This window comes from Cyprinus carpio, chromosome A19 (genome assembly GCF_018340385.1).
Source record: "Cyprinus carpio isolate SPL01 chromosome A19, ASM1834038v1, whole genome shotgun sequence".
In the NCBI taxonomy this organism is placed as follows: domain Eukaryota; kingdom Metazoa; phylum Chordata; class Actinopteri; order Cypriniformes; family Cyprinidae; genus Cyprinus; species Cyprinus carpio.
This window is the reverse complement of record NC_056590.1, coordinates 627994-700082: the sequence shown is the minus strand read 5'-3', so window position 1 is coordinate 700082 and position 72089 is coordinate 627994. Positions and strand designations below refer to the sequence as shown.

Here is a 72089-nt window from a genome sequence, read left to right as displayed (position 1 = left end):
GTACCTCGAGATCGAAAATGTCCCATGTTCCGGGGTAGATCAGGTATAGGGCTCATAGAGTGGCTTGATGAGGTGCAGGCCTGTATGAGGGCACGCCATCTGTCTGTTTCTGATCAGGCCTTTTTCTTGTTTGACCATTTGGAGGGAGAAGCGCGTGAAGAAATAAAGCATCGGCCCAGTACAGAGCGAGGTGATCCAACCAAAATTATAGCGGCATTACAGGAGTTGTATGGCTGTTACGAGTCCTACGTAGCCCTTCAGGAAGCTTTCTTTTCTAGACGGCAGCAGGAGGGAGAGACACTGCAAGAGTTTTCACTTGCCCTGATGAGTCTTATGGCCTCTGTAAAACAGAGTGCCCCCAGTGTCATGCCAAATTCTGAAGTATTGTTGCGCGACCAGTTTGTGGAGCACGTGCTTGAAGGTGCTCTCCGCCGTGAGTTAAAACAGTTTGTGCGCCGGAAGCCTACAGCGACTCTGCTCGAGGTTAGGGGCGAGGCCATCCGGTGGGAGCGCGAGGGGTTACCTGGGGGTGCTAGGGGCCGAAGTCATTCAGTCCCCTCTGCCTTGGGCATGCAGTTTGGAGTCCAGTGTGGCCCTCAGGGTTTGAGTACTTCCATCCAAGCGTCTGATCTGAGTGAGATGCGAGAAATGTTGAAGTTGCAGCAAAAGCAATTAAATCAGCTTACTCAAAGTATTTCCCTCTTACAAAATTCCCAGCTGCGCAACCGGCCATCTTATAAGGGTTCTGTTATATGTCGGCGCTGTCAGCAACCGGGTCACTTTGCCAGGGAGTGTGAGGGGATACGTGCCCCACCTCACACTCAGCCTGTCCTGCCTGCCCTCCAACAGTCTAGTAGTCAACTGCGTCATCTTCCGGCTTCGGAAAACTAGCACCCACTGAATTGCAGAGACACAATCGGTGGGGGCAGCCACTGGCTCTGAAGTTATCCCAAGTGTTTTGGAGGAAGTTCCTAAGTTGATTTCCTCTTGTCCACATTTGGACGTGATTATGGGAGGGGTTGATGTCCCTTGCTTGGTGGACACTGGATCCATGGTGTCTACAGTTACAGAGAGTTTTTTCATCCAGCATTTTGAGCCGTGGGGTAGAGAGAAACTTCAATCTTGCCACTGGCTGCAGCTCAGAGCAGCCAATGGGCTGGCCATCCCTTATATTGGCTATCTGGAGTTGGATGTTAAACTTTGTGATAAGTCCGTGGCAAGGTGCGGTGTACTGGTGGTTAAAGATCCCCCCGGTGATATGTCACTTCACGTCCCCGGTGTATTGGGAATGAATATCATCCGCAGGTGCTATAGAGAGCTTTTCGGCCAGCATGGCTTGGCCTTGTTCAATCTGCCCTCAGTATCTAGGGCTCCAGAGCCTGTTATGAAGGCACTGCAACGGTGTCACCAGGCCAGTGAGCAGGCTCCCCAGGACGTTTTAGGCAAGGTGAAGGTTCGGGGGTAGGAAGTCCTGCCGCATCCCTGGTGGCATGATAAAGACCATCGCTGCAACCTGTTCAGTGCAGTATTCTGGATGTACTGTACTGTTCGAGCCTTTGGACTCTGGTTTGCCTGCTGGACTTCTGGCTTCTCCGGCCCTGGTTCAGGTGGTCGGGGGTACTGCTTATATACCCATTGTGAATGTTGGGGCCATTGATGTGGTATTGTACCCTCGTACTGTTGTGGGTACCCTGGATAAGGTCCGTGTTGTCAGCTTGCCTGCAGGGGTCACCGAGGTGCCATCTGTTGTTGCTGCGGTATGGTCCCAAGTTGTTCCTCCTGGGGTGCAAGACCAGATTGAGGCCATGGACTTGTCCTCACTGCCTGCTGAAGAGCAGAGCCGGGTTCGGTCCTTTTTGCACAACTACACCCCTGTCTTTGCCACTCATGATGGGGAGCTGGGTTGTACAAACCTGATTTCTCATGACATCCCTCTTTTGGATGATGTCCCTGTCCGGCAACGCCATAGGCGCATCCCTCCTTCAGAGTATGAGTTGGTCAAGGACCACATCAACCAACTCTTGGAGGCACAGGTAATAAGGGAGAGCAGCAGTCCCTATGCCAGTCCCATTGTGTTGGTAAAGAAAAAAGATGGGAGCTTGCGTATGTGTGTTGATTACAGGCAACTTAACAACAAAACGAGGAAAGATGCTTTTCCTCTTCCCCGTATTGATGAGTCTCTGGATGCCTTGACGGGTGCCCGCTGGTTTTCCACTTTGGATTTGGCCAGTGGCTATAACCAGGTCCCTGTTTCTGAGGCAGATCGATCCAAAACGGCATTTTGCACCCCATTTGGCCTCTTCGAGTGGAATCGTATGCCGTTTGGGCTTTGCAATGCCCCAAGCACTTTTCAGAGGCTGATGCAACGCATATTTGGTGACCAGCAGTGCCAGTCGTTGCTTTTGTATCTTGATGACATTGTGGTCTTCTCTTCCACGGTCAAACAGCATCTGGAGAGGTTGGATGTAGTGTTGGGGAGGCTTCAGCAGCAGGGCCTCAAGGCAAAGCTTAGCAAATGTGCATTTTTTCAACAGGAAGTGCGCTACTTGGGCCATCTCATTTCAGAAAAAGGTGTTTCCACAGATCCCAGTAAGGTGCAGGTAGTAGCGAACTGGCCGCCACCTACTACCATCTCAGAGTTGCGTTCGTTCCTTGGTTTTGCCAGTTACTATCGCCGCTTTGTAGAAGGGTTTGCCAAGTTGGCGGCCCCGTTGCATAGGCTGGTTGCTGAACTGGGAGGCCCAAGGTTGAAGAGAAGAGCAGAGCTGCCTGTGAGGGGACATTGGACGGAGCAGTGCCAGTGTAATTTTGAGGCACTTAAGATCAAACTCATTACTGCACCTGTGCTTGCTTATGCCGACTTCTCTTTGCCATTCATCCTTGAGGTTGATGCAAGCTACGGGGGGCTTGGGGCAGTGCTCTCCCAGGAGCAGTCAGGCAAGGTTAGACCAGTGGCTTATGCCAGTCGAGGTCTGAGGCCCACTGAGCGCAACATGCAAAACTACAGCTCTATGAAGCTGGAGTTTTTGGCGCTCAAGTGGGCAATGACTGAGAAGTTTAGGGAATACCTGCTGGGCCACAAATGTGTTGTCTTTACAGACAACAACCCCCTTAGCCATTTGTCCTCTGCAAAGCTTGGTGCTACTGAACAACGTTGGGCAGCACAGCTGTCGTCCTTTGATTTTGAAATCAAATATCGATCAGGGAGGAGCAATGGAAATGCAGATGCTCTGTCCCGTCAACACCCACCCGGCATTCAGGATCTAGAGGCCATGGTCCCTGGTACATTACTCCCAGATTCCTTACAGCATGCCCAAGTGAACCAAGTTGAAGCAGTTCAATCTGCTATTGTTGCGTTACCAGAATATACACCTTTAGATCTCAGTGTTTTGCAACAGGCCGATCCGGTCATTAAAGAGGCTCTGGTCTTTTGGCGGAAAGGTAATCGTCCCAGTGGTGAGGAGCGAAAGGCAGTCTCACAGCCTGCCTTGGCATTGCTCCGCCAGTGGGGACCGGTTGATGGAAAGGGATGGGGTCTTGTATCGCCAGGCCTTTCGCCCTGATGGCCTTGAGGCAGTGTCCCAGCTAATCTTGCCAGCTTCCTTAAGGGAAGAGGTGTTGACCAAGGTTCACCAAGACCATGGTCATCAGGGTGTGGAAAGAACATTGGAGCTTTTGCGTCGGCGGTGTTACTGGGCCGGGGATGTCCTCTGCAGTTGCACAATGGTGTCGGGCCTGCGAGAGGTGCCAAGTGGCTAAGGACACCCAGCCAGCTGCTCGCAGCTTTATGGGGCATTTACTGGCTTCAAGGCCAAACGAGATCGTAGCTATGGATTTCACAATGTTAGAACCGACTTATAACGGGTTGGAAAATGTCCTCGTTATGACCGATGTGTTTAGCAAGTATACGCTTGCGGTCCCCACCCGTGACCAGAGAGCCTCCACTGTGGCTCAGGTTTTGGTGACTGAATGGTTCTCAAAGTTTGGTGTTCCTGCTCGTATACACTCAGACCAGGGCCGCAACTTTGAGAGTTCTCTGATCCAGCAGCTCTGTGGGCTCTATGGCATCGAGAAGTCCCGTACCACTCCATATCATCCAGCTGGTAATGGTCAGTGTGAACGCTTTAATCGGACCCTGCACAACTTGTTACGCACCTTTCCAGTGTCGGAAGCGGGACTGGAGTTCCTGTCTTCCACAGGTGCTGTATTCTTATAACACCACCCCTCATCAGGCCACTGGGGAGTCTCCTTTTCTGTTGATGTTTGGGCAAGAGCCCAGGCTCCCAGTTGATTTCCTGCTAGGTAGAGTACAAGATCCTCTCTGTGGCACTACCCATGAATGGATCCAGGAACATCAGACCCGTTTACGGATAGCCTTTGAGGGGGCTGGGGAAAGGTTAAGGGGAGCGGCCGAGCGTCGCAAGAGGAATTTTGATCGGCATGTTCAAGACCACCCTCTGAAGGTAGGCCAGTTGGTGTGGTTACGGAACTTCAGTACCCGAGGTCGTCATAAGATCCAAGATCTGTATGATCCTGTTTCATATAGAGTTCTGAGGGCACCAGCCGAAGGTGGAGCTGTATATACAATAGCGCCTGTAGACAATCTGACTAAGTCCAGGCATGTTAATCGTGCCCTGTTGAAGGCTGTGGTCAGGCTAGACTCTTCTGGTGGTCCTGCTACCTCTCTGTCACCCCCCTTAGATTACTCTGAATTGGAGGAGGAGTACTTTGGTGACTGTGATCTGCTGGTTCTCAGACAGCAGGCTCCTTTGGTAGTACAACCTCAAACCAACCCAGTGTCCCCTGTTTTGGACCTTGTTGGGGCTCCCAGCACTGCGCATGTGGTTTCACCAACTTCCTATTCTGACACCAGTGAAGTTTGCGGTCCGTCGGACAGCCCGGCCAACAGCAGGCCACCATTCTAATATCAATCGCCTCCCGAGGGCCGTGGGGGGAATGGCGGGTGGTGCAGTAAACCTTCCGGACCCTCTGGCTAATTCTGTGTCGGCCCTCTTTAGACCGTGGAAGTAGTTGAGGCCAAACCTGTTGTGGTGCTCCATCGTCGGGGCGACGATCAAAAAAGTTGGGGTAGATTGTAGCAGGTTGATTGGTCGCAATGGTTTCAATCACACTGATTGTAACAGGTTGATTGGTCGCAGTGGTTTCAATCACACTCACACTCTCTCTGGACCAATCAGGACTTAGTTGCATGCTATATAGGCAGGGGTTCCCTATTGACACGCCTTACTCTTTGTTGCCGGAGGCACATTTCAGCTCTTGACTCTTTCGAGGCTGCGGTGCAGTCACGTTTTAATTCGACAGTGTCTCCCTGTTACAAACCCGATCATTCCTGTGACGGAACCGGGTTGAGTTTTGCTGCTGGCTCGGTGTAGCTGTACTATCATCACTATTGGTGTGAGGCTCCTTGATGGGGTTGTAAACCGCTTCGCTTGTGCTGGTATCTGCACCAGCCCCTCCTTTCCCTGTCACGCTGCTGTTTTGTCTCAATTATTGGTTTTAACTGTAGATTGTTTAACCAGTTATAGCTACAGGAGCTTACTCTAAGCTCTGAATGCTGCTAAGGGCCTTCCAGCACCAGGATCTGTTGCCCAACTGGGTGTCTGGCAGGGCTGTATTTGAGTGATTGGTGACACAGATGATAGCTTTGCCTATCTTTTGGACTGACTGTGCTCCTTAATGTGTGTGGAGATTGGGGTCTGTGTTTATGGGTTTTTTTTTGTTAAATTTATGATTAAGTTATTTTTTTTGGTTAATTTATATTTCTTTAAGTAAAGATTTTCATTTTTGCTGAAACTTTGATTTGTTAAACTTTGGTTCTTCTTGTTAGGCTCTAGGCAGCTATTAAGTCCCTTTTGCTGCCTAGAATTGCCTTAGACTGAAGTTGTTTTTTTTTTATTTATTTTTGGTTTATTGATTTATTTCACTCCCCAATAATTGACTGTTCTCTCTCCCATAGTGCTGAGTGCCGAAAGTGGTGGGTGTCGGTGTCCTTGGTGGTGGTGTCTCTTCTTGTGTGCTGTGTTTCCCTTGTTTGCTTATTTTTGGTTTTTGGGGGGTCACAGTGTGTGTGTGAGTGTTCACGTGTGATTGGGGAATCTTCCTCTGAGATCCCACACCCTTTGACCCTACCTCTCCACTGGTAAGGCCTCAGCACTCATTTCCCCTATTTTAGGGTGTATTGTATCTTATACTTGTATTTTAGTAATAGTATGAATAAAATTGTCTTTTAACGGAACTACGTCTCTGGCTTCATGCATAATTTAAACCTGTGTGCTTTTGTATTTTGGTGGTTTAACTATTGAGTTAGTCAAATCCTATTCTCGGGGTGAAATTCCCCGGGTGGCGTTGCCGGTAAAAGAGAAGTCCTACTCGCCACATAAGCATACTTAATTTTCACAAGGTCACAGAAATGGTTATACAGAATCAATAAATCAAGTGTCCAGGTCTGTCAACTGGCCCAAAACCCTCTCACACTGACCCCAGGTCAGTGGGTCATCCTTATTGCTAAGCCCCGCACCTAGCCACCACCCAATACAATCTGGCAATTGCATAGCAACACTACAAAACACCTTAGCAACCACATATCTCACCCTACAACCCACAATACCCAAGGGGGCTGCTTCTGCTTGACGATGTTAAGATGAACTGCAGTGAACTAGTCTATCTGAAGATCACAGCAGTCAAGTGATGCTTCTGTTTGATCTCCTTATAACAGTCTCATTGTTTTCCAGGACTTTCACAAAGCCCTAGGAGCATTTAAAGTTAAGACTGTCATTTTATATGGTCGGATATATGCATGGATCTAAAGAAATCAGTTATTTTTTTGTTGAATATTTATGTTTTGTATCATTAGTATTCCAAGCTGCTGATGTTCTTTGCGGACCTTGCAATATTACGATACTGACGGTATCGTACGGTACTGAGCCAACGTGTGAAGCACTTTAACACAACAAACTAGCGCATTAGAGAATAATATGGAAGAGAAACACATTGTTTTTGTTTCTAATTAAATCTCTTTCTTTTTCTCTCGATCCATTAAGTATCTGCTGCTTTCCCTTGTTTAATGCCATATTCCCTTAAACACAAAAGTTTAATTGCACATTATTAAGAATTATGAACAAACTTCAGACACTAAGTGCACATTTAAAAGATAATGACCCTTACATTCCTAAACATAATTTCCTACATAGCAAAATTAATTACATTTCACAAGGACAGAAGACAATGTGTTGAACATGAACCATGCGCAGAAACTTGTACATCACCAAGAGCACAATGTGATTAATTGGCTTCACATAAAGGAAACCAAAAGGATCCCCAAGGAAGTTGATGGAATCACTTCACTGTATTACAACAGCATTAGCACAGCAGAAAATTATCAGTATAATTAATTAGTTGCCCTGCTGACCACTTATTATAAGCTTGACAGCGGGCTGGGAAAACAAGAACACATGAATGTTGATGAAGGATTAGAATAATTGCTGCTTTTATAAGAGCCGTTTTTTTATACGCGCAGGAGAGAATATGCTGTTTCCCTTCTGTTTTCTGAAGATTATTTCTGTAAAGCAATGTACTTTCACTTCTTCAAGAGATGACGAGAGGTACCTTTGAACCACTTCACAAAGCTGAAACTCTGGATGCATGTGTAATAAACAATAAAAAAAATCACTTCCATGACATTCAATTAAATGCACAGTACTGCTTTGTAGTTCTTATTTTCATCATATGACAACCATGAGAAGAGTTGTAGAACGGCTTCTTGCAGAATTATGTGCATTAGACTATAAAAGATGCCATCATAAACGCTTGCTTATACAATATGTATATGGACTGAAGAGATAATTCGCCGGAAAAAATAAATTCTGTCATCATTTATGCATCCTCATCTCATTTCAAAACTATTACGTGGGAAACAACTGAAGATATTTTAAAGAATGCTGCTAACAAACAGTTTTGGTGAGTATTGGCTTCCATTGAATGAACATAAAAAAATACATAAGGTCTTTTCATACTGTGCTTATCCCTGGGTTATTGTTGTTCTAAGCCCCTCGTATGGCTATGTTTCATACTTGTAATTCAGCATTTTTAGCTTTTTACCCACTGCTCCACATTTTGGGGCCAAATGTTCACAGTCCTTGGCCTCTTTACACTTGAAATAGTTAACCTGGGTCATTTTATAAGTGTTTCTGTTCGCGAACCTGCAGTTTAAAGTAATAGTTCACTAAAAAAAATTAGTAATTCTGTCATCATTTTAACTCACCTTAAAGTTGTTCCAAACTTGCATGAGTTTCTTTCTTCTGCTGAATACAAAGAAAGATATTTTTTTGAATGTTGTGGACAATGGTGGGAAAGAGAATGTTTTTTTTTAAACATTTTTCAAAATATGTTTATGTAAACAGAAGAAAGACACTTGAACAACTTTAGGATGAATAAATGCATGATTAACTGTTAACCCCTGGTTTTTTTTAAAAAAAAAAAAAAAGAAAAGAAAAGAAATGAGCAATGTGAAGCAAAATATACCCAGATTCCATTCACCAAGGGGTTTATAATGAGCCAGTGTTATTTGTTTATAAGTGTGAAAAGAGAGAGAAAATGAGACATGTTTCTTAATATCTTCTATTTAAGTGTGACAAAACAACTTCATAGTTATAGATATTTAGAGTATGCAGACAGTTTAGGTATTCGGGACACGATAGAGCAGGGATCTCCAACCCAGCTCCTGGAGAGCTACCATCCTGAAGACTTCAGTTCCTACCCTGCTCCAACACACCTGTCTGTAATTATCAAGTGGCCCTAAACACCTTGATTAGCTGCTTCAGGTGTGTTTGATTGGGGTTGGAGCTGAAATCTGCAGGACAGTAGCTCTCCAGGAGCAGGGTTGGAGACCCCTGCGATAGAGTAACAGATAATCATATTCAGAAGCATAAATAATGGAAGGAAATTGGTGGGAAACATTTGCTATGATCGATTTCACTGTAATTAGCGTGTGTCCGTTCTCTCAGGACTGGAGCTTTCATGTGTCCTCAAAGTCAGCAGGGGATTCATCAGACCCTCGTGAAAGAGCATCTCAGTACACCGCAAAATCCAGACTGTGAAGGTGACTCATAAGTGAGCCAGTGTAACTCCAGTCAGCTGACTGAAGATGAGGAGGAGGAGGGGAAATAGGGATCTTTCTTTCTGCGTTCTGAGAAACAATTGAGTATTATCAGCTGTATGTTTTGATCTCCAAGGAAATCATCTTTGTCCTTTGTAGAGGACATGTGTTTGGTGTGCATGCCACAAAATTACAAATTTTAACAGAATAGTTTTGGCCATGAGCACATCCCATTCTCGGCGTTAAAAATGTCTGACATCACAATTGAGCAAATGGTATTGAATAAGAAACAGAAGGCCTGTTGTTGTATAATTGTTTTGTACTGGGTAGTTCTGTTCATTTATTCAGAAAATGCTTTGAGCTTGAGCTTTGACATTTTGTCATAAAAAACCTTTGACGTCAGCAGCCATTAGCCATGACAGAGAAATGTATTATTTCAGATTATAATAACAATTATGAAAGCCAGTGTTACTTAAAAACACAGAGACCTGGTAATTTTATGGAAGGGATGTTATAATTGTAACAGTGAAATAAAAAAGCTCTGTAATGTGATTAGATCAAATAATGCATTTACAATGCATTCATATAGCAATAAGAATAAACTGAACATGAAATATGCTTGCATGTATAACTGTTACATAGAGAGAAAAATCAAGGATTTGTTGTAATAATGCTACTAAATAGTCTCAGATATGTCCCAGAAGAAGAAATAACTTTTTTACTTTTAACTTGAGTTAATCTCAGAACTGCACAAAACTAAATTACACTTGTACAGACATGTAGTGAGTGCTGTTGTGCATTAATTTGATCAGTTTAGAGAGCATTTCTTCTACTGAGCATCAGATTACAAACACCTTTTTCAAAATTGTCTTACTGCAGATGATGAATGAAAAAATAAAAAATAAATCAACCAAATGTTGTTGCAGTGCCTTAAATTTCTTAATCCTGAGAAAGCAATTGCTTTACCATTATTTTGCCTTTAGCTAGACATTTCATTCTTAATGATTCATGAAATGTAGTTGGGCTAACGAAAATGTCTGTTAAATGGTGAGTGTGGAAGGACAAAATGTGTGTTGCTGTAATTGGTTTTCTGAAACTCGAGACACAAACATGCCAGAGTTAAAAGCAGTGCTGGCACAAATGAGCGAATCTCACAGAACCTGTAAAAAAATGTGGAAGACATTTTAATCCATTGCATTTAAGTTAAACTATATTTTTAAAAACTGTACTTACAGATAATATCATATTAGTGAAATAAAAGTACATTCAGCAGTACACTTAAAACCATATTACAGAGACAATAGAAGTAATTATGAAAATGCATATAAAGATGTGCAAGTCCTACTTAAGTTGGTCAAAACAAAGTATGGCTAATTGCATTTAATGTAAATGTAAATTTAAACTGTAGAATTTGCGATTAACAAATAATTTCAAACAAACCTGTAATTTTATCAGTGAAAGTAACTGATGTGTGGCCAAGTCACATACTCAGAATTTGTGCTCTGCATTTCACCCATCCAAGAAGTGCACACACACACACACACACACACACACGGAGAAGTGGATTCGGAGAATTGGGCTTAATTAAACATTACATTCAGTTCACACCTAAGTATATATATCAATACTGTGCATATATATATATATATATATATATATATATATATATATATATATAGTAATTAATTATATATATTATGTAATAATTGTAACCTCCATAGTCACGGGAAGAAGGAGGCGGGAACCGGCGAACACTCAAATAAAACTTTAATCACAAAATAAAGATAAAACAGCGCGACAGCCCCTCACGGTCGACTGCCGCGCACAAATAAAACCCAAACCCAAAATAAAACCCAGGCCTGGTCCTCTCTCGTCCTTCACTGTCGTCGCTCCTCTTTTTGTATCCTCCCGATCTCCTCCGTGGGACTCGAGACCGGTGAGTGAGCAGGTGTCGCTCATTTCCCAATCACTCCACCGGCCTCGCTCCGTTCCCACAGCTCTCGGCCCCGCCCCACTCGTCACAATATATATATGCACAGTATATATACAGTGTGTGTGTGTGTGTGTATATATATATATATATATATATATATATATATATATATATATATATATATATATATAAATATATATATATATATATATATTATATATATATATATATATATATATATATGCGTATGTAATAAATTCATTGTGTTATTTAACTGTGTAAACATGAGGCAACCCCATTTTAAAATAATACTGAAAATAATAAATCTTGTGTACAAAATTAATAAAAAGTCCATTTTAAAATAATACTAAAAATAATAAAATATTATCAAAAAACATCAAAATTTTTCTCCAGAAGTCGAATATCTGTTAATGATTTGGAACAAACTCCTTTTTAAAGGAGAACTGGGATGATAATTTCTACCGGTGTGTATCCTGACCAGTTGTATTACAGTCGGGTATGGGAACTGCTCAGTTACTGACCGCAAGGCTGACCGCAAGGCACTGCAGAGGGTGGTGAAAACTGCCCAACGCATTACAGGGACACCACTTCCTGCTATTGAGGACATCCAGAGGAAACGCTGTCTACGTCGAGCTCGCAGCATTCTTAAGGACTCCTCTCACCCTGACCATAGACTGTTTAACCTCCTGCCCTCCTGAAGGTGCTTCAGGAGCCTCCGGACAAGGACCAGCAGATTCAGGAACAGCTTTTTCCCTACAGCTGTCTCCTTACTGAACTCTGCCCTCTGACACCCCCAACGCCCCCCTACACACACACCAAACACACAGACTCTTCACCCCTCTTCATCACTACATCTGATTTATTTATTTATTTACAAACAAGCAAAAAACAGTAAACTTATTACTCGCACTACTGTCTGTTCATCCAGAACACTGAGTAATCCATTTGCACACTGAAATATTTTCTATGCACTTTACTGTCCATTGCACTAGTGTAAATTATGTTCATATGTTCATAGTTTCAGCCTATAGTGTACATACACTTTTACATAATCCATCTGTATAGTATGTTCATAGTACACCTATCTGTATTTCATGCTGATAGTATTTAAAAATCTGTAAATTATGTCCATAATACTGCCTTATCTATATATTTATTGTACATTTCTAACATATTGTAGACCTTGTATATTCTGTACTTACTGCTTATTGCACTTCTGGTTAGATGCTAACTGCATTTCGTTTCCTTGTACCTTACATATGCAATGACAATAAAGTTGAATCTAATCTAATCTAATAAGTTGTTTCCCATCTGAAGTAAACCAATGGGTTGTATTAAAGCAGGCACTGATGGGGAAACCACAGACAGTGACTATACATCTCATCAACAATATGTCCTCACAGCAAGAGGTAAGATCATTTCTTCCTTCTCTGTGTATTCATTTCACAAAACAAACACATCACATTACACCAGCCGCATATCCCTAAACTAGACTTTTAAAGACAATATGAGTGGTGTTTGCTCGACATAATGTTAGGGTTTGGGGCATGATTAGCAAGGCATTGATATGCTGAATGTTTTAAGTTATAGTATAATAATGAATGAATGAATGAATGAATGAATAATCACAGTAAAAAAAAAAAGTATAAATGTAGCATCACAACACTTACTCACCAATGTATCCTCTGCAGTGAATGGGTGCCGTCAGAATGAGTGTCCAAACAGCTGATAAAAACATCCACAAGTAACCCACACCACTGCAGTCCATCAATTAAAATCTTGTGAAGTGTAAAGCTGCATTTGTTAGAAACAAAACTGGCAGCCATAGACTTGCTCTGAATGAATCTACAAGGACAACGGTTTCACCCAAAAATCTTTTTTACTGTTCTACTAAAGAAAAAAAGTCACCTACAAATTTGATGGCTTGAGGGTGAGTAAATTAACAGCAAATTTTAATTTTTAGGTGAACTATCCCTTTGAAGCAGACAGTCAAGTTTACATTATTTAGTAAACTGATTTCCCCTTTAACTAAAAAATATATAGCAAACATGATTAATGTAACCATTTCAATGAAAAAAGGATGTTTTGTTATAGTTTTTTGGAGCAAGGGCGCTGCCATCTTGCAATACCACAGGGTTGGTTTGCTCAGTTTGAACACACAAATGTTATTTTGACACACAAATGGATGAATATTCAACATCACTGTCTACATCACTACGTTTTGATTGTGTTATCCCAAACATTGTTTTCATAACGCAAGGCGCAATGTGATGTAATTAAACAACGCTTTATACAATATTGTTCATGTCACATCTTATTATGTCAGACCTTTCAGACATATCTGCATTATACTGGCTCGTTCACCATTAGTGGTGCAAGATATTTGTGTAAGATATTTTATGTTCATCTGCGAATACAATTAGCTGATCTGCAGTTAACAGGATACTAGAACTAATCACATATTTTAACAACTGAGCTGATGCTGCTTCCTCAAGAATGTTTATCATCATGTTTTATTAGTTGTCTGTTTGATCGTTTAAGTGTTTTTTGATATTAAAGTTTATGATTTTCATGTTTAAGGTTTTGTTGTTTTAATCTTTACACTGTGATAGACCTTTTCTGTGTGCACGCTAAAAGCCGCAGCTCGGGCAGCAAATGCGAGTACTAAGTTGAGTTCTCTTTCACATCCTCATGAGCAAATCTTGATGAGTATCCATGTAAACACATATTGTTTCCCACCCGCTCTTCACCCAAAACCAGCAGGTTCATGACTACTTCCATACGTAATGTGTAGTGTTCCTGATCTTTTATCTTGTGATTTTGACAGGCTGGCTTGATGCCTCCTTTTATGGGCGGAAGGCAAACTCCTCTCGCTGAGAGTGGAGTTTGTTGTGCCTACTTTGATAACTTATTTTGATAAGCCCCACACATACGATCATAACCCTGGCAGTGACAATGGCGTAATCTGCTACTGTATGTCTGCCGGCCTAGGGTATGATGTCATCAATAAGTTAAAACGATGTGTGTTACTATGGTAATTCAACGTAAAAATCAACGTAACTCACCCATCAAGAAGAAACAAAGCAACCTCAGTGTCTGATTCCAGGCCTTCCTGCTCCTTGAGATCTTCTCTCCACCTGTTGAAAGCTGCTCCAATATTGCCCGATAGTAACCCTTCTTTTTAATGTTTTGCTCCTCTTGTTTTATCTGCCATCTCTCGTTATCTATAGTCGATCTGCTAATATCCGTCCTGTGCACTCACTGAGCGCTCTCTTCTCCAAATCATTATTAGACATCACCCTTACTGCTGACTGGCTGCAAGTGTGTTTTGGGACTCGGTCCGACACTTTGGTCAAAAGCGTTTTTCAAATATTGCTTAGTGCACCTTTAATATGTGCTTTATAAATACTATTAAACAACTAATATGCTAGTAGTATGCATGCTAATAAGCAACTAGTTAATAGTAAATAATGTTCCTTAATGTAAAGTGTTACTTAATGTTTTTATTGGGGGAAAAAATATTTTGAAATAATTTATAACACAATATTCTGTTGTGAATGAGTATCAATACATCAGTATTGGTATTTATACTGAAGTCTCACAAACATAAAATACAGTAACCTTTCTCTGAATTTTTAAAAAAAAATGACTCATGTTGTGAGACTGATGTAAATCCAGAGGGGGAAAAAAATGTGGTAAAACTTAAACTTTAAGACTGATTTGTGGGGTTATTCTGACTGATTAATTAAAGAGAACCAGCTCAAAATTCATTCATTTGTGATTCAAATCACAGTTTGAAGTGTTTATTGTCATGTGCAGTGAGGACAATGCAACAGAAAGATGTGTAAAAATAGATTTCATTCATTGGAATTAAACTGGTATATTGATACAAATAAAGTTTTAAAATCTAATTGCCAGTGATGATGTCACAATTCTTAAAATTTTGATGGCATTGGCGAACATTGAAGTTTTAACTTTAGGCTGGAGCACTGCTGAATGAAACGTGGCATTCAGTGAGAAAAATTAGTTGATTTTATCCATCAGGATTTAAAGAGCTCGAAACCAGAAATGAGCCAGAATACAAGTTTGCTAAAAACAATATCTAAATAGCTATTTGACTATTTGACATGCACCAGTGAATTATTCACAGTAAGACTAGAAAAGTTCATTAACGAAAAATTAATGAAGATTCATGCTGATTTCCTGTTCACTGTTGATGGACCTATATATAAATGTGAAAAACATATAAAACAGTATCCAGGGACTAAATAGGAAATACAGTCATGCTGTGGAGCTCTGGTTTAGACTATAAATTGTTCTCCAAGCTAAGGGTGAACACCTGCTCAGGGTATAGAGTTAGATGCTAATTACTCCCATTAGCATTCAAGAGGAAGGAACATGAATAATCATCGATATACCAGAAGTAGAGTGCAAAATTAAACCTCTGATCTGAACACAAATCTGAGCACAAACATGTCTGATATTTATTTGAGACTGTGCACTAAAAATCAGGGAGTAACATCTCCAACGACAGCTTGCATGGATTGATTGAGCAGTTGCAAACAAAAAAGTCATTAATGTGGAATCAGTGCTTCTCTAGGGAAGATTGCCTGAGAGAGAAAATAATTAAGATGTCACCAGCATTTCCTCTGAAACTCTACGAGCAAAGACAGGTCAGGTACCATGTCAAAGCGTCCGTAATGGGATCGTGGGATCATTGGGGTGCAAGACTTTTTGTTGTTGGCAACCAACTGCATGTCCAAAACACTGAGAGTGCATAAATCACACACTATTCACTCTTTAAATAAAGCTTACAAAAGGGAGTTTCACAGTAATGCCATAGAAAATCCATTTTTGGTTCCTTAGAGAAGCTTTCACTGAAAGTTCTTAAAATATTTTTTTTTTCTTAGTGTGTGAAACACATTTTAATAATATAAAGATCCTATGAATAACATTTTTTTGTGTGTGTGAAATAGAAAGATCCATGGATGTTAAAGAGTCTTCATGGAACTACAGATGTCATTAAAGAAGCTTTATTTTCAAGAATGAAGCTCTTTTTGGCTGAATATTTTACATTTCTGCTTTTACTTTATCAATATTTTTATTTTGATTTAGATTGGGATGGGTTAAGGTTAAGGATGAATATATTTTGTATGAATTTGTTTAATGGCTGTACTCTTCTTCATTTTGTTATTTCATGTGTCTCTGGAAAATAGTGATTTGTGTTCTGTATGAAGTTGAAAATCAATGTGTATGTGTGGGGTGGGGGGATAATAGTGTAAAGACAAAATTAGACATCTGGGATAAGATGAAGATTTAATTGAATACACTTTGTAATTCATTTGGGTTATTATTCAGTATTTCCATGAGATATGTACATTTTAGATTCATCTATTTTTAAAAACTATAAGTGAAATCCTTTGAATTCAGTGTTACTGTTATTTTAACCTTCAATTAAAATATGGGCAATTAATTATTTATATACTGTATTCATATTATGCGTTACCAATCGCAAGGTTGGGGGTTCGATTCCCCGGGAGCACATGATAGATAAAAATTGATAGCCTGAATGCACTGTAAGTCGCTTTGGATAAAAGCATCTGCTAAATGCATAAATTTATTTTATTTTTATTTATTTTATTTATTCATATGTCTGTATGTAAGTCATAAAACAGATTTACCTTCCAGATGAAACTATTTTACTCTGGTTCTGCTTTGTCTGTCATTGGTTATTGAATTCTTTATTAACAAAATTCTATTTTAAATAGTATAGGTGAAATAAGAAATAAGTAATTTTACATGAATGACACTTAGAATATATAAGAATGTAAGACTATAAGAATTATATCAAAAGTTACTTATACATTCTGTAAAGGTTTACCCAGAGGTTTACCTTTTTGAATAATTTTACTTTTTGGACTATTATAACTCAATTAGCACATTTTCTATATGTTTCCCTTAATAACACATTGGCTGATGTTTTTTTATTTTTTGGACTGTTGTTTATCTTTTTGCACATTTTCTATATGTTTCCCTTGATTATTTATTGGTCATACCCTGCTTTCTAGTTAGCAAACAAGCTCAGTCTGAATACTGTGGTAATCAATCGTTTCTACTTCACTTGAGTGAAACAATGTCCACATCTATGATGACACTCAGCAAAGAATCTCTCAAGATTTCTTTCCCATGTCATAGATGACTCTGTAACATTGCCATTTTGCTCAGTCTGCCCAAACACTCCATCTTACTGATTTATTGTATGTTATTTTCATCTGGAAGTGTGACAAGAATCAATTTTACTTTGGTTGAGGAGACTGTGTGTGAACTGTCGATAACCACAGCTAACTAATCACTTTGCACTCCCACTGTTGGCCAAACAAATCGACTGGACCTGATCAGCTTAAATGGCACAAACTAGCATTTAATTGCATTCACCTTCCCGACAAACAATTAAGAGGCTTAGCGTCAGGAAGAGTAGCCTATATCGATTTACAGCATGAAACAACGCTCCTATGGAGGAGTGAGTCAGACTCAAGACTGTCAGCTGTGTGTGTCACACAAAATTACAGTTTCTATAAGGAAGGCTATAAAGCACATCTAAATCTAATATTTGCATTATATCTTCTACCATGCCTGGTTGATTTGTGAAGGCAGCATAGATGGGATAACCGAACATCCTGGGCTTAGAGTTTGTTGGTTAATGAAGAAAAATGTAGTGTGATGGAGCATTTAATTTATAAATGTCAATTTTCTACAGAGAAAAAGGACTGTATTCATCTAAAGCTCACTTGAATTTGTTCTAGATCATTAGACTTGATATTTATGGTGCCTTGAAAGCTGATGCGAAAACTTTTTCTAAGAAAAATGCTGTCAAGTAAGTCACTTTGCAAATAGGCAGTTGTAAAGCATACCTTTTAAAGTGCAAAAAACATATTGCTATTTATTGTATGATTTGACACATTGTAAAGTAGTGTGAAGCCATGTTTTCATACTCATTGACTCATTTCAAAGCATACTTTTCAAGGTGCAACACACATATTGCTACTCCAATGCATGATCTGACACATCGCAAAGTATGCACACTGTTTTTCCCTAATAATTAAATGATCTGACTTTTACATGCAAAATACTTCCTACTATTTGATTGTTTTGTCTAATTGCAAATGACATATTTTACCTGCCAAAAAAAAACATATCTGACTTGTATATGGATACTGTAGCTCTTACATTACATGCAAAACACATATTCCTATTCATTGCACTGGCTGACTGCAAACTTTTCTAAAGTTTTCATACTGAGGTCCAGGATAAATATAAAGTAGCAAGTGAACAGTCAGTTCTTGAGTTTCATGTGTTGGAAGCAGGAAAAATGGCTAAGTGATTTTTTTTTTAAAAGAGTGAATGGCCAAGTATGCCAAATGGTGATGGCTAGATCTCCAAAACGGAGATCTTGTGGGTTGTTCCCTGTATGCAGTGCTCAGTACCTACCAAAACTGGTGAATTGGCGTCAAGGTCATGGCTGCCCGAGGCTCACTGATGCATGTGGGGAGCAAAGCCTAGACCGTCTGGTCACACAGAAGTGCTATTGCAGCTCAAATTTCTGAAAAACTGCACAATGCACAATAAGAAGAGGCAGTGGCCAATGTTCTTCTGGGATACCTTGGTCCTGGCATTCATGTGGATGTTACTTTGGCATGAAACACCTAACTAAAGATTGTTGTAGACCATATATTCCTTGATGGCAATGATGTCCCTCTTGGCAGTGGCCCCTTTAAGCAGGATAATGCACCTGACACACTGCAAATATTGTTTAGCAATGGTTTGAGGAACATCATAAAAAGTTCAAAGGTGTTTATGCACCTGACACACTGCAAATATTGTTCTGGACGTGGCCTCCGAATTTCCCAGATCTTAATCTGATTGAGCATCTATGAGTGCAGGATTTAAAGGATCTGCTGCTAATGTCTTAATGCCAGATATCACAGGACATGTTCAGAGACCTTGTGGAGTCCATGCCTCAATGCAAAAAGCTCATAATATTTGTTTCTCCAATTAAAAAAGTTGGCTCATCTGAATCGGGAGAGAAACATTCACAGATCAAGCTCTTTTTGTAAGTGAAAACAGTTCTAAAACAGATCTAAACAAATATGTGGGTGGATTTTGACGTGAGAGAACAGCAGGGGACTGACTTTATCAATGGAGGGAGCATTATTATGGATTATGGACTCATATTTTGGCCAAAAGCAACATCTAAAGTAAAAACGTCTTGATGAATTTGTGTAGCAAATTAGCTCAAAAAAGGGAATATTTATGATTAATTATAACTGGTTATAATTAATAATGAATATTTAGATTAGATTTTAGAATTAACTGTAGCAGAATTGATATTACAATTATTATATCTGTCCGTCCACCGAGCAGACAAAACAACCATTAATCAATTCTAGAAAAGGTTATTTTCCTGGCCAAGGAAGAATAACTGTTCTACTTATGCAGTACTAGCAGTAGTTTAGCATGTAGCAAGATAACAAACATTCAGTGACTTCGAATTGTGAGCAACACACAGAGACAACTCAATTGTGAATATAAGAGATTTAATAAGTGAACCTATAGCTAGCATCTAACTAAATCAAGCAAAACACATACATGTAGATATACAGAATGAAGACAAGTAACGAAAAGAAAAGAGAGAGAAAAGCAAAGGAATGGCAGTATTTCACATCAATTAACCACAACCTAATGAGAATCATCAGAGAATCAAAAATCACCTTAAAAGGGGCTCAGACTTAAACACGCATCTTAGTAGTTCTAAACGGTTACTTGCATTGGCTTCGTTGCTGAACAAGAGTCCTGATGCGGTAGAAAATGGAGGTTCTTGATTAGTTCTTATTAGAAGGAAGCTGGAGATTTTCCTCTGGTTCTTCTGAATATAGGAAAGTCCTCAGCGGTTCGACAAAGTTATTTTGAAGAGAAAAACTGCCGGAAAGTTAAAGTTTTGAGGAGTCTTGGAGAGTGTTCGTCTCGAAAAGCAAGGGTTTCTGAGCACAGATTATCCAAAGATAATGGCTTTTAACAGTTTCTATTCACACCCACCTTTTGGGTGGAATGCCCAATCAGAGGCATGAATTTTGAGTGGGAGAAATTTCCTTTGTCTCCGGTTTATGGCCCATTGGCATGTTTATTGCTAGTCTAGAGAATTTGTTCAGTTTTACCCAAAACTATGGTACAAATAGTATGATGCATATTGGGATCACAGTGTACATAATTGTTTGAGGAATAAAAAGCAGATCATTTTGATACTAAGAACGCAACATATAGGAGATCTTAAAGCAGAGATACACCTGCTTCATATACCTGAATATAAGCACTGAGAGTCTAACTAATACAAATAAAGAATTGTAACTAGGCTACTACAATAGTGAAACATACAAACAATACATGCATATACCAGATACATTTGTAACTGATTAATTATAGTCTAAATGAATAAACGTGGAGCCAGATTCTGTAATTTATATGCAAATGTCAAAAGGCTAAAGGAATCCCTAAAACGTAAAGCCCAAACGATCGTACATGATCCCAAGCAGATGCTACAGAATCCCTCCTTTTGGCTGATGAAGTTCACCCACAAACATCATCAGACAAGAGTTGTCATAATGGTCAGACAGTAGGTGGATCATGATGATCGGATGGCAGGTGGATCAGGAAGGCCGGATGGCAGGTGCATCCTGATGGTCAGATGCTAGGTGGTTGCTAATTTTCCTCATCTTTTGGACCATCAGCTTGGGTGTTAACCTTGGTCAGGTTCAGCATTGTCTCAACCGGGGTCCCTCTTTTCCGGTGGCTCCATTTGAAGGTTCGAGGAAGGGCAGCTGTGCACCTGTTCATGGACCTTTGCACCCCGTTGACTTTGAGTTAGGGTGTACCCGATTGCTGTGGCGAAGCAAAGTGCCGTGTCGGGACGATGGTAATCTTCACTTGAAAGGTGGTACAGCGCCAGATCCCTGAGGTGGAGGATGGCACCTTTTTGCACTTGAATCCACATACTCTGGTTGGGCAGGCTGACACGGGTGGCAGTGTCATGCTGGTCATAGCTCAGTGTGGCGGTATGGATGGGCGTGTTGACGAGCCAATGATTTCCCACAATCTCTGCTTGCGTTTCTGTGACTTGTGTGCGAGGCTTGGCCTCAGCCGGGCAGAGTGTCTCTCTTTGTATGGGTTGTTACCCGCAGATTCCTTCAGTGTTGTCTTGGAGGAAGGGCTTGCTGGGGCAGAGATAATGAATGTCTTTGGTCAGGGTACACATATGCAGATTTGGAGCCAGGTATAACTGTGGGTTACTGTCGTGGTAGGCTACCATAACTGGTGTGTGTATCCTGATGTGAGTGTTTCCTTGCCAAAATCCAACATTGACAATGTCTTTGAGTCTGTAAATGTTGTTGGATTCGATGATGGGTAGATTCAGGAGAAATGCCATCTCGCTCTGCTCAGGGTCGACATGTAGCAGGATGTACCCTCCCAGGGAGTAGGCGAGGTGGGCTTGAAGAGGGACAGCTGGATGGGTAGTGACAGAGGATAACACTGTTTGTACTAGGCTAAGGGGCACCAGATATGGAGGAATTCTACCCATGGCTAGGCTGTCGATGGAGGAGCTCACCTTGGAGACGTTGTTGGGCAAAAGCAAATGTGGTTCTCAAATGCCGGTGTAGTTCATCAAAGTACTGGTGAGTGGTATAGGCGGTGACAAGGTTGGAGTCTCCCGGCTGGTACAGCAGGTGCAGGGGCAATGTCATTTGCCGGCCTGTCATTAGTTCAAAGGGAGGGACACCTGTTGACTCATGTGGAGTTGCTCTGATGGCCATGAGCACCAGGGGAAGTTTTACATCCCAGTCCTTTTGGTAAGCAGACACATATTTTCTTAGCATGCTGACCACAGTCCGATTAGTCCGTTCCACTTGGCCGAAGAGATTGGATGGTGACTGATGTGCAGTTGCGCTTGTACTCCTAGGAGTTTCCAAATCTGCTGCATGATCTCAGCTGTGAAGTGGGCGCCTCTGTCTGAGTTGACTCTCAGTGGTAGCCCAAACCTGGAGAAAATGTGATTCATAAGGAGGTATGCTGTAGTTTGGGCAGTGTCGTTGGGTGCTGGGAGGCATTCTACCCACTTTGTGAACTGGCACACGACTGTGAGGAAATACTTGTTTCCCCTCGTTGACAGGGGTAAATGTCCGACCCAATCAATTTGCAGGTCTGACCAAGGAAATGTGACTCCTCTTCGCTGCAGTGGGGCTCTGTGGTTTGGGTTCGTCGGTTGGAATTGGCAGCAAACAAGGCATCCTTTCACATACTCTGCCACATCTTGCTGCATGCCGGGCCAGTATGCCACTTGTTTTAGTGTCTCATAAGTGGCTCTTGTGCCGTGGTGTCCTGCACATGGTGCGTCGTGAGCATACATCAGCATCGCCCCCTTTGGCAATGTGGTATCCTTGGGCATAAAACAGAATGTTGTCAATCACACGCAGCATGTGTGTTATGTAGTATAGCCGTTTGAGACTTGGAGCAGCAGCAAGTTCATCTGGTGTGATAGGGTGGCTGGAGGGGTTAGAGAGGTGGTGAAGAATACTTTTGATGGAGGAGTCAGAGGCTTGCATGTCAGCAATGTCATTAGTGGAGATTTGAGGAGCCAGCGTAAGTGGTTGTGAGGTGGGCATTGTGGTGGGTTGAGTTCGTTTGCTGCGGGTTATGGCTGCCACGTTAAGGGTGGGTGGGTGTTTTGGTGGAGACCATAACTCGCCGTGTAGTGCACCTGCTTTGGCTAGGGCATCTGTTTGGTCATTGAGGCTTTTGTCTGGACCAGGTTGCTTCAAGTGTCCTTTCACTTTCTTCCAGTAGACGATCATATCATGCTCACTTGTGATGTCATCACATGCCTGGATGCCTGGAACAGGTGTTGGTTTTTTTGTTGTTTGTTGTTTTGTGTCTTTTTTGCTTTTTGCTTGGAGGATGGAATGTGGAGTGTAGTGTGGCATAGTTGGAGTCTGTGCAGATGAGCAGTTCTCTGATGTTATGGGTCGATGCTATCTGCAGGGTTATGAGAATAGCCGCTATCTTGGCATATTGTGATGACTGTGGACCCAGCTTGAAGTGTTGTGGTGGGCAAGGTCGATCATTTAGCCAGAGAACACCAGCACCTGCCTTTAGGATGTCCTTGTGGTTGTAGGAACATCCATCAATGTAGGCTGTGGGCATGCCTTGGCAGACATTCTCATCAAAATACCTGTGGCAGGTAGGTGGCAGCAGTTGGGGCCTTTCTGCTTCTACGATCTTGGTTGGTGTGTCGTCGTAGCAGCTTTGGCAGGCTGCCAGGCCGTTACCCAGCACTGACTTGTGATTTTGAGAATATCGTGCTTCCATTTTGCGCCCCTGGAGGGCCATTAGCCATGTGGCTATGCGTGCGTTTGTCACCACACCGTCGCGGATCCGCTGGCTGTTCAGAAATGTGACAGGCTGGTGACAGGTCTCAATGATCACTTTCTGTGCTCCGATGTAGTTGGAGAATCTCTGGATGGCCCATACCGTACAGAGCAGGGCTAAGAAGAGTCTTGCTGACATATGCGACCACTCTTTTGTCCTGGTCATGCCGTTGGTATAGACCAGCACCGAGGCAGTGGCTGGAGAATCCAGCATCCAAGTAGAACTCCTTCTGTGGATCTGGGTAAGCCAGACATGGAGCAATGCACAGATGTCGTTTCAGCTCATTCATGGCATTTTGCTGATCGTCTGTTCAGATGAATGGGCAGTCCTTTTTCAGAAGGGCAGTGAGAGGGCATGCAATGTCTAAATAGTTCTCAATGAACTGCCGTGAATAGTTGCATATGCCTAGAAGACTTCTGAGTTCTGAGACATTGGCAGGTGGCTTAATGTTCTGAATGGCATGGATACTGCTGGTTTGTGGCTCAACGCCTCGTGGTCCGATGAGAAGGCCCACATAGTTGACCTTGGTTTTACACCATTGTCTTTTGTGGAGGGCAATCTTTGCACCGGCAGTGGTCAATTGTTGCAAGACATGGTCAACTTCTTTCAGGTGATCATCCACCGTCGTGTGTTTCATCAGAAGGTCATCAACATAGATCAAGTTTCCTCTTACCCTGGCATCCGGGCATGCTTTGTTGAGGAAGATGTTAAATTCGTTACACGGACGGATGACACCCTTCTCAAGCATAGAGTTGATGATCTCCTGTACGGGTTCGTACGATTCAAGGGGGATCTTGTATTGCTTGACAAACGTGGGTGGAGCTTTTGGGTGCGTTGGGACACGCACAACATGAAGATTAATGAGGCCACAATCTAAAGAGTCCTTGGCAAATTATTCTTTGTATTTGTACAGGACTTGACGGAGTCTGTGGCGGTCTGCGTCCTCCTGTATGGCATCAGCATCTTTCAGAATTTGCTGGACTTGTGTCTCAAAACCTGGGTATGGCTCTTCTGTCATTTCTTCCTCTGTGCCGTGGGCAGTCAGTGGTGCAGTCACACTCTCATTCTCGCTGGTGGACTGGTTAGAGACAGTATACACGGCAAAGTGTTGGTCTTCTGTTAGCTCTGTTCTACACACCTGTTCCTTGACCACTGGCATGACTGAAGTTATGGTGATGATCTTGAAGGGTGCTGTAGACACTGTGTGGCCTAAGCTTCCTTCTGTAACCATTGAATCTGGTAGAATCAGGTGAAGGTTGGAAGAAGGCAAGGGTGTGGCTGAGAACTTGCCCACTCCGCAGGTTGAGTCGAACAGTGACCCCTTTGGTGTAAGCTGGTACTACCGTCTCTTGTTCATTGATTACCATGCAGGCCTCAGGGATGGTTTGGCCTGACAGGAAGTTCTCAAGGTTGACAGGAACCGTGGGTGACTGTGAGGTCATTGGAGCCCATATCACTTCATTAATCATGTCCACGTGAGCCCTGTCCGCTCCAATGTAGACATCATGCGGTGCATCTGGCAGGACCAGGAAGTAATGGGTTAGACACCTGTCATTCCACTTCAAGTTCAGCGCACATGGCAATCACCATGGATGATGGGCAGGGATTCAAAGGGAATCGTGTGCGTTTGTTAGCAAAAGGAATGTTCGTTGAATTCTGTTTGAGAGCATTGAACAGTGAGAGGTTGATGGCTGAATTGTCTGCCCATAGTGCTAGTATGGGGTCAGTTGTTGTGACATCATTCAGCTGTAAGCCCCCTTTAACCTGGGGGCCATATGATTCAGAGTCTTTGGCTAGCTGGAAAGTACAAAGAAGCGACCTTGAACCTCGCTCTTGGGCCGAGACGTTCCCGCGGCTGGCGGCAGGATTTTCCACGACCTTTGTGACCTGGCAGTCTGTCTGGGGTGATTTTGGTGACTGAGGAGGCAGAGGTTCGTGCACTTGAGCCCAGATTTTCAGTTGTTTAAAATCTAACAATGGCTCAAAGATGTCTAGCAGGTCTTTGCCAATGAGGAGAGTATATGTGTCCAATGGAGAAATGTACACAGGGTGCACTAAACTCATAGGGCCGATGGTCAGGTGAACTGGAGCTACCTGTTCAAGTTGGACCTCATTTTGGCTGTAGGACTGCACATTCAGCACACACCTCTGATATTTAAGAGTTCGATTCTGTCTCTTGGCTTCACTTTGAAGTCTGTCAAAAAGTTGGCTTGACATTAAAGTGAGGTCAGCTCCAGTGTCCACCAGGGCCTGGGGTTTCAGTTTAATTTCCAATGTGATGGCCAGGTAGAGTTTTTTGGCCACCCCCCTTTCGATTAGGTTCCCCAGGAGTCTTGGCCCTTGGGCTTGTGTGGTGAATGGCAAGCAGTCAGAGCTGGTCGTGTGTGGCTCGTCAGGGAAGCAGACCACCAAGACTGCACTTTCTGGTACTTTGCGGTCCTGGCTGGAGGTGTGTTGAGGGATGTTGGACGGTTCTGGTGGTTCAGCGGTCAGCTGAGGTGGGTGAGTGATGTTATCACTTGGTGATGGGATATCTGGTTCTGTGGTCAGCAGTGGATTAGCAGTGATCTGGTTGGGAGGTTCATTTTCAGAGGAATCTGAGTGGGCGTTGGGGTCAGATCTAATGCTTAGTCATAACTGATCGGACTCATCTCTTTTGTCTCCCTTATAGTGCTTTTTCTGGAGGAGTTCCTTTAAAAGTCTCATGATCGCTGCTGATTCAGATGTAGCTTCCCGGTTTTGTTCTGCTGATAGTTTATATTTGGGCTTGTCCAGGGTGTGTTGAGAGCTGTTCTGCTGCTGGCAGTCTGAGCTTGATGCTTGTGCCGCTGAGTGTCGGTTCCCTTTGGGCCGTCTCCTGGCTTCCCATGTGGCTCCACCCTTTCGGTTGAGGGGTGGTTGTGACCTGTTCCAGGATCTCTCGGTGTGCCCAGTCTGGTGCTTAGGACGGGCACCACCATGGCCACGCTGTTCTCTGCTGGCTGGGAAGGATCTTGCCATTGTGTTGACAGGTTGGTCACTGTGGCTTGGTCCGGCGCCCTCTAGAGCAAGTTCTGAACTCTGATTAGCGACAGGACAGATTGTGGGTCTTTTTCCTGTCTTTCCAGCGGCAGTTCTTTGTTTTGAATAGGCCTTATGGGCCAAATCTCGCAGCTGTTGAGTGGACATAGTCCGTGGGCAAGCCAGAACCCCCAGGTGGTGACTCACTGTTGGGTGCAGGTTCCGGAGGAACAGAGTTTTGAAGTTAAAATCGTCTTCCATTCCTGGCTCATTCCGTGCTCCGAAGTAGGCCTGTCTAAGCCTGTTGTAGTAGGCCTGTGTGGTTTCCTGTCTGCCCTGTTTAAGGTCCATGGCCGTAATCAGTCCTTGCTCTGACTCTGGGTCAGAGAACTCCTTAATCAAAGCCTGCTCCAGTTGCTGGCAATCTACTTTGACCATTTCTGGCTGCCGGTCTAGAAAGCTCCGCACCTCACGGCTGGAGGTGATCCTGAGCAGATAGAGTCTGTCTCGTGCGGTAGCATTGGCAACAGTTTGCAAGTGAAAGTCAATGTCTTTTAAGTAGGCGTGCACATCGTGGCCCCCTGCGGGGTTTGGAGTGAAAGTGGGAATGTTTCTAGCCAGCTTATCCAATTCTTTAGGTGACACACCGTGACTGGAAGACAGCCTTTGGAAAGGCTCCCATCCCCTTTCTGCTGCTGGGGGTTCTGGGATGCTGGCAGGTGATGTCTTGAGCAGTGGACTCTCACCCCCCTTTCGAAGTGGGAGTTCTTGACTAGGAGGTATCAGCCTACTGGTTAGGGGAAATTCTGTGGTGTGCATTTCCCTTTCAGAGTCACTTTGCAGTCTATATGCATGTTTAAGCTCCCGGTGAACTATGTCAAGTTCATCTTTTAAATCGTCTCTTTGTTGGGCCAGGGCACGGACTTCAGCCCAGGAACTTTGCAGGTGGCCTTCGCAGGCCTTAGCCCTGGCGTCTCTCTCTTTGAGTTCAGTCTCTGCTCTCCTCAGGAGAGCCTCAGCTTGCTGAAGTTTTTCACTCAGTTCCTCTATGGTGTCCTTTTCATAGTGCTCTCGGCATGCTTTGTCTACACGGAGATCAGTCAAGGCTTTCTGGAGTTCCTCTATTTCCTCCTGCAGCTCTTGGTCCTTTTCGTCCGCTGTCCTGTGCTGGTGCTGGTGCTGGTCCAGTTGACTTTGAGCAAGAACCAGGTTTCTCTGAGCCTCCTCAGCCTGAAGCTTCAGCACTGCTGCTTCCTGTTCCATGCGGGAGATGCTTGCTTCATTCAGCTTTGCCTGAGCGAGGAGGTTGTGGGATAGTGGCCCGATGATCTTGATGAGATCTTTGTGGCTGTAGTCCTGTGTCGGATCGTGTGACATCAGGGCACCCAGGTTGTCGTCGAGCTGTTCCCGGCTCAGGTGCTGTAGGCCACCGGCGGCTTCAGACAGGAGGGTACCAGTTATTGCACTCAGCCAGGACTCTAGTCGATCCCAGTGGGCATCAGTGCTGGATGATCGAGACATGCTGACTCACTGGTAGAGAGGGAGAGAGGGAGAGAGAGAGAGAGAGAGAGAGAGGGGGGGGACAGCACAAAAAGGCCAATGCAAGTCCTTACAGCATTAGCAGGCTGCAATTATAGTAATTATATGTTCTATGCACGGTCTGTTTGATGAGTACAAACAGTTAGTGGGGTGTAGACCAGGCACCTGCTATCTCGGCCGTGAATGGCAAGGTGTGTCTAATTGTTGTGGGGGAGCACCGGAAAGGATCTAATTAAGATTGTTGACAGCATGATCGTCTAAAGACTTTGGCAGCTTGGGTCGTCAATCTATTACTCAGCCTTCCCTGATGATTCTCAAAGGTTCGGTCTCTAGGCAAACAAAAAGAAAGAAACTGAAAAAACAAACAAAGACAACAAATCAAAACACAGAGAAGTGGAAACAGGAGAGAGGAGGTTTAAGCCTTTCACTGCTGTTAGGGGTTATGACAGGGCCTACTGGGTAGAGGGCGCTGTTGGTTCATAACATCTAGTGTGTCAGCCTTGCTTGGACAGCAGGATCAGGCTAATTACCTTACAGATTGAGGAGAAACCTGTTTTGGGGGTTTCGCTAGCTGGATGGGGCAGTATTCTATGGCCTAGGCTTAGTGATGGATTGAGGTTATCCAGTCAGGATCTCTTGTCAGCTCACTGTGATCCGCTGTCGAGGCAACTGTCGATTCACCAACTAAGCACTAGAGGGAGTGCTACCTATAGGTAAACACAAATGGCTAGAATACAGAAATTAGTTTTAAATTTAAATTCAAACACTGTTTAAACTAAATTTAAATAAGTGAGTGGTTAAGTAAGAGAAGATAGGGAGAGAAACCTGATCCAATAATAATAATAATAATAAAGAACAAAACAAAAATAAACTGATAAAAGTGATAACAGATAATACAGTAAAAACAAAAATAATACAAAATAAAAAAATAAACCAGCAGGTAACTAGAATGGACAAGAATGATAATAATGACAAGAAGGGAAGAAAAAAAACAGAAACGAAATTAACAATAAAACAAACTGAAATCCATGGAATTAGGGAGAGAGAAGTCAACCTAGCTGAGAATGCCCACAAGGTGGAGTGGGTGAGCCCACAACAGGTAAAGTCAGGAGGGTAGGAGGAGGAGTTCAAGGAGTGTTAGATACTTAAACAGCCTGCCCTCTGGCGTTAGTTTAAGGTACTGTGCTCCAATTGTGTTAAAACTGATCGCGTTTAGTGTGAGATTACTCTCATTCTGTCGGACCATTTACTGCAGCTATCACAAGAACAATGTGACTTAACAGATTCTTACAGTATGTGTAACTTAACTGCACACTGTTGCGTTTGGCAGGATTTCTTCGCTGCCAGCACACAATAAAAATTATAAACAACAGGATTTCTTCGCTACTGTTATACAAATTTCACTTGATCAAGGTTTTAACAGCTCCCATTTACATTCCAATCATTTACTGACTCGCAATATTCTTATGATCAGATCTGCATTAGGCACGCATGGGTAATCCTAAGGGAGTGAGATCGTTTAATTGAATGAAATTGGAAAACGCAATGACTTCAATCTAGCTATACAATCAAATAAGGCCTTTAAAAGATGATAAGAGGAACATCGCTCAAATCAATTTTATCGCAATGAATGAAGTTTTTCTTCGTTCCAACAGGCGATTTTGATAATATTAAAATGTACTTAAAAGAGATTTCGTCGTCTTTAGAGAACAATTTTAATATTATGAACTGCAGTTTACTTTAACAATTAACAGTAACTAAATGTTAGACAAATAGAGGCTGTTAAAATACAGTACTGGAGGTGGCTATGAACCATCCAATCAGCAGAGTGAGTTCGCGTTGCGACTTGTCTCACTCTAAGCATGCATAATATAAGAATACAAATAAATTGATACTGAGTTTGCTCACAAACAAAGTTTGAATGTCGCCGCGTCCTCCACCAAATAATGTAGCAAATTAGCTCAAAAAAGGGAATATTTATGATTAATTATAACTGGTTATAATTATTAATGAATATTTAGATTAGATTTTAGAATTAACTGTAGCAGAATTGATATTACAATTATTCGATCTGTCCGTCCACCGAGCAGACAAAATAACCATTAATCAATTCTAGAAAAGGTTATTCTCCTGGCCAAGGAAGAATAACTGTTCTACTTATGCAGTACTAGCAGTAGTTTAGCATGTAGCAAGATAACAAACATTCAGTGACTTTGAATTGTGAGCAACACACAGAGACAAATCAATTGTGAATATAAGAGATTTAATAAGTGAACCTATAGCTAGCATCTAACTAAATCAAGCAAAACACATATATGAAGACCACAACCTAATGAGAATCATCAAAGAATCAAAAATCACCTTAAAAGGGGCTCAGACTTAAACACGCATCTTAGTAGCTGTAAACGGTTACTTGCATTGGCTTCGTTGCTGAACAAGAGTCCTGATGCGGTAGAAAATGTAGGTTCTTGATTAGTTCTTATTAGAAGGAAGCTGGAGATTTTCCTCTGGTTCTTCTGAAGATAGGAAAGTCCTCAGTGGTTCGACAAAGTTATTTTGAAGAGAAAAACTGCCGGAAAGTAAAACTCAGGAGAGTTTTGAGGAGTCTTGGAGAGTGTTCGTCTCGAAAAGCAAGGGTTTCTGAGCACAGATTATCCAAAGATAATGGCTTTTAAAAGTTTCTATTCACACCCACCTTTTGGGTGGAATGCCCAATCAGAGGCATGAATTTTGAGCGGGAGAAATTTCCTTTGTCTCCGGTTTATGGCCCATTGGCATGTTTATTGCTAGTCTAGAGAATTTGTTCGGTTTTACCCAAACTATGGTACAAATAGTATGATGCATATTAGGATCACATAGTGTACATAATTGTTTGAGGAATAAAAAGCAGATCATTTTGATACTAAGAACGCAACATGTAGGAGATCTTAAAGCAGAGATACACTCATATACCTGAATATAAGCACTGAGAGTCTAACTAATGAAAATAAAGAATTGTGACTAGGCTACTACAATAGTGAAACATACAAACAATACATGCATATACCAGATACATTTGTAACTGATTAATTATAGTCTAAATGAATAAATGTGTGTGTGTGTGTGTGTGTGTGTGTGTGTGTGTGTGTGTGTGTGTGTGTGTGTGTGTGTGTGTGTGTGTGTGTGTGTGTGTGTGTGTGTGTGTGTGTGTGTGTGTGTGTTGTGAGAATGTGAGCTGGCTGGTCAGCCAGGGCCATTTGGTGTCTGGCATCGAGGGCTATCTAGTTACCTCGGAATGTGTTTGAAGTTGGATGGGGAGACCCAAGAGTTGGTCTGCTCAGTATCTTCCAGATAATGGGGGGGTAAACATTGCTATTAAGCACTCATATAAATGTATAGCGTGGAGCCAGATTCTGTAATTTATATGCAAATGTCAAAAGGCTAAAGGAATCCCTAAAACGTAAATCCCAAACGATCGTACATGATCCTAAGCAGATGCTAGATTTGTTTCTTGCAAACACACACCTTCATACTTCACACAGCATTAACTGATGGACTGGAGTGGTGTGGATTACTTGTGGATTATTGTGATGCTTTTATCAGCTGTTTGGACTCTCATTCTGATGGCACCCATTCACTGCAGAGCATCCACTAGTGAACAAGTAACATAATGCTACATTAATACAATTCTGTCCCCATGAAGAAAAAACTCATCTTGGATGGTCTGAGAGTAAGTATTTTAAGCAAATTTCATTTTTGAGTTAACTCCTTTAAACATTTGGTATTAAAGGTTTTAATGTGTGCCCAAACAAATATTCCTCACCACTGCACAACCACCGCCAGCAGTCTGAACTGTTGACACATGAAGGATGGATCCACTGATCTTGTTTACACACATTCTGACCCCTCCATCTGCAGGTCACCTCAGAAAGATTGCGTCAGACCAGGTGATGTCTTTCCGTAACCTGACAGGAGCAGAAGCCAGTGTTGATTCTGACAAACATTGCAATGCACAATTACTAGCTACTGTTGTCATCCTGTCAGCATGAACCATTCTGAACTCTCATAAAAAATAAAAAAAAAAAAGAAAGAAATTTAGTCCACATCACTGCCACTCAGATGGTTTTCACACAATTTTCTGCAATAATATGGTTGCATTATATATATATATATATATATATACACGCACACACACACACACACACACACACACACACACACAAACTCAGTGAGAACAGGCAAATCTGGTGCAGTCCATGAGGATGGGATGCAATGCACTGCTTAAAGCAGCTGGTGGAAACACACTTATACACACTCTGACTTTTGATACTGACCCTGCTTTGTTCAGGGATTCGTTATTCCCTTTATGTTCATACAGATCTTTATAAATTAAGAAATTTGCTGGCATTAAAATCAAATTAATTTTTGCTGATTTTATATGTAAGAGCCACAAGTAATTTCTTTATATCGTTGTGGATTTAATTATTGTGAATTGCAGTATAATATTTAAGTATTTAAAAAACTTTTAAATTTTAACTCCCATAATACCACTTAATAAGAGTAATGTACTTTCCTGCAATGACTGCTAGTCTTTTAAATGCAAGAGCGGAGCGGTACACTTATTTAACCATGTAACTCCCCCCTAACATACAGGTCCTTCTGAAAACATTAGCATATTGTGATAAAAGTTCATTATTTTCCATAATGTAATGATAAAAATTAAACTTTCATATATTTTAGATTCATTGCACACCAACTGAAATATTTCAGGTCTTTTATTGTTTTAATACTGATGTTTTTGGCATACAGCTCATGAAAACCCAAAATTCCTATCTCAAAAAATTAGCATATTTCATCCGACCAATAAAAGAAAAGTGTTTTTAATACAAAAAAAAAGTCAACCTTCAAATAATTATGTTCAGTTATGCACTCAATACTTGGTCGGGAATCCTTTTGCAGAAATGACTGCTTCAATGCGGCGTGGCATGGAGGCAATCAGCCTGTGGCACTGCTGAGGTGTTATGGAGGCCCAGGATGCTTCGATAGCGGCCCTAAGCTCATCCAGAGTGTTGGGTCTTGCGTCTCTCAACTTTCTCTTCACAATATCCCACAGATTCTCTATGGGGTTCAGGTCAGGAGAGTTGGCAGGCCAATTGAGGCACAGTAATACCATGGTCAGTAAACCATTTACCAGTGGTTTTGGCACTGTGAGCAGGTGCCAGGTCGTGCTGAAAAACGTAAATCTTCATCTCCATATAGCTTTTCAGCAGATGGAAGCATGAAGTGCTCCAAAATCTCCTGATAGCTAGCTGCATTGACCCTGCCCCTTGATAAAACACAGTGGACCAACACCAGCAGCTGACATGGCACCCCAGACCATCACTGACTGTGGGTACTTGACACTGGACTTCAGGCATTTTGGCATTTCCTTCTCCCCAGTCTTCCTCCAGACTCTGGCACCTTGATTTCCGAATGACATGCAAAATTTGCTTTCATCCGAAAAAAGTACTTTGGACCACTGAGCAACAGTCCAGTGCTGCTTCTCTGTAGCCCAGGTCAGGCGCTTCTGCCCGCTGTTTCTGGTTCAAAAGCACACGCCTGTGCACGGTGGCTCTGGATGTTTCTACTCCAGACTCAGTCCACTGCTTCCGCAGGTCCCCCAAGGTCTGGAAATCGGTCCTTCTCCACAATCTTCCTCAGGGTCCGGTCACCTCTTCTCGTTGTGCAGCGTTTTTTGCCACACTTTTTCCTTCCCACAGACTTCCCACTGAGGTGCCTTGATACAGCACTCTGGGAACAGCCTATTCGTTCAGAAATTTCTTTCTGTGTCTTACCCCTCTCGCTTGAGGGTGTCAATGATGGCCTTCTGGACAGCAGTCAGGTCGGCAGTCTTACCCATGATTGCGGTTTTTGAGTAATGAACCAGGGCTGGGAGTTTTTTAAAAGCCTCAGGAATCTTTTGCAGGTGTTTAGCGTTAATTAGTTGATTCAGATGATAAGGTTAATAGCTCGTTTAGAGAACCTTTTCATGATATGCTAATTTTTTTGTGTTTAGCGTTAATGGGTTTTCACGAGCTGTATGTCAAAATCATCAGTATTAAAACAATAAAAGACCTGAAATATTTCAGTTGTTGTGCAATGAATCTAAAATATATGAAAGTTTAATTTTTATCATTACATTATGGAAAATAATGAACTTTTATCACAATATGCTAATTTTTTTGAGAAGGACGTGTAACTATATGTATGTAACTAAACATTCTTAAAAGTTGTTACTGGAATATTGAACACTATTGGTTATAAATATACATATTTTCAATAGTGAAAATGTTTTTGCTGCATAATATTTTGCACTGTGATAAACTACCATTCAAATGTTGTTGTTTTTTTTTTTTTAAATCAATGAAAATTAATATGAAATTGATAAATAAAAAAAATTAAATTAATGCTTTTATTAAGCAACGGTGCATAAATATTAAAAATGACCATAAAACATTTATCTTACAAAAGATTTGTTTTTTAAATAAACACTGTTCTTTTGAACTTTCTGTTGACCACACAATCTAGAAAAAAGTTTGTTTCCACAAAAGTATGAAGCAGCACAACACTGTTTTCAACATTGATAATAATCAGACATGTTTCTTGAGCAGCAAATCAGCATATTATACTGATTTCTGAAGGATCATGTGACACTGAAGACTGGAGTAATGATGCTGAAAATTCAGCTTTGATAACAGGAATAAATTACATTTTACAATATATTACAATAGTAACTATCATCTGGCTTAGTGCACTTAAATGACAAAAGTCTGTGATTTAATTAACTACATAGGACTGTAGAGGCTGCATGTTTCAGAGTGAAGCACACAAACGTGCAAATATATACTGAGTGATCATAGCAAACAAAAAAAGACAGGCATTCAACTGACAAACTCAGGTTTAATATTCATAGAACGGGTTTTATTTCCCTGACAGCTGCAGGGCCTGCATCACTGCTCTACACAGAGAAATCAGAAGAGCACAGACTGGAATACACATCCTTCCTGAAAATCAAAGAAAATATGTAGAAGATAACGCACTATACCATCATTACTTAACAAGTGACCAGTACAGAAAAAAAAGGAGAGAAAAGGAAAAAAGCCAAGAAAAAAAATAATAATCCACAACAGATTTCAGTCAAGCCTGAAGGGAAGGGTGGATTACAATCAAGGCCAAACCCAAAGGGAGCGTATGACTGCGAGCTCTACAGGGCTATTAGACTGCTTGACTTGAAGAGAAAGGGTAGCATGTGAACCGTGACATATAAACAGAAATACAGTTTCAGACAGAATATTGATCATGTGCATTGTGCACACTAACTCACACAAGCTCCAAACACACACTCTCATGAAGGGAAAGCTCTGGTTGTATAAAAATATTTGACTGTTTGTGAAATGGACGTGCTCAGCAGGCTCCTGGAAACCTGGTGAATGACAATGAGACTCCATTTCTTTGGCTCACTCATCCGGACACAACAGCTCGATGGTGAATCCCTCGGACTCATGCCATTTTCTCAAACACATACACCAGGTATATGCCTACAAGAAGAGAGAGAAGGCAGAGTTGTTGGTTGTTAAGGAAGAGACATGATGGTAATCGCATTCAAAACGTGTACTAGATTAAACTATGCAAAAATATCATTCATTTTTTAGAAACTACTTAAGACCAGAATCACTCTATGGAAGTACACAAATGCAAATGCATTTAATTAAATATTTCACCATAAATACCTAACGCTGTGCACAAACTTGAATTTAATAGTTTTTAAATAGTTCATTTATATGAACCGTTCAAAAGATTTCATTGAAGAAAATAAACTTTTCAAAGCTACACTATTGTTCAAAATATTGGGGTCGGAATTTTTCTTTTTTGAAAGTGTCTTCTGCTCACTGAAGCAGCATTTATTTACATCAAAAATACAATAACAGTAACTGAAATATTATTAGAATTTAAAATAACTGTTTTCTATGTGAATATACAGTGAAATGTAATTTATTCCTGTGATCAAAGCTGAATTTTCAGCATCATTACTCCAGTCTTCAGTGTCACATGATCCTCCGGAAATCAGTATAATATGCCGATTTGCTGCTCAAAAAAACATTTTTTGCTACAATCAATCTTGACAACATTGTGCTGCTTCATGTATTTGCGGAAACCAAAATTGTATTCATTAATTCATTATTCACATTAAAAGAATGCCTTGATGCTACCATGGTACATGTCCTCAAAAAAAAAAAAGAAAAAGAAAAAAAATTGCATGTAACTACTTGACCTTTTCTGTTCGTGTAGTTACAAGTTAAGTGCTTCTAATCTAATAGTTTTTTTTTTGCTCTGATAGCCAGCCCACACGCTGTACTTCAGTAGGAGGAAATATCAAGTCATTTATCTCAAGAAGAAAAGTGATTTCACAGCTGGGGTCTTTAATTTCCTGGCTTTGATGCGGGCAGCGTTTTCAATACAAATGAGCCCTTTTGCATGTTACACTCTATGAATATGTACATCGAACAGCTCAACAGTGACTTTTGATGAAAATCACTGCATTATCTTATTAGTTTTTTGTCATGTGAATTTATAAAAACCGTTGAGATAACATCTAATGTGTTTCACAAAGTTACATCTATTTCAAAAGACGCCACTGAACACTGATTTCAACAGGAAGGACGTCACATACTTGTAGCCTCCCACTCAGACTTGCTCAAGGTTCCCTGTGGAGAAAGAGCAAACTATCAGAACACAGCTAACACAAAGAAAAAGTGCTTTCTGTTGAAGAAAATGATATTGCGGCTCACCAGTGGACGTCTGGCAGCAGGACTGGCAGCGATTCTCTTGGCGTGGTCGTACTCGCCCGGACTGTCAGACGCCAGTTGGCCCCTCTCGTCCGGAGGGTATTGCTATGACAACAAGATGACAAAACTGTTTGATTCTGTCAAAGTAAAGATAAAGCGGTATGGTTCAAAAGGCATCATTATCTACAGATAACAGATATAAAGCTAGGCAGTTGTTAGGGTGTTCGGGGGGGCTGCAAGAGCCAACTTTTAAGTCTGTATGATGTTCTGAGGCTAACATATTGCTTGTTCATGTTGCTATATGGTCGCTAGGGTGCTCTAAATAGTTGCTAGGGTCTCTGCACACAGTTTCCATAGTGATACTTTTTTAGACTAGTTGCCTGCTCGAATCAAAAGTGTTAACCAACATGTCTCTTTGATGCTGTGAATTATTCACATTGCTGTACGGTTGCTAGGGTGCTGTTAATGGTTGCCAGGGTGTGGCTAGACAGTTTAAAGATTGATATGTGAAACTACTTGACTATCAAGTCAAAAGAGACCACAATCATATCCCTACAATGTTCTGGTGCTGAGATATGCCAGTCAATTGTACTATATGGTTGCTAGGGTGCTGTAAATGGTTGCTAGGGTGTGGCTAGGAAGTTGCTGGGTCACTACTTACTGGCCATGTCAACTGCAGTTAAATTTGGTTATCAGTTCACCTTTAAGTGCCTAATCCTGTTCTCTATACACAGTTCTGTTATTTACGGGAGTGACAACTGCATTTATGCAACCGTATCGACTCCTAAAAATAGGAAAAAATAGGTAGTGACAACCACATTTACAGAAATTATACGCAGTGTACAGAACCGAACTCAACAACTAGTTGTTAGTGACATCTTTAAACAGGTTTTAAGAGTTGTGTCTTTTCTGTATGTGCAGTGGAAGACATCACAGGCTACATTATGACTCAGTGTTGCCAGGTCTTGCTAGAAAAATAACTCCACAAATAAGAACAAGCCCATAATACACTCAAATCCAAACGTGTTAACTTGCCACATAACAAAATATCACAATCTGCACCTGCCTACTTTATCACTTCATAAACTGGATCTCTTTATGATACGAGCTCAAACAACAAGCCCAAAGACACTTAATGATCATCGCTTATAGTAAGTGGACATGGCAACCCTTTAAGAGCGTACTCTACGAAACAGCTTTCCAAACAATATCTTACAGATCTGGTTTAGCTGAAATCGCTAAACATAACGAGTCTTTGGTCGCTGTAATCTCACTTTAGTTAAAAATAACAGATACCAAAACGCGCCAGAAAGATGCCAGAACATTGCTATGGTTCCCATGGTATCAATCACTGTAGTCTCTGAGAATGGGTTCTGTCCTGCACACACACAGAATTGTAATTTAGGGGATTCACTCCTGTTGTCGCTCCTGAAACTTTACAGTGTGTGTGTGGCCAACGACTGGCTGCTAGTCCGAGTCAAATTATAGAGACATTTCCAAAGCTCTATGAGAGTCTGAATTAAGTCCCTAGGTGTTTTAGTCCAATTTATCGAGATAGCTGGTGAATTTTTTACAGAAGAACAAAGAAATAAAGATGAAGGAAGGAAGAGAAGATCTGCTCACATCGAAAAGCCTAGGATGAAATCAGACCCGTTTCATCCAGTCTGCTCAAAATCAGGGTTTTTTTCTCAGCAGTCATGTTCATGTTAGGGAGGCTAATGAGATTACAGCTGAATGTGAGAGGGATTTCTCACTGGGAAAAGAGGCTTGAGGAGTGTTAAATATGCTCAGTTTGTGCTAATATGCAGTTATTACAGCTGTGTTCGGTTGAGGATTTGTGCTCATGTGGATACAGTCGACCTGACTAAAAAAATAAAAATAAAAAAAAAAATCACAACAGGAACATGCTTTTACACACACATACAGGACTATCAATCAAAAGTATTTGATAAAATTATATAGCTATGATAAAAATGCCATAATTAATTACACTGAGTGTCACCTTATAGTCAGGAAAAATTATTACTATTATAAGAAATAAGAAATGGTGTATTTAATTACTCTTAAAATGATAAAATTATATAGCTATGATAAAAATGACAGAAAACACACAAGAAAAAAAATATATATATAACTAAATAGTTTATCATAGCTAACGGAAAGTCATCAAAACCATGGGAGGAATTTATATTTAAAGTCAATATAAAATGGCTTCACAACCCAAGGTAATTTTCTAACGCAATGTATTCCTGAATTAAAGCAGGACATTAAATAAGCAAGAATTATAGGGTGGGACTGATCAGAAATTAACTGACTCGAGAAAAGTCATCTCTACATAACAGGTGGTTTAAAAGAAAGGTCTGGAAAAATAAGAATGCAGCCAACAGCAACCAAAAAGGAAAGCTGTGTGAGAGGCAGAGCAAGTCAACCCATTTTGCTGAGAGATTTAGAAGATAAACACTTTTCTTTTGAATAATGTGCACCGAATAATCACTGAAGAACAGATGTGTATTATGACATTAAACAAGGACCAATTTTAGATATATCAAGGGCTGTGTAATGTGAATCAAAGATGCAGCATTTTTACTGAAACACAATTACATTTTACTGTAATATCATCTGTATATGTTGTAAATGTTGTAAATTACATTTAAATTAGACTAAACTTAGAGGTGATTTTAATCACGATTCTTTGTCGTGTTGGTTTTACTATTTTGCTAGTTTGTTCGGTCAAGAGCAGTATGTGATTTTTGTTGTTTTATTAACAGTTCAGCCAAAAATGAAAATTCTGTCATCATTTACTCACTCTCATATAGTTTTAAACCTGAATGAATTCCTTTCTTCTGTTGAACACAAACGTTATTTAGGTTACCAAACCCTTGCTGGTCTCTAGTAACTTCTATAGTATTTTTTTGTCCAACTATCAAAGTTAATTGGGACCAGCAAGTGTTTGGTTACCCACATTCTTCAAAGTATCTTCTTTCGTGTTTTTTTTTTTTTTTTTATTAATACAGGTTTGGGACAACATGAGAGTGAGTAAAAAATGACAATTTTAATTTATGTGTTAACTATCCCTTTAATGACAAGCGGCAGCATGTTTAGTGCTATAAGTCTGCTGTCACTTTAAGACACGCATCATCCGCTTTTCCCTCAACTGTTTACTTTCACTTTAGACGTAACCAACTGTGTTTATATGTAAATCTTGTTGTGTGTTTTTGACAGTATCAGTGTTACTTTTGACAGCAGATTTTTAATTTAGTTTTAGTCATATTTTAATCATCTGAATTGTTTTTAGTTTTAGTCAAGTTTTAGTCAACTAAATATCATAAGATTTTAGTCAACTAAATCGACAGTAAATTTAGTCGGAAAAAAACGAATGGGTTTAGTTACATTGAATTTATTAAGCATTTCTCTAAAATTTACAAACTCATTATATAGGTTTGATTAAGGTTTTATCAAGATAGACACCCAATTAACTGCAATGACGCACAACATGCCTTTATGTTAAAATTAAATAAAACCACTTCTCATAAAGATCAAGAACATGGTCTTCTTTTTAATTAAATACCAAAGGTTATATAAGCTAATTATGCATTCTTTATACCAGCTTGTTTACCATATTCTTCATTCTTTCAAGCAGACATATTTATTTCTATAAATAAATTTAGATCGATTTTTAGGGCTGAAGTTTTTCAGTCAAGAGCAGTAAGTGTTTTTCTGTTTTTCTTTTGATGCTTGATTAACATCAATGACTCGGACAATAGCAACTAAATTAGGCTGCTGTCCCTTTAAAACCAAATGCACAGCAGCAATGGATGCAATGTACTGATACATGTTCTCCCTACTGCTTACGTTCACCTTAGGCGTAATCAACTGCGTTTGCGTTAATACTCGTCAAAACGGACAATTCAACATCATTTTGTGTGTTATTCTCCGTTCATGAAGGATTCATAAAGAATGAATAGAGGAAATAAGCAAGAGATTCACTGATTGTCAAAGACGAGTGTCAGTCGTACCCACATTAAGAACAGAGCTACAAACCTCCAGCGCCTGCATCCACTGCATCAGAACCTTATTCTTCTCATCTTTAACCTTCTCCTCAAAGAACTCTCTGAAGGTTTTCTTGTAAACTAGACGCATGTTGTACTTTTTCGCCATTCTGAAAAAAATAAAAAAATTCATGATTCATGATATTTATTGCACAACACAGGAAGTATCAGTGGTTTCTTGCCAAAGCGAATAGCTTGTTTGTTTGAATCTGTAACCTTATAATTCCATTTAAAACAAACTGCAAGTGTTAAGGATTTTCTTAAAGCAGAACTAAACAATATGAACTCAAGGATGTGTCCAACATGACAGCACATAGTTATGGAGCTGTAGCACCCTCTGCTGACACATCAGGAAAGGAACAATCGTGATGACTCGCTGTGTTTGAGAGGAAGAGGACACACTTACTCCTCAAACAGGGGGAAATACACCAGAAACTCTGGGACGTTGACGACACCCTCCATACTGAAGTCATACTGACAGCCGAACAGAGGGTAGTCTCCTTTCTTCTGGAAGGTCACCCTGAACACTTCATTTCCAAAGCTGTTGGAGTCCGACGCCTCCAAACGCTTCCTGCAGATCGAGAGATCATAATATTAAAGCACATACTGAATGTTAACAGCTGTGGTTAACAAATAAAATCACTGTTTTGTGGAACAAAATGAGAATTTATGTGGTCTGGTTGACATGATTACATTATTTCGTTACTATTGTGAATGCAATTGTGTGAAACATCTCACATTCAAAATCCAGTGGTAAAAATGCAGATTGTATTGGGATGTTCAATTCATTTCTATGAATCAATAAACTATTCATTTCCATTAATCAGTTCAAAACACAAACTGAATGATTTGTTTGCATCGTAAACTAAAAACACTTTTCACTTTTATTAACATAAGTATTTTCTATACCTAATGTACAAGTACGTGCAGGACTGCTCAAAAGTTTGAGGTTAGTATGCTTTTTTGGTAACACTTTAGATTAGGGAACATATTCACTAAGGGTTTTTCATTTTATTTTGGCATGGGGTCAGGTTAAGGAATCTAAAATATGCTAGTGCAGAATAAGACATTAATATGTGATTTATAAATACTAACAAACAGCCAATATACTACAGAGACAGAGAGACAGAGAGACAGAGAGAGAGAGAGAGAGAGAGAGAGAGAGAGATCTTACACCAGCTCATACGCATCTGGAGTGGTTCCGATGAAGAATCCTCCCGGCCGGAGTCTCTCACAGGCGTTTCTCAGCATGGTGTCAGCCTGCTGCTCACTCTCAAAGGAATAATGATACACAAACTGACAGCTGCACACGTCAAACCGCAGCTCAGGGTCCCGCAGCTTCTCAGACAGCAGCTCCTGAGACAGACAGACAGAGAGAACGTGACCCTGTACTGTCACACACTGACTTTTATCTCTCTTCCTTTTTGCGATGAAATCAATGAGTCTCTCTAACATATGAAGCAGCTGGTGAAGTGTGTAATCTGTGAAGATCTGATAGAACACCGGCTCATACCCTGCTGCAGTCTGCGGTGATGAACTCGGCTGAGAAGGTGCGGTCGTTTGGGTGACCCCTACGTCTCACGTCATTATAGCGCTGCTGACACTGCTCGATGGACACAGCTGCGATATCTGTGGCGTACAAACACAAGTGACTGATTCACAATATGAAGACATTTAAAGGAGTGCAGTAACGTGTCAATGCTAATTTGTCTTGATTAATGGTCATTTTAAAATACATTTTAACAGTATACCAACTTAAGAAACTGTAATGTTTTTAAAAGTATTATAGCACTTTGCCTTTGTATCTTGATTTCAAACTATGCTGCACTACATCCAGTTGACTGCTATGTTCTATTCATTGTGTACTTCATGAGAATTTAGAAAATATATTTCCCAGTGAGCCCAGACTTTGTTACAGTGTTTACTTCCTTTTTTTTTTTTTTTTTTTTTACTTTTTTTTTTAAGATGCTATAATAGATTTACAGATTTAATTGATTTTCAAATTATTTATTGCTAAAATATTTTAAATATTCAGATATTTCTAAAAGCATCTCTGATTTAAACTTCTGAAGCAAAAATGCTGATAGTGTTTGGAATTGATTTTATGAATAAGTTCAAACTGTCTGTTTCAATGAATCAAAACACAAATTGAATGATTTGTTTGTATTATAAGCTAAAATTACATTCTAGAACAGCGGTTCTCAAACTTTTTATCTTGAAGCCTCGCCATCAAACACATGCTCATCTGCATCATGCCCCGGTTCGAACCACACTCATGACGTGACATTTGCAACAACATCGCCAGAAATTTGCTCAGAAATTTGCTCTGGTAGTCACCGGATGGTCACAGGGGAAGGCTTCTAGGCGATATCTCAGAAACAGTCCACAAAGGAGAAGATCTTTGTCACTGAAGGAGAAAAATTCTGACAAAGGCACTCAGAGCCGACTTATTCAGCAGTCGGCTCCACTCCCACTGACAGGTTGAAGTGCCACTGGTTCGTGCAGCTGCACGAACTTGAACAAAATCAGGCTTCGGTATCAGGCTACATTTACACGACAACCATGTAGACAAAAGCTGAAGTTTTTCCCTTGCGTTTTTAAAAAGTTTCACGTATACACAACAACGTTTTCAAAACGATTTGCTTTTACACATATCCACGAAAACAGCCAAAAACGCTGTATTGCGTATGCCAGGCCAGTAGTAGGCACTGTCACCTTGCTAGTAAACAGTATCTATAGGAAAGTGACGATTATATTTTGTATATGATGTGTCTCTGGTGTTGGTTGTAATATTGGTGAAGTAAAGCCACAGTTTGCAAACTCTTGAGCGGCAATAACAGTACCATGTACTCCGCCATTGTTGTGTTTGTCATGTTTGTTCAGGCTTGCCTTTAAAATCGTTACGTACAGCGCATGTCTACATACCTTACACGCACAACGCACGCACATGACATCACCGCTTTCAAAGATTCCCGTTTTGGGTGTTTACATGAAAACAATAATGGTGGCATTTTCAAAAACTTGCACTTTGAATCCTGTTTTCAAAAATATGCATTTCCGGTCCCTAAAATGCCGTTGTAGTGTAAACGAACAGGCAAAACGCATAAAAAGTTTTCAGTTTTTGGCTAAAAACGTTGTGTAGACGGCCTCTACGAGTAAACAGGAGTTTTCCCATAAAGGCTAATTTATTCTCGACGCATCTGCAAGTTCGCTTGGGTGCGCATGGAAAATATAACGTCATTGCGATGTTGCCGAATGTTCGCTTTGAGGGCGTTTGAGTATGTTTTATTTTTATTGTGTAAAAATAGAATTAGATTGTGATAAATTGTGTTCGATGTGAAATAAAGCCAGTAGTTTAAGACTAGATTAAAGAGACACACTGCAATCTTAAAAATTCTTGTTTTCTTTTGAATATAAGTTTACCCAACTATGATGACTTCTGCTTCTAAGAACCCCAGAAACATGAAAAGAGTTATTGAACATTTTATAGATTTCATGCAGTTCAAATACATAGCGGTGTTGCCGGAAGTTCGCTTTGAGGGCGCGCAAACTCATTTTGCGTGGCGGTGTGCACGGCATTTTTTTGTAAATTTCTGCACAGCTCCGCATCCAAAGATTCATGAGTTCAGAGCGATTCTAGCCGAACATGCACCTCTGTGCCGGCATTTGTGTGAAAAAAGAAGCAGTTTAATGTGAAGTTTAAACTCCATCAAGTGCTTTTTAACAGAAAATGTTTTTTTTTTTTTTTGGAAAAAATTGTTTGCATAGTTTGTCCAAGGCTTTTTGTTTGAAGTACGTTATATTTTTATTGTATAAAAATAGAATTAGGATTCATTTAGATACTAATTATAAACTATTTGCTTAAAGTTGTCTTGTGTCCGATGCTAAATGAAGCCAATAGTTTAAGATTGTTTTAAACAGTTTATTCATAAAGAATTTATTAATTCATCAACTCATTCATCATGCGAGAAGTCTTGTACATGCAAATTTCAACAGTACAACAGCGAACGCAATAAGTATAATAAAAGCCTCGTCCGTTTGGGAAGGTCAGTCAGCGGAGGCTCGCGGAGCGGAGCCAGTTGAAAGTATAAATCCTGTTTAAGCGTACAATGCAAAAGAAGCGACTGTTCGAAAGGGAACTTTAAAATTATTTATTTTTAATTCAGTAAACACTATGTAAAATAAACAAATTACTATCTACACTTAACTATACCATTTACTATTCCCCAAAAAATCTATACTGAGTGAAGGCTAGTCTCATCCTGCGAAGAGTAAAAGACGACAGCTTACTCAACTGACTCGCAATCATTGCACTTATACAAGGGCTTTAAACTTTGTTAGCTATGGCTTTACCAATTCGTATATGCTTTTTCAAATGGTAAAGAAAAAAAAGACGTATGGTTTTCACAGAGAGAGATCTTCCAGAATACAGTAAAGAGAACCCTAAAAATTTACAAATGAAGACAATATCAAAGTATGAAGAGAACCATGTAGTTACCTGCACACACAAGTTTATCAATATGTCCTTTCTTCCATTTGAGAAGATCTCCTCCTTTTCCACAGCCGAGATCCAGCACGGTCACCTCTCTCCGTCTTTGCTTCACCTTGTCCAAGATGTCCGCTGAGGAGACCAACACACAGACCTCAGAACAACAACTCTGTGAGATCCTGCTTGCCATTCCACTCAGTAGAGTTTATTAGCATCTAACCCAACCACCAACAAGCATGCCACTGTACGGTAAACGCAAGCCAGTGCTGCTTCTCACCTATAAGCACACTCTTTAACCAGTTGTTGAAGTTGCGCATATGCACTATCCTGCTTTTATTGCGCTCTGCCAGGCCACGCTCCTGAAGCTTGTTGTAATGTGTGGCCACTTTCTGACTGTGTAACGATTCCTCGGTGACCTGCAAAACAAAAAAACATGTTTTTAAAAAAACGTGTCTCACCTGATTGCCCCTTGATGGCAACAAAAGTCAAAGTTGCCCGGCATCATTGCTCAAAAAGTTGGTTATTTTCCTATAAGGACCTCTGAAACAACTTAAATCATAGAAACTTTTAGAACATTTTTCATAAATCATAGAAACTCAATAGACAATTTTGCTCAAACCTGTGAGTTTTAACTGAATGCACATTTACTCTTTTCATTAGATGCCCATCAGATTAACTGCAATACTCCACAGGATTAAACTTCTGCATCTTGAATCCTACAATATTTTAGCAATGTTAATGTTAACATAATTCAGTGCAACTGTTCTTATTATACTGACATGTGTTTCTGTTGTGTTCTGGTTTGATATGAGCAGAGCATACTTACCCAACTAAATGGCATTTTCTTAAATATTTTATATTGTGCATCACATATATTTATTTAGGATATGATGCAAAATAAGTAATTTCGATTATATTGCATTTACATGTGTGACCTTGAAGGAATCCAAAAGTAATCAGATTACTTTTATATTGTGGTGCTTGGATTAAGTTACTGAATACTTTTTTTCCATTAAGTAATTTGTGACTGTAACGGAATACATTTTTTAAGTAACACACCCAAAGACTGGTGATTTTGTTAAAAAGCGTAAAAAGAAATATAGTGCTACATGAGCAGATCTTAACTTAATGCTGCATTCGACACTTTTCATTCATTTTCAGTTTGTTTGCCACAGACGTAATATATTTAATTTAATTGTGCAGGGGCAGAGGCTAAGCCTTCCCCAGGGTTTTAGCTAGAGACAATCATTTTAAGTTAAAATCGTCCTAATGATGGATTTGTTTATGCACAACTTTTCACTTCACAAGACATTAACTGATGGACAGGAGAGGTGTGGATTATTGTGATGTTTTTATCAGCTGTTCGGACGCTCATTCTGACGGCACCCATTCACTGCAGAGCATCCACTAGTGAGCAAGTGATGCAATGCTGCATTTCTCCAAATCTGTTCAGATGAAGAAACAAACTCAACTACATCTAGGATGCCCTGAGGGCGAGTTCATTTACACCCAATTTTCATTCTGGGTGAACTATTCCTTTAAAAGCCATAACTCAATTTTAATAAACAGTAAATACCCTGAGAGTAAATCCCTGGAGTAAACAACTAGCCCCAGTCTCTGAGTTTTTATAAAACTATAAACTTTCTTACAGCCAATGTGCATGACATGTCAGGCCTGTGCGCGAGCTCACCTGCTTCTTACTGGGAGAGTGCTCTTCATCATCACCGTCCCGCTGTCTCTTCAGCGATGAGGATGATGAGGATGAAGCTGAGGTCTGGTCTATGTCCTGATCAGAACACTTCCTGTCCGCCTCAAACAATCCTTTGAACAGACAAGCAACACACTCATATTTATGTTAGGAAATACGCGTTCGCCTTTTAAATACACTGATGGACCACAGAGAAAACACACTTCAAGAAAAAAAATGATTTGAAATGTTAAGCGATGTATATACAATGAAATGTATGCAGACAGATCAATATGAACGTGAACTAGCAGTGCGTCAGTGCTGCGCTCATAATAGCAGCACGTGTTTCTGACACTGCTTGACCTCAGAAAGAGACGAACAATTACATCATATATTATGTATATGATTATGTAACACGCAGATCGCTGAAGACTGAATCAATATCGCTGCACTCACTCGACTTCTGCGCCATCAAGTCTCCACAAGCAGCGCGCTCTCTCTCTCTCTTCACGGATCTCTCCTGATCTGGTTCAGATGAACCCCCGCAGCGCCGCCTACAGGACCGGCGTCTACTGCAGATGAGTACTTCTCTATGGAGTCAAAATAATGCCGTATATATACGCAAAAAAATCAAGTTTAGCAAAAGAAAATAAAGTTTTGCAAACGAAAATAAAGGTAGAGATAAAAATGAAAAAGAACAAGTTGATAGAACAGAAATAGAATAGAGAGATCTAGTGTTAGAGGGCCAAGTAGATGGAGGACAAGTGTCTTTAGCTGTTTGTTGGTTATCAAATCCTTTTAAATTAAACTTAATAGGTTAATGGATAATGTAGCCTATTAAAGTCATTTATATGTACATGTTTGCATTACTGCAGCGCAGGTATCACTCAAAGTCGATTATATTTACATGTTTACATTATTTACATGTGTAAAACATAAAACACTAATTTATCCATACACCATTTCTATACTAAATATAATTTTAATTACTATATTGTGCTGTATTGTAATTGTTGTAAAGAGTGTGTGGGTATCAAGAGTATAAATGAAAGCCTGTCTCTAGTGTTTACTCTTCAATACTTTGCTTGTATTAAGTGCGTTGTTCTAAAAACGAGTAAAATATTATAACGTTACTGGAATAAGGAGGGTAACGTTAATTGTGCCTTTAGCACATCGAGACACAACGTTTGGCGAAATGGGTTCATATTTAGTAAACTCTCAGGAAGCAATAACTAGAATAAGATGTTATTTTTTTTATGGTTACAACACCTAATTAGAATATATCCTTTTTTTTTTTTCTTTTTTTTTTTTTGTCGTTTGCAATACGTCTGGGGCTAGTATGCTTCGCTATACGGAAGTGAGCTTCTACCGGAAATACGTGCGTGTAGTCCGTTTCATCATCAGCGCGACTGTACTCCATTTCCCACAATGCATTGCGCGCGGTCACCATGCGTGATGTCGCTGTGCTCGGGGTCTCTGAATGACAGAAAGGACGTGAATAAACGCGTGTGTGTGTTTTAGGGAGATCACATCACTCCTGTATGTAGCTGTGCACATGTCTCGTGGTGCTTTGTGTGTTTAGACACAGGACGGGCTCAACTTTGATCAGTTTAGCAGGTCAGTCAGTAGACATCCTTTAGCAAAGCTAGCTGACTCCATTTTTTGGTGACTACCATAACACTCCACAAGTAAACATTTTAAAGACGATTGTTTTAGGAGGTCGGTCTGTGATTTCTCCCCCGTAAAGCTTCTTTGTAAACGTGACTGAGCATGTGCAGCTGATTTATTTGATTGTTTTTTTCTTCTGCACTGTTTTCAGCTGCTGAACCGATGAGATATTGAAGGTAGGAATAATAATTCACGTCAGCTGATATATGATACACAGGATTTATTATAGATCTACAGGTTTTGCCTGTTGTCAACCAAAGAATAAGTGAAATCACAAGCTTCAAATAAAATCAGGCTTTTAACACATTGTAATGGGCAGTAGAAATATCTTTAGTGCGCTTGAAAACTGTTAAATCAATATTAATATACATTATAAATGTGCTTCTAATATCAGTATGGTACCAATAATTTAGAGTTACCGCTATTTTGATTATTCCTTTATTATTAACAACAAATTATCAGATCCTGTAACAGTTTGAGTGAAATTAGAATTGAAACTCTACAGAATTCACAATTGTAAGTCTTCAGTGCCAGCAGCACTCGAGCTAACATGAACTATTACTCTTGAAAGTTAAATTTATATTAAATTTCTCTATCATAATATAAACTGATTCAAAGAGCATTTTGAGCTTCAATAGAATTATTAAATTTTTTCTAGAAATAGTGCAATTTATTTCATATAATGTTGTTTCTCCTTTTTTAAAAATACTTTCATCAAATATAAATAATGTGTATTATAGTGTTCTTTTTTTAACTGTTTTTAAATTCCTTAAAACATTTTTGGGTTTAAATATCATAATAATAAAAACGATAAATTAAATAGTCTCAGTGTGGTCTTATACTACTGACATCTGCTTATATCTGAGAGGGTTTTCTTCACTGTCGTGCATGATCTTGTCGTCTTTACTTTGCTCTCACAGTCAGGTCTCTGTCAGACTGTGGTCTTGTTTCTCTGCTGGCAGACCGGTGGGAGCAGAAGCTAGTTTGGGATGCAGCGGTTAGTGTGTGCGAGAGTCTTCCGGCAGACTGCTGTCCTGCTGCAGACCAGTCCTCCGTCCCGCAGCCGTCCCGCACAGATGCTGGCTCCCGCGGCCCACAGCTGCTGGAAACGCCTGAGCTCCAGCCCGCGATGGTTTTGCTCCCAGAGAAACACCGGCAGAGATCATCCGGGAAACCCTGCTCCGGCGCAGGAGGATCCGGACCCTCTGCAGGACAAATCCATTGGCCTCATTCAGAGATTCAAGAAAACCTTTAAGCAGTACGGCAAGGTCGTGATCCCTGTGCACCTGCTGACCTCTACAGTGTGGTTCGGCACTTTTTACTACGCTGCAATGAAGTAAGTAGACGATGGATCACAACTGTGTCAATTTAAATCAAAATAATAATTGTCATTCGAAGACCACTGAGTGAATCATGTTGTGATGAATGCTATCGGTTATTTAAGTAAGGGATAAAGTACATCCAGCCGTTTGTTATCGCAGAATAACCCTCGACAGGGTGATACAAGACCCCGACCCGAAGTGGCTACTTGCCACATATGTACATAATAAGACCCAAAATATGTGATTTTAGTGAAATATTTGAACACAAGCTTCCGTGAAGACTGCAGTAGCTAACAAGCGGCAAGTTCAAACTAGACGGACATTTAAGAGTTACGGTAGACAACATTTCACCACATAAATAATCAAGGCGATAGAAGATATTGATTTAAGACGAAAATGTTTTAAAGGGGTCATATGATGCGATTTCAAGTTTTCCTTTCTCTTTGGAGTGTTACAAGCTCTTGGTGCATAAAGAAGATCTGTAAAGTTGCAAAGAATAAAGTCTCAACTCCAAAGAGATATTCTTTATCAGAGTTAAGGGTCAACCACACCCCCCTAAAACGGCTCGTTTAAACACGCCCCCACATGTCTACATCACTATGTGGGAAGATTTGCGTAACGCCGCCCAAATGTTCAAGCAAAAAAAAAAGAAGGCGTAGCTTTTATTCTCTCTGTTGCCGCTGCTGCCATGTTGTGGAGTCGTGTTTTGTCGTGAAAGCAAAACTTCTTTGTTTGGTCTTCCAAAAGAGGACACGACTAGAAATCAGTGGTTAAGTTGTATTTCAACACTGTTCAAGAACAGTTCAACCCAAATATTCAGATGTGTGCTGTGCATTTTATGGAGGATGAGGACTGTTTCCTGAACCAGTAGCCTGCAATGCGTCTGTGGCACAACGGCTGTTTCTATAAAGTTGGGCAGTTCAGACTTTGCAAGGACAGTGTGGTGCTTCTGACTCATGCAGCATGTAGATACGTTTTTTATATTTAAATAATTTGCCACTGATGATTCAAACGCCAGTTTTGCGCGGTACAGTGTTGTTTCTCAGATCACAAATGCAGACAAATGGTTTTATGTTTACGCAGCGTGATACGCAACGCCTAAAAACACAGTATAAGTCATTATAATCAGTAATTATGTCCCCACTGGATGCAACAAATGTCTCGTTTGTAATGGGTTTTATTGGTTTTGTCTCGTCTAGTGATGTCCGGATCGCGAACAAATCTTTCTATCTAACCGGATCTTCTTAGTGAACTGGTCAAACCAGTTCTCCAAATCTATCTGAATCGTTTGAAACGGTTCGCGTCTCCAGTACGCACTAAACCACAAGTTACTTAATTTATTCAGTTTATAAACGTGCCTGATGTGAAATAAACCAATATCCCGAGTTATTCAGTTACTCCTAACAGTACATTGACTGAACTGCTAAAAGAAAGTGATGATGGGATGTGCACGAGCAGAGCAGCTGGACTGAGTCTCGTCCTGCTGGGAGACGGCATCATAATATGGTAAGGGGCGTAACATTTCCGTCACACGCTTGAGGTATTCAGCCAATCACAACGCACTGGATAGCTGGCCAATCAGAGCACACCTCGCTTTTTCAGAACAATTAGCTTTGTAAAAATCAACGTGTTTCAGAAAGACGGAGCATAGAGGAGAAACATTAATGTACATTATATGGAAAATAATGTGTTTTTTGAACCTTAAACCGCATAAACACATTGCATTACATCAAATACACAAAATAATGTTATTTTTAGCAGCATCATATGACCCCTTTAAAATCTTACCAGTTTGTTAGTTATCTTATTGTTATATTTATATTGTTAGTTTTTTTTTTTTTTTAGTTTTAGCTGGAGGCAAAACATAAGTAAGAACTCATAGCAGGCGCGCTAAAAGTTTGAGGTTTTGACTTTAAAATGTCGTCCTTGATGTGTTTTTTTGGCTGCCAGAATAGAAGGAACAGCACTTTTGGTTCAAAACTAAAGTTTCACCGGATCCCGGCCGACATTCCTTCACGGAAATCAAGAAGACAATTGTGGTTGAATGCAATACGGCGTACAGACTAGATAGAGACGATCATAAATAATGCTCGTGCTTGCAGTGCACACTTCATATTAGGTAAAATAATCTATGCATATGTACTGGTGTGTTGGTTTTATCTAGTACAAATCAGCAAATTATGTTTTATAGGTGAAAAGTCGCCAACCTTCAGCGCACTAGCTAGCTTAAATGTTAAACAAACATACAGCGACAGATGTGTGTGCCATCCTTTTGAATGGTCTCTTAAAATAATCCACATTGCTAATCATAGTTAGCCCCCAGCGATAGGTTTACATTAGACAATAAGCCTGACAAAATTCCCCAAACACCCGAAAGTAATTCATATGTTGTCTAGGAAATATCCAAACCTGGTTAAAATGTTTCCAATGAGAACAAGATACAAGAACTACACCTGGTGAGCTGAAAATAAATAAATAAATAAATTAGGCTACTGTAATGTTATCCACGTCGTCATTATATTTTGGTCAGATAACCAGTTTGGTCGTGAACTGAGTGATCAACTGAATTAATTGATAAATGTATGCTAACTCCCACTTTTTTTTTATTCTTTTTTTTTGTCACGGTCCTGCCAGAGTCAGTGACTGTACATATTCGGACAGTTCCGAACCTTCTTCTGCATCCATGTTTAATAAATCTCTCCTAAAACGTGCTAGTTTACGCTTGTCAACATTGCGTCCGCGCCTCTTTTTGCCTCCAGCTAAGCCCCGCCCACCCGGAGACTTTGCAATGTTTACAAACTTTTAAGGGGTCTATAAACCATTACAGCGTACAAAACAATCATCACAAAATGGCAGGAAGCTGCTTTTTGATGAAACAAGAGAGCGAGTCCGGGATACCAGGATGACATAATTAAATAATTGAACACATAATATTGAATTGAGTTTTCATATTTTATTAACTAACCAAACACAAAGCTTCCATGGAGAAAAACTTTCCTAGAAAGAGTGTAGCGCTCAACCAGGATGACCCTGTGTTAACAGCTGGTTGTTATCAAAGGATAAGAAACCTTGGAATGTCGCGACTGACCAATCAGAATTAAGTATTCCACATAGCCGTGTAATAACAACTGATAATAATTAGCGCTTGGAAAATAAATCGATGCAATGAATCGATTCTAAAATTTTCAGAATGCATCGCGATTCTTTCTCAAGCCGATTCTGAGTGTAGTTTTGAGCAGCAGATGGCACTGCATGCTTTAGAAACAGCCATACTGTGCTCGTTTCCTAATCCTTACACACACTTGAACCTAAAATAATCATTCATAAAATTAGAAAACATAGAAGCGAAGCATCCCACAACTAGGACGTTCACTTCATTAATCTTGTGTCATAAAAGCATTCTGAGCCGAGGTGAAATTACAGATTCAGCCGAACGCACAAGTGCTCTTCTTTATGAGAACTTGAGTGTGTGGATAAAAGCTAGAGTTGAGCGCAATCTGCTGTTAAAATCAATGCTCAGAATCGATTCCAGAGAGAATCACATTTATCGTGTTTATCGTGCCACAATTTTGTGGTTATCGATATGGCTATAAAATTTATAAAATTTTTAGTTCCAAATAAAAAAAAATATTACAAATACTTAATAAAAACAATATTATTATAATACATTATACCAAGGGTCGCAACATTTTCGGCATGACATAACATCTAAAATTTGTCTGGTTAACCACAGTGACAACAACCATCAACCCCCATATAATTATATGAATTAAAAAAAAAAAAAAATAGGCCTACTTGATTTTCATGCTAATTAGGCTGTGACTGTGGCAGATTTTAACCACCGCGCGGTGGTAATGGACCAACTACCCGCCGGTGGCACGGTTGTGATAACATATAATTAATATTAATTATATAATTTATTTTATATATATAGATATACTATATATATATATATATATAGGTATGTATGTGTATGTGTAATATTTGAAACAAAAATAATAGTAAATGAGGCTCAATCATCTAACAAACGTGCATGTTTATTTTAGCACTTCCATCAGTGAATAGCCTATGCAGCCTGCAAAACACTAAAATAAATATCAAGAAATAATAGTTAAACAAGAAAAGTAGCCTACATAAGAAAGTTAAATGCACCCTGTCTACAGGACGCGAGTTGCGCGACACGACAAAATAACTTACTATATAACTCATTATACTCATTAACAGTCAGTGATGCTACATTGTATGTGGCATGACACATAGCAAATCCCCGACAGTAAACTGCCTCATCCTATTTATGAGGTACTGACACAGAGTTCAAATGTCCTGTGTAGACACTAGACAAACCTGTTGCGACGCGGTGTCGCTTCCGTGTAGACACGGTTCACTGAAAAAAGCCTCCTTCATTTGGGAAGGTGCGCGTGCAGTCAGCAGAGGTTCACGAAGCGGAGCCAGGCCAAAGTATAAATCCCACTTTAAGCGGGCACATTAACTCCTCGTCTGCACGCACTCTCTTTGAACTAGGAATCGTGGCCCATTTCTTGTTAACATCTTTCATTTATCGCTGTCTTGTTCCTATTTGGCCAGTTTGGAGAAAGTCTCACCAAACCTGACCAGCCAGGCGTTTGTGATCACGGGAACTTGAAGACACTTGTACAAACACGGAAGGGTGACATGAATGGAGATAGCACCAGAACGGCAATGTATTATTTGGTTTCCTAACACGGTCCATCGCCCAACACAAAATCAATTAGCTGAATGCATAAACTGTAGTTTCCTGCGCTCAAACCTGCCAATCTAAAGCAAATGCTGTGTATGGTGTTTGATGTAATTTGTAAATTACCATAGACTTATAGTCTTAATAAAACAATTTTCAGCTATTACTGTTATTACACTTGTATATAAAGCAAGTGTGCGTAGAGTGTGTGACGTCAAGTGTACTAACGCCGGTGGCAGTAGACAACGGCGACCATCACAGCCCTAATGCAAATAGTTTCTGAGGATTTTACTTTTCAAAAGTTTCTTGAATAACAGATGTGACCATTACTGAACACCACTGTATATATATGTGTGTGTGTGTGTGTATGTGTGACAAGGCCAATGCTTTCGGCAGCCGTTCAAAATCACCATTCTACATCCAAGAATGTGCTGCTGATGCCGCACATACACACCACTCACACACAGAAGATCTGAGATCGCGCTGAGCAAAAAAGAAACATTCAGAAGCTCATAAAACTTGTCATCGCTGCCATGCGACTTTTATTAATCAATACTGAATCGCTACATTGTATTTCTCAGCAACAAGGGGGGTAAATTGCTGTTTTTTTTAAAGAGCAGGTCATATGGGGGGTATTTTAAAGTGTCCCTAATATTGTAATTGGAGGTCCCCTACATCAGGTTTAAAAATGCATCTAAGGTCAGAAAACATTGTAAATTTTCTCAGAATATACATTTAATATTAGAGTCATTTGCCAATGATTAGGAAATGAATTTGCGTTTTCAAGCAAGTTTGCAGCAAGCCCTTCCCTTCCTCAAGCCTACTCTGCTCTGATTGGTCAGCTGGCCAAAGCTGTTGTGATTGGCACAGAGATGAAGTCCTTAAGCCAGTTAGCCAGCGCTACCATTGACAAAAGCACCTTTACATAAAACAATAATTAGTCAATCCGTTCTTATAATGGACATAAAATACAAAAACACTTTATGCAAGCGAATCGTGCCCACAGCTAAAGTTTAGCTGCTAAACTGTGAACACTAGGTGGATACGTTAGCCGAGTGCTAATGTGACTAACTGATGAAACAATACAGTTTGTAAACCAAAAGATGTCTTACTGTAATGTTTTGAAAAACCACAGACAAAAGACGCTTGGGCTTAACTTTTAATCAGAACGCAGAACAGGTGTATCACAGGAGCACCAGCCGAAATCACTCATCTCTCTCCCGCATTAAACCCTGTAACTGCCAGTGCAGCACCAATAAACAGCAGTTTCACCTCAATTATTATAAAGTCTGTGTGCTACACTACATTCTTTATTATTAAACAAAGTAATTAGAACAACGTCAGTCTACAATAATCGACCATATTCTTAGGTTCACTGCGAATTTTTAGAACTACTTCAGTAAGACAGTAATATCGTGCTTTACCTGGAAACCTAAAGCTGCACTTTCTTAGGTTCACTGCATTGGCACAAAAAAATTATATTTTGAGCACTCATTGAAAAATGTACACACAAAACGTATCAATCGTAACTACTTACAGGTTGTGGTTCGAAGAGCTTGTTAGTCCAAATTAAGAAAGATTAGAAGCCAACGAAGATAAAAGCCCAGATTAGAGAATCACTTCTTGATAAAATGACAAAGCACACAACAAAAGGCTCGAATTGTATTTCTGTGTGTATCCTTGAACACCGCGTATTCTCAACATGATGTAAACGCACTAATAGCAAAAGTGTTTTTGGGCACGGTCAGACTCTGTTCTGCGGGCAGTGGGGATTATGCAAATGTGTTACCCATGAACGTATACGCGGTAACAGGCAAAAGATTTGAAAATGTAAACGACTCGTAAAGGCGACTCTGAGTTCGACCTCTCTCTTTTGAGGGACAATATCTTTATTTATCATGCACTTTTTTGATTAACAACATTTGCAGATTTTTCATTAAAAACGGATCATTTAAGATAGCACCAAACATTATAACACTGCAAAAGAGAGATTTTTCAAAAACCCATATGACCTGCTCTTTAAGTAACTAAACTCAGATTAGCCCTGTTTGTAGAGAGAGCCACAGACGCAGACAACATTACACATCTTTCTCTCTCATCTTTTTTTCTCTCTCTCTCTCTTTCTCTCTCTCTCATCTCTCTCTCTCTCTCGTCTTCTCCTCTCTCCTCGCTCTCAGCTCTTTCTCTCTAAAAGTGGCAATATTTGAGAAAAACAAATTGAATAGTTTGCTACACTGGATATAGCTGTTGGTTATTTAACATTTCTATCATAAAACGTAGCGTTAATAGACTTATTAAATGATTTGCAGCTTCACCTTACCTTGCCCTCTTTAACGTTAAACTGACGCTTCACACTCTGCTTCTGTCAACAGTAAACCCCGCCTACTTTGATTTGATTGGCCATCTCAGTCATTGACATTGATAAGCGCTGTTAGACCACAGAGGCTTTGATCTGAAGCGCCTGGTATGTGCAGCGTTCGCGTGTGCATCCGTGACTAGCGCAAGTTCATTCTCACACTTTAATAGTATTTATCACCCTAGCTCCTGTATAACAGGCTGTGTGACTTTAAAATTAAATTAAATTAAATTAATTTATGCATTTAGCAGATGCTTTTATCCAAAGTGACTTACAGTGCAGTCAGGCTATCAATTTTACCTATCATATGTTCCCCGGGGATCATCGAACCCCCAACCTTGCGCTTGTTAACGCAATGCTCTACCACTTGAGCTACAGGAGCCACTTTAAGAAGTTATTACCTCAAAATGTATGTCAGTATGCAGAGTTTTCCCTATTGCTGCGCGTGCCAGCGATAATCCCTCTGCGTCCCACTGTTGGGCACGCGTGCCGTAGGTTGACGACCACTGCACTATGCTATTATATTGATAATATACTGTTGTAATAATTTACTGTAAATTCAAATGTATTTCAAAATATTTAAGAAAAATAATACAATATTATTGCAATTATTATATATTAATATATTTTATATTTAATCCAAATAAGAAAAAAGTATAATAAAATTAATCTGAGTTTACCCTTTGCAGATTTGCTGAATTTAAATCAACACTTTTTTTGCACATATTTATCTGCTTCTTATATCAGCCTGACTGATGCAGTATATGATCGGTCTGTTACTGAAGATTTTCAGACTGGTTGATTAAAGTAAAAGAAATACAAAACTAAATAAATAAAATGCCAATGTCCTATGAGACAGCGCAACATAAAGTTGTAGGTTCTGACAAAAACAAACCAATGAATAAGGGCTAGCTGTGAGATTTTGTAGGAGATTCGTGTTTGATCTGTTAAGCAGGTGTGTGTTTGGGGGGGGGGGTGGTTGTAGGGTACAGGTACTAGGTAATTTTCTTTTTGCTCAGTCATTGTATGTGTATTGGTTGGTATCTGTGGCGCGGTGGTAATTGAGGTGAAATGACACACTGGGAACAAATGTTTTACTCTGCATTACTAATCTGGCTGAATGGGGTCACCATTGTCTAGACGTTTGAGAAATGTGGGAGGTGGTAAATGGATGCTTGAGAATTGGCTGTTTCACTCAGCATGAGCTCACTCTGCAGAGAAGACAAGACCAGAGTATATCAGTTTTGTCTTCACAGCCTTTAGTAGTATTCATGGACTTTTTGTTTCTATTCCCTTGCTTTGCAATGTTTAGTTTCTGTTTTCTTTGTTTCCATTACTCATTTGTTATGGGGCCAAAATTTATCGATTTTTTACTTTTATGCCAAAAATCATCTAGGATATTCAGTAAAGATCATGTTTCCATGAAGATATTTTGTAAATTTCCTAACGTAAATATAGATCAAAACTTAATTTTTTGATTAGTAATATGGATTGTTAGATTCATTTGGACATCTTTAAAGGTGATTTTCTCTCAGTATTTTGATTTTTATTGCACCCTCAGATTCCAGATTTTTCAAATAGTTTGTATCTCACCCAAATATTGTCCATGTTCCTAATAAACCATACATCAATGGAAAGTTTATTTATTCAGGCATTTAGATGATGTATAATCTCAATTTAGAAAAATTGACACTTAAGACCTGTTTTGTGGTCGCAGGGTCACATATTACAGATGCCCATTTTGATTCTTAAAATAGTATTACATTTCAGTAGATTTTTCAATTGTTTTTGAAAACAAGAGTGTGTATATTATACTTATATATATATATATAAATATATATATATCTAGATATATATATTATATATATATATATACTATATAATTATACGACCCAGGTGCATCTCAATAAATTTAGGAATGTCTTTGGAAAAGTTTGAAATTTACTTATTTCAGTAATTCAACTCAAATTGTGAAACTCGTGTCGGTTAAATAAATTTCAATGCACACGACGGAAGTCGTTTCAGTCTTTGGTTCTTTCATTGGTTATGATATTTGCTCACTTTAACAAAAACCCACTCGTAATTCACCTCAACATCTGCAACAAATTGTATAAATATGTGTGACACTGCCAATCCGGGAATCAACTCAAAACACCTAGCAAAGGTTTCCGGTTCTGCGCCTTCAAATGGTCCTCCGTCAGTTTGGTTCATCTAGACTGATACACAATCATAGGGGGAAGACTGCTGCTGATCTGACGAGTTGGTCCAGAAGGACAATCATTGACCACCCTTCACAAAGGACGGTAAGCCACAAACATTCATCGCCAAAGAGGGCTGGCTGTTCACAGAGTGGCTGTATCCCAAGCATGTTAACAGAAAGTTGAGTGGAAGGAAAAAGTGTGGAAGAAAAGATGCACAAGCAACCGAGAGAATCATAGCCTTATGAGGTTTGTCAGGCAAAAATCAATTCAAGAATTTGAGTGAACTTCACAAGGACTGGACTGAGGCTGGGGTCAAGGCATCAAGAGCCACCACCACACAGACGTGTAAAAGGACATTTGGCTACAGTTGTCGGTATTCCTCTTGTTAAGCTACTCCTGAACCACAGACAACGTCAGAAGTGTCTTACCTGGGAACTAAGAGAAGAAGAACTGGGACTGTGCCCAGTGGCCCAAAGTCCTCTTTTCAGATGAGAGCAAGTTTTGTATTTCATTTGGAAACCAAGGTCCTAGAGTCTGGAGGAAAGGTGGAGAGAAGCTTATAGCCCAAGTTGCATGAAGTCCAGTGTTAAGTTTTCCACAGTCTGTGAAGATTTGGGGTGCAATGGCATCTGATGGTGTTGGTCCATTTGTGTTTTTTGACACAAACCAAAGTGACTGCATCCGTTTTCCAAGAAATTTTGGAGCGCTTCATGCTTCCTTCTGCTGACAAAGCTTTTTGCACTGGTGTGCTTGACTGGCCAGCAAACTCACCAGACCTGAACCCCAGAGAGAATCAAGAGGAAAATTGAGAAACAAGAGACCAAAAATGCAGATGAGCTGCGAGGCCACTGTCAGAGTATTGAGTAAATAAACATATTTTTTCCAGAAGGCCATAATTCACTAAAAATGTTTTTTTTTTATTGGTCTTATGAAGTATTCTAATTTGTTGAGATGAGTGAATTGGTGGGGTTTTGTTAAATGTGAGCCGAAATCATCACAATTAAAAGAACCAAAGACTTTAACTACTTCAGTCTGTGTGCACTGAATTTATTTAATACACGAGTTTCACAATTTGAGTTGAATTACTGAAATAAATGAACTTTTCCAAGACATTATAATTTATTGAGATGCACCTGTGTGTGTGTGTGTGTGTGTAAGACGGTATATATATATTATATATATATCTATATAATATTATATATATTAATATATATATATACACCACATACCATACACATCCACATATACATATACATACACATACAGTACAGGTCAAAAAGTTTGGAAACGATTACTATTTTTAATGTTTTTGAAAGAGATCTCTTCTGCTCATCAAGCCTGCATTTATTTGATCAAAAATACAGAAAAAAAACAGTAATATTGTGAAATATTATTACAACTTAAAATAATAGTTTTTTATTTGAATATACTTTAAAAAAATAATTTATTCCTGTGATGCAAAGCTGAATTTTCAGCATCATTACTCAGCCTTCAGTGTCACATGTAACATCCAGTCTATCACATGATTCATTTAGAAATCATTCTAATATTCTGATTTAGTATGAGGTGTTTGGAAACATTTCTGCTGTCTAATATATTTGATGAATAAAAAGGTTTAAAAAGAACTGCATTTATACAATTCAAAAAATAAAAAAATTCTAATAATATATATTCTAATACATATCTTTTCTTTACTATCAGACTTTTTAATCAATTTAACACAGCCTTGCTGAATAAAAGTATTGATTTTATTTTAAAAAAAAAAAAAATGATTTTAAAAAAATGACTGACCAACCCAAATTACTGACCAGTAGTGTATTGTTATTTACAATAATTTATATTTTAAAACATATATATATTTTTTTCTTTTTTTTTCTTTTTAATTCATCAAAGTATCCTAAAAAGGTATCACATGTTCGGAAAAAATATTTAAGCAGCAGAACTGTTTTCCAACTTTGATAATGAATCATCATATTAGAATGATTTCTAAAGGATCATGTGATAATGATCCTAAAAATTCAGCTTTGCATCACAGAAATAAATGATAATTTAAAGTATAATAAATTTAAAAACAATTATTTTAAATTGTAATATTATATATCACAAATATTACATTTTTCTGCTGTATTTTTAATCAATAAATGCAGGCTTGATGAGCAGAAGAAACTTTCTTTCAAAAACCTTAAAATAGTAATGTTTCCAAACTTTTGACCTGTAAACTGTATGTGTATAGTGCTTGTAGTTATGGGTGTGAATTTGAATTTGATTTGGATTTTGCTTTTAATTTAAATTTTTCAATTTGGCTATGGAAGTACTATTTTTGTTTTTGGTTATGTATTTATACTACTGATTTTTTTTTTTTTTTTTTTTGTATGTATACAGACCACACACACACCACACACATATATATATATTATTATATACTCATTTCGAGCCTTACAATTACTAAATTGGAAAATAAATATAACCTAAACTAAACTAAAATGGAAATAAAAATAAATTAAACCTAAATAGTAAATATGTAGGAAAAAGTAATAATAACAATGACAAAAAACAAAAGTTTACAATGTAAATACAAACGCTCAAAAAATTCTAAAATAATTACAAATGATAAAGACCTATAATAGTATAAATAATACTAACAAAATACACTGCTCAGTAACCAAAGTTGCAGAAATTACTAACCAAATCACTGCTACTTATTATTTATTATTATTATTATTGCTATTATATTTGTATATACAAGTGGAAGTCAATGGCCACCAAAAGTTGTTTACCCAACATGTGAATAAATAAACAACGTAATGTTCATATATGAATAACTGCCCCTTAAGAAAAGTGAAGGCTTTTATGTGAAAGTCTCTTTCTGTGCTTATTGTCTTGTTTTGGTCTGCAGAGGAGTGATTTTGGTACCCTTTCTGGAGTATGTTGGGTTTCCTGACAAGGTGGTGAAACTCCTGGAGAATTCCCAGAGCGGCTACGCACTGACCGCTTATGCCATGTATAAGTGGGTGAACTGCTTTGTGTTTTAGTGAATTAATTCTATAAAATATTGACTAATGTGTTCATTTTCCTGATTTACAAATGAGAAAAAAATAAACTTCTATAGAAATTAAATTTAGTGATTTACTGTAGGTTCAGTTTTCCAAAAGAATTTGCAAGAAATTGAATAAATAAATAGAGACAGCATCTACACAGCAGCTCATCTCAAATCATTTCATTACAATGTCATTGACATTTTGAAGTGTAAAGAACATTTTAATAATCATGAACGACTCTTTTGTGCAATGGGAATGTCCATGAATGTTAAAGTTCTTCATGGAACCATAGATTTCAATAAAGAAGCTTTATTTGTACGAGTGTGACATTGGTTCAATGTTCTCTGCTCTCCTGAAGATCGCCACACCTGCGCGCTACACGGTGACTCTCGGAGGAACGTCGCTGTCCGTGAAGTACCTGAGGAAGCACGGAATACATGTGTCCACCCCTCCACCCGTGAAGGAATACCTGCAGGAGAAGATGGAGGAGACCAAAGAGCATGGAATCTCTGGGAAAATGGAGGAGACCAAGGATCGTATATCCGGGAGGATGGAGGAAACCAAAGACAAGTTCACAGAAAAACTTCAAGAAACCAAAGACAAAGTGTCTTTCCGAAAGAAAAAGGAATAGGTTTATAGACTTACTCCCCTCATAATTTCATGAAGATTCATATTATTTATTTTTTGTAATTATAATTAAATTTAATTAATTTATGTTAACAACATTTTTTTTCTTATGCATATATAAAGTAGTGTAATGTAGCCTGTAAGCTGCTACACTTACTGTTCACAAAATATGCTATACTATCACAAGTGAGATTATGGTTCATAAATTGAACATAGTTTCTAGATATAAAATATCACAGTCTGCTGAAAGCCGTTGGACTCTACTTGAAGTGTTTTTAACGGACGAGAGTGTGTTTTCTAAAGAGAACGGCAGGTGTAATGTGTCCAGTATCGTATATGTAATAATTAGTTGAGTTTACCACATAACACTGGCTCTTATTTAAATGAAGGGTTCTAAGCAGCACAGACTTGTCACATACGGTACTGAGAATAAAATCTTAAATTTATTGTAACTTGGTATTACGCAAAAGCTGAAATTGTACGTTAAGATGTAAACCAGCTTTATGTTGTTGTTTAAAATACTGAAAAAAACATTATACAGAAAAATTTACAAATAGTGCTGACATTCATTCTGCAAAATCAGCAACAGCCTTTGTGTCTTGTTTCCAATTCAGTACACTCCTGCCATATTCATGTTTTTCACTTATGCGAGCTCATCTTCAGCTGTCAATGTCTGTGGAGTGTCACATTTCTCAAGTCCTGTTTTTCCTTTAATTTTGCATAGTGACTAATGAAGGTTAATAATTGAACTGATTATCAGGCTGCCGACGCACTTGGGCTGTTTTGGGTCTGATGGGATTTTGAGGCCTTTTATTATCTGTTGACGGATCTTCCACTTGGCTGTCACCAATAACAATAAAAAAGATAATTATTTGAAATGTTTTGAAAGTTTTTTTTTTTTTTAATATGCATAGTGGATATGTTTCTTAAATGCAAGTTTTTGAAGTGTTTTGTTTTTATCTTGGCCTTATACTGACACTTTTCAGCGTAGATGCTCGAAGTTTATTAACTATTGCCATTTCATACCAGAGCTGTTTAATAATACTCAAATGGTTTTTAGATTCGGTTCGACTAAGCACAACATAATGACAAACACAAAGCACAAAAAACTCATTCTCTGGTTCTTTTCCTCAACTTTAATTGCTCTCTCTAGCCATTTGATGACAGCGAAAGAACAAGCGTGGAATCGTTTCATGAGGGACTACACAGTATCTTTTTTTGCCTTGTATTTATTTATTTTATTTTATATTTTTTCAGTTGGTTTTTAAGTCACCTTTTTCCTGTAAAAGTATTTGCAATAACAGACCTCAAACTGAAAACCGCTGAGGTCACAATTAAATAGAACAATAGAAATCAAATAAAAAGGCGTAAGGACAGCAGCGTTCCTCGCGCACTGAACTGTTTCTTCTTGTAAAAAACAACAACAAAAGAAAGTTTGTAGTCCACGATTGTAGTCCTGTGACGTGATCTCGCTCAATGCCAATGGAGAACGTTGATGTGGATTGGCGGGAAATTCCAGTTCCATGGAACGGGACGCTGAAGTCACTCACCCACACAAGTCTTCAGTCACGCGCTCTCCGCGGATCCGTGTTTCTGGAGAGGAGCCTCGGAATCACTGCTATGCAGAGGAAAATGACAACGTGAACATGCAGTAAGGATCAGCTATGGGCTGGATTTTCCTCATATTTGATGCTCTGTTATATACCACACAACTCAATTATGTGCATAAAAACAACAGAATGTTAACCGATAAAGCCTCACCCTGAGCTATTTGATATGAACCACGTGACTAAACCTTCTCCCGGTCGGAGAAAAGGCCGCGTGGGAGCCCAAAAGTCGACAATCCGTTCCATTCGTTGCAATGACGTTATTATTCTGCGTGGTTATTACACAACAGCTAGCAGTCCACAAAATCAACTTCAATAAATAAAATGACAAGCGCTGGCATTTATAATTCTTTCTCTGGAAGTTACAAAAGCAGCAGCTAGTTATCCTTTATATAGGCTAACTGCCTTATAATCAGAATATTTGTATCATCACATAACACATTTGCATTTACTGTATAGGAAAAAAAAAAATATATATATATATATATAAGAAGTCTTTTTGTATTTCTGTGACCCTACTGTAGCATTTCTCTTTACTCTGTTTTACAAAAAAAGACAAAGCACAATTGAAGGCATTCACAAAACTTGATGCCACCATGTTAAAGTTTTCTTTTTAATATTATCTATACATTTATATTACAGTATTAACAATGCTTTCTTGTGGTTTTCTACCCATTGGGTAGGATATGTGCATAATATATTCAAGTTATATACAGCACCGTACAAATAAACAGAGTCCGACTACTGAAAGAAGCACCATAGGAAGTGAGGCACAACAAAGGTGGGGACTTTTGAGTGCAAGTGGGTTTCTATGTCTGCTTAAACTTGACTGTTAGGCACCGAATATGCTCATGTAAATTGTAACATGCAAACCTCTCGGCTGCAAACGGAAAAAAATACATTTGGGTTCGTTTTCCTAGCACGACTATGACAGCGGAAATGCGCTAATGTTAACGAAGAAAACCAAAACAGAGCATGGACATCTATGTCTCGGTTGGTACGCAAATAGAAAGTAATAGGAAGCGGACATAGGCCTACATAACGAACGGACAACAGCAGCAGCGGTAACAGCGCATAGCAGCAGCAGCAGCAATACAGTACGAACTCAAACTGCGCGGTCAGAATGAGTGACGGGAAGCCAAGGTTTCAGAGTCAAAGCGGATGGGCGATAGGAGAGTCTTGCTATTTAAGGGGAAAAAAGATCATATAAAAGCCTATTTTAGTGGGGGGGAGTGGCGTTCCCTCCCACTTCGACTAAATGTCCTCTCTCAAACTGGTCACTTGAATAAATAGCTAGTTAATAAATAGGTTTTCTATGGGACTATCTAGGGAAGGCCAAAGAGTGATGGTTTACAAAGCTCAGGGGCGATGAAAAACACAATCTGCATGTCTGAAAGCATTCCAAATGTGTGCCACGTGATTGAATACGACTTCAAATGAAGAAAGAAAAAAGGGGGATGTACCTTGTTATGATTGGTACACGTTTCGTTTGAACTGATAAAAGAATAAATACTGATGACAAATAACAGATAGAAGTGTGTTCCTGTGCTGCCCTCGGCATAAAACGGCATTCCAGGAGAGATAAAATATGAGATCCATATACGATCGTGAACTAAAGTATAGTATGGATAACTGGAATAAACAATATGCATGCTTTTTTTTAGTGTGAAAACAAATTGAGATATGACACACTCATTCTGAAGGAGACAGGATGTGCGTAAGACTACAGTTCCCATGATTCCCTTGCACTTGGACCCCATGACAATGCTGAAGTGACGTAAGTTTAAAGTGCTACTCGACAGGATGAAAGTGGCGTGTGTGTCGTGACTTCCATCTGCAGATATCCATGCCAGTATCTCTCACTTGGTCGGCGGAAAAAGTGATCATGAATCTGAATGGCTTGTTAAACCCCCTCTTTTTTTAAAGTAAGTGCCATGATGCAGTTCAGGTGTGGAGATTTTAGGCTGGATAAGAGTTCTACATCTCCATTTCAGGAAAACGAGAAATGCGAAACGTGAAAATGAAGGGAAAAAAAATACCAGGAACCATGTGGATTGACGTATGAAAAGTAACTAAGGGTAGGCGTTTCTACTCTTTAAAGAATAAGTGCAACATAAAGACATTGTTGTTGTTGTTGTGAGTCACATCCCCAAGATTTAAGATTTTTTTTCATGGCACTCAATTTGGATTTTGATTAGTTGTGAACAGTTTTTGTGCACGAGTCCTGGAAATGCACAAACAAATAGAAAATTTCTCAATCCTATGACCTATGTGGTCTCTCACGCAAACAATCTGTGCCAACACACGTGTTCTTTAAATACAGGAAAGCATAAACAAACAAAGAGATTTAGCCGAGGAGCCCAAACATCCATACAAGGCCCCGAAGTTCTAGCAAAAAAAAAAAAAAAAAATACAAAAAATAAACTTTGTAAGCTTGGTTCCTCAATTTTCGATTTAAATTGTGCAAGGGGAGTGTACTAAGAGTGAAGCCACTCCCCTTTAGGTCCAGGAGGAAGTACCAGAGAGCACAGGTGACGGCACACGCTCTCTACTGCCCTCTGCAGGTGTGTCCTAGTCACACGGGTTTGTCGCGCCGGCTATCCTTAACCTTGACGAACAGGGTTGTGCTTGCGCCAGGCTGGGCGGAGCCACTGGCTGTCCTCTGGTTGGAGGGTGGTGTGTTATTGCTGTGCTGGTGCAGGAAGGAGGCGGAGCCTGGGTACGTCTGACCCATCACCTCGCTATAGGTGGGCGGCGGCCCCTCCACGTGCGAGTTCGAGGCACTCTTGCCAGAGTTGCTGCTCGGGGGCCGCGGGCCACCTCCGTGCACGTAAACGTCTATCAGGTCGCTGTCGAAAATGGTCCGGTTGGGGGGCGCGCGCACAGACGCACGGCTCAGCTCGAGCTGCTGCTCAGGGTCTCTGAGCTGCAGGGTACAGGGGCCCTTGTAGGGCGGCAGCTCCTCGCCGTCTGACAGGCAGATGGTGGGCGGCAAGTGGATGTCCTGCTGCAGGTATGGGTAGGTGGGCTGGAAGCGGCTGAATCGATCCCTTTGCATAAATGAAGGTGGGTTGAAGCGCTCTCCGCTCCGTGGCCCATACATCACCTGAACACAGAGAAGAAAACATTCATTATACCTTTAGAAATTAACTTAAAATTAACTTAAATAAAAAATGGAAACATGCAGCCAAACTAATTATACCATTAGTTAATTATACAATCAATCAATATACAGTATTGTTCAAAAGTTTGTTTTTTTAATGTATTGAAAGAAGTGTCTTATGTGCCTTAAGGCTGCATTTATTTGACTGAAAATAAAAGTAAGAACAACAATATTCTGAAAGATTTTTACAAAGATCAAAGCTGAATTTTCAGCACCATTACTCCAGTCTTCAGTGTCACATGATCCTTCAGAAATCAGTATAATGCTGATTTGCTGCTCCAGAAACATGATTATAATTATCAATGTCGAAAACAGCTATGCTGCTTCATATTTTTTGTGGAAACCATAATACATTGTTTCCTGGATACTTCAATAGAAAGTTTATGCATCCTTGCTGAATAAAAGTTATAACCTTTGAACAGTAGTGTATATTTAGTAAACATTACATATAAGTAAATATGGCTCTTTATGACTTTGCACTGTTATATTGTTGTATATAATAAAAAGGATATATTTGTATTTATTTAGTGTAAATAGGGTCATTTCAGAGCATAAATGTTTAAAAATATTGATCGTCCATGAAAGGGTGAAATAAATATTGTTGTGTTCATGCTATTAGCTCTTAACTATGTTGCCCAGCCATAGACAAGAATTGAATAATTCACAGAAAAGTTGAATAATAGGTCATGTCAGTTAACTAACCTCAGTGGCTCCTTGTTGCGTCACCAAACTATCTGTTGGCCATGCACAGGCGTCCTATGATACAGAAAAGAAAGGCCAATGTGAGTCATGCATTAAGAACAAGACATAAATCAACTTCATCTCATGCATTAGAGTTTTGAATTTGGGTAGAAAAATACAAATTCGCTTCAGGCATCCGAAAAGTTTATCTAAATGCGCATGCAGTAAATATGAGAATGCATTAATATCATGCATTATTAATTCAACACCGCTGGTTAGTCTTGTACAGCTGTAGAAACTGCGCTATTCTCTAAATTTATGAGCTTGTTTCTGAATTTAAGAGCTTGGTTCCTTTCATGCTCTGCATCTGTTCCTAAATCACATCTTCATCTCCTTCATATCTTTTTATGACTCTCTCTCTCTCTCTCTCTCTCGTTCTGGGAGGTGAAATGGACTGCAGTCTAGACGAGCATGTCTCGCTCTCAACTACAGGACGTAAATCAACATAAAGAAGAACCAGGGATATGTAGAACTACATATTTCCAAAATCAACTAGTCTGTGGGTTACCTAAATGACTAGTTAGACTTCTGTGTGAATAGGTTGGTTTAGCGTCAAGCCCACTATCAGACATGTTTCTTAATGAAATATGGATAACTCTAACCTTTTATAGCACAACATTATCATAGTCCACACACAAAACAGAGATCCCTGGATTATAATGCATTATAAAAAACATTAAAGGCACAAGTCAACCTCACTAAAGGAGCCAGTGGACCATCCTGACCCATCCCTAGTGACTAGCTACATAATGCATTTGTGCAGGTGTACCAACACAATGACCCTGAAGCTGGCCCATATGAACACGGTCACAAAGTCACACACATGGTGATCAAACAAAAGAACAGGAACTCTAAACCCACTCAGAGTGCACACAGACAGGACACACATGGTGACTGGAGAATCAAACACACACACACACACACACACACACTCTTACCGGCTGCATGCCCTCCTCTCGTTGACGGGCCTGGCTGTGGCGTGTGAGGAAGGCCCAGGCCGATAGCCGATAGTGATTCAGCAAACAGATGATTACAACTACCATTACAGTCATCACCACAATTATGATTATTATCTGAACAAACTCCAGTTCAGCTGCAAGACAAGAAAACAGAGAGAAAATCATTAGCATATTTCACACATTCGCAGAGCTGCAGAACTTACAGCATTTTTATATTTTCAATCTATTTTCCCTATGCAAAACTCACTGTAAGGGTTTCTTTATTGCATGTTTTATTATCCGCCAGCTGAAAATCATAAGCTTGATTGCTTAAAAAGATGAATACCACATCTAACCTCAAAAAAATGCACATAGTTTGACCAGATATCATTCATGTTTGCAGCATAAACAGTACAAGTATTAAGCATTCACTTTTAGGGGTTACATTTATTAAAAATAGAGATTGCTGTTAATGATTTATGAGCTTTCAGGAACATCAGAGAGGAGGTGTAAAGCTAGACAGTTGCTTATGAATACAAGTAATGATATGGCAAGCACATCATGTTCTTAGTTCTTACCACCAGGGGGCAGTAACGTGAACACAGCTGGGAGTATTGAGATTGACAGAACAAAATCAAGACTAATCCACAAAAATGTGATAACATGACATTTCAAATCGCGTTTCTGACCTACATCAAGTCAAAGAATGGAGACAAAAGAGAAACGAGAGAGTTTGGGGGTCATTTTTATTATTAATGTGAGCACAGCTCAATACGTCTGCTAGGCCACAGCTCTGATTTCATAAACTGATTATGGGTAGACCTCACTCAGTCAAAAGAAGGAATTCATTTTTTTATGTTCTACTCAGCATTGTTTTAGTGATTCTTCTCTAGCAATTGTGAAAATGATCAGACATGTTGTTCCAAACAGGGTAGACCTCTCGTTCAACCCTTGAACACAGATGGGCCCAGTCAAAACATACTTGTTCTCCAGTCACATGAAAACCATGTAGAAATATGCCAAACATACATTCAGAGAAATCTTTTTATCCCTGCTGCCCACTGACTGAGTAACCCAGACAATTCCATCTGACACGTGAAGGTTTATTATGAGACAATGGAAAAACTGCTGCAAAGCTGCGACACTGAAGTAAACACCGTCAGCTGTCTAACACAATCTACACTGATGTTAAGGGTAATCATTGTCAAACATACGGCTATGACATCAGCAACACACAGTGGACTTGGAAAAAAGATCTGAATGAAATGGGTGCTTTTCCCAGAAGCTACAAATTTAAATTCATCCTCTTTAAAGTCCAAATGCATGTTATATATCTTATTTTGAACACTTCATTTTATTTATACATTTTTTTTTAAATTGAACTCATAGAGTTTCACTAAAATTTCATAACGGGATCTTCTGGTGAAAACATCTCTCTGGTAATGTATGCTGTACTTCTCCCCATCATTCAGTCCACTTGATCCTGCCCCTGCATGCTTATCTGCCTCCACTTTTGAGTGCAACGTCCACCTCTCTCAATCCATTCACCATCCAATGCATTAAACCAAGTCCTCGCTCTGCATTGTTTTTCTTTTTTGATAATCCTTAACACTCAGATAAACATCACAATATAGAAGAAAAGATCTGTCACTACTTCTAGTAGTTCCTCATTGCGACTTTTAAGTAAAGTTAATCCAGCGGTTCTCAATTCCAGTCCTCACTCCTCCCTGCTCTGCACATTTTGTATGTTTCTCTTATTGCTTCAGACGTTTGTTCTATTCGAACATAAGTGCCCTGCAAAGTGGACATCACAGGATATTCCACCACGATTCCAGTTCAAGGCGAACATATATGTTCCATTCAAAGTGCATTGAAGTGTGCGAGACGTGAATTTAAATTGTATTTATTTACAGATGTATATGATGTCACATTTGTCCATGTGTGAATATGTTGTGCAGTGCAAATTCGTGAATGAATATTTCAAAGTGACGTAACCTTCAACAGATATCCCCTGCTCAGGGAGTAGGGAGCAATGAACACTGTGTAGGGACCATGTCAATGGGAACACAGTTCATGCACGGAGCTCACTTCTAACGAGCTAATTATCTGAATCAGGTGTGTTAACAAAGAGAGACATACAAAATATGCAGAGCTGGGGGGGCGCGAGGACTGGAATTGAGAACCGCTGAGTTAATCAGTCAACCTCAATACTAGTCAACCATCCTGACTCATCTCTACTGAAAACCAGTTTTGTCAAGCTAGTAGTTTCTTTAGGTGAACCATCTCAAACTTTAGTTTCTGACCTTTCCATCATGGCCACTTTCTCTTTACAAGAACAAGGCCGTACCCGGGATGCAGTTGGGCCATGTAGTGACACTGTTATATAAACTGCGATGGCACTGGCTCTTTGCCACGGCTCCACTGGAGAGAGTGCTTGCAAGACAAGGCCCCATCTGTTAAGGGCTTGGAGGAGAGGACCAGAGACCAGACACATCCCAGGAGTTAACCCAGCACAGGAGATAAAACGGCCCTAACCAGATTACGGCCTGGACTAACTCCAAGAAACAGACAACTGGTGGTAGCTTGAGGGGGATGGGGTGGGG

The 72089-nt window shown here is 39.7% G+C and overlaps 4 protein-coding genes across 11 annotated transcripts in view; 1 reads left to right on the top strand and 3 right to left on the bottom strand.

Annotated features, from left to right (window-relative positions):
• Positions 1–25816: 25816 nt before the first annotated feature.
• Positions 25817–31106, bottom strand: LOC122148726. 3 transcript variants are annotated; one of them, XM_042775957.1, is made up of 2 exons: positions 30444–31106; positions 25817–28809 (listed from the first exon to the last, which is right to left on the bottom strand). In XM_042775957.1, the coding sequence occupies exon 2, from the start codon at positions 28062–28064 to the stop codon at positions 26175–26177; it is 1890 nt and encodes a 629-aa protein (XP_042631891.1). In that variant the 5' UTR covers positions 28065–28809; positions 30444–31106; the 3' UTR covers positions 25817–26174. The 3 variants fall into 3 exon arrangements, with proteins under 3 accessions (XP_042631891.1, XP_042631890.1, XP_042631892.1); XM_042775956.1 differs by lacking the exon at positions 30444–31106 and having other exon boundaries at positions 25817–28073; positions 28248–29726; XM_042775958.1 differs by lacking the exon at positions 30444–31106 and having other exon boundaries at positions 25817–28409; positions 28613–29725.
• Positions 31107–34999: 3893 nt separating this feature from the next.
• LOC109103819 (mRNA cap guanine-N7 methyltransferase-like) lies at positions 35000–47718 on the bottom strand. Its single transcript, XM_042775955.1, has 11 exons — positions 47568–47718; positions 47115–47245; positions 45702–45840; positions 45434–45556; positions 42449–42564; positions 42110–42291; positions 41342–41506; positions 40928–41045; positions 36890–36991; positions 36772–36805; positions 35000–35638 (listed from the first exon to the last, which is right to left on the bottom strand). The coding sequence occupies exons 1-11, from the start codon at positions 47581–47583 to the stop codon at positions 35601–35603; spliced, it is 1164 nt and encodes a 387-aa protein (XP_042631889.1). The 5' UTR covers positions 47584–47718; the 3' UTR covers positions 35000–35600.
• A 745-nt stretch (positions 47719–48463) lies between these two features.
• LOC122148725 (uncharacterized protein C18orf19 homolog A-like) lies at positions 48464–63078 on the top strand. Of its 5 annotated transcripts, none has more exons than XM_042775952.1 (5): positions 48464–48728; positions 48931–48955; positions 49742–50115; positions 62269–62379; positions 62768–63078. In XM_042775952.1, the coding sequence occupies exons 3-5, from the start codon at positions 49769–49771 to the stop codon at positions 63039–63041; spliced, it is 732 nt and encodes a 243-aa protein (XP_042631886.1). In that variant the 5' UTR covers positions 48464–48728; positions 48931–48955; positions 49742–49768; the 3' UTR covers positions 63042–63078. The 5 variants fall into 5 exon arrangements, with proteins under 5 accessions (XP_042631886.1, XP_042631883.1, XP_042631887.1 ...); XM_042775949.1 differs by having other exon boundaries at positions 49700–50115; XM_042775953.1 differs by lacking the exon at positions 48464–48728 and adding an exon at positions 48761–48830 and having other exon boundaries at positions 49700–50115.
• A 3859-nt stretch (positions 63079–66937) lies between these two features.
• The window catches only part of LOC122148724 (low-density lipoprotein receptor class A domain-containing protein 4-like), a 78727-nt gene continuing 73575 nt past the window's right edge, over positions 66938–72089 (bottom strand). For both annotated transcript variants that reach the window (XM_042775947.1, XM_042775948.1), the window contains 3 exons: positions 69487–69641; positions 68510–68563; positions 66938–67750 (listed from right to left, as the gene is read on the bottom strand). In XM_042775947.1, the coding sequence (XP_042631881.1) occupies positions 67220–67750; positions 68510–68563; positions 69487–69641 (740 nt within the window). In that variant the 3' untranslated portion in view covers positions 66938–67219. The remainder of the gene's footprint in view (positions 67751–68509; positions 68564–69486; positions 69642–72089) is intronic.

What these genes read in the sequence shown, in the direction of transcription:
- LOC122148726 (XM_042775957.1), bottom strand. Translation starts at nt 28,064, where the DNA reads ATGTCTCGATCATCCAGCACTGATGCCCACTGGGATCGACTAGAGTCC.
- LOC109103819 (XM_042775955.1), bottom strand. An exon ending in CCAGATGCGTATGAGCTGGT is followed by an intron (nt 41,507 to 42,109) that starts GTAAGATCTCTC and finishes CTCGATCTGCAG; the next exon opens with GAAGCGTTTGGAGGCGTCGG. An exon ending in GTCTGAGTGGGAGGCTACAA is followed by an intron (nt 35,639 to 36,771) that starts GTATGTGACGTC and finishes CTCTTCTTGTAG; the next exon opens with GCATATACCTGGTGTATGTG.
- LOC122148725 (XM_042775952.1), top strand. Translation starts at nt 49,769, where the DNA reads ATGCAGCGGTTAGTGTGTGCGAGAGTCTTCCGGCAGACTGCTGTCCTG. An exon ending in TTTTACTACGCTGCAATGAA is followed by an intron (nt 50,116 to 62,268) that starts GTAAGTAGACGA and finishes TTTGGTCTGCAG; the next exon opens with AGGAGTGATTTTGGTACCCT. An exon ending in ACCGCTTATGCCATGTATAA is followed by an intron (nt 62,380 to 62,767) that starts GTGGGTGAACTG and finishes TGCTCTCCTGAA; the next exon opens with GATCGCCACACCTGCGCGCT.